Below are 59,216 nucleotides of genomic sequence, written 5' to 3' on the forward strand. Positions count from 1 at the left end.
GAGTGCAAAAGCTGGTTTGAAACTCAACATTAAAAAAATGAAGATCACGGCATCTGGCCCTATCACTTCCTGGCATATAGAAGGGGAAGAAATGGAAGCAGTGACAGATTTTACTTTCTTGGGCTCCAAGATCACCGCAGACGGTGACTGTAGCCATGAAATTAAAAGACGCTTGCTCCTTGGGAGGAAAGCTATGGCCAACCTAGACAGCATAGTAAGAAGCAGAGACATCACCTTGCCGACAAAGGTCCGTCTAATCAAAGCTATGATTTTCCCAGTAGTAATGTATGGCTGTGAGAGCTGGACTATAAGGAAGGCTGAGCGCCGAAGAATTGATGCTTTCGAACTGTGGTGCTGGAGAAGACTCTTACGAGTCCCCTGGACTGCAAGGAGGTCAAATCAGTCCATCCTAAAGGAAATCAACCCTGAGTGCTCATTGGAAGGACAGATACTGAAGCTGAAGCTCAAATATTTTGGCCACCTAATGCGAAGAGAAAACTCCCTGGAAAAGACCCTGATGCTGGGAAAGACTGAAGGCAAAAGGAGAAGGGGACGGCAGAGGATGAGATGGCTAGATAGCATCACCGATGCAATGAATATGAACTTGAGCACTCTCCAGGAGAGAGCGCAGGACAGGAAGGCCTGGCGTGCTATGGTCCATGGGGTCACGAAGAGTCGGACACGACTGAACGACTGAACAACAACAACAACAATGCAATTTATCCATTAAAAAATCTGTTTGCATGGGGCAAATGCGTACAACTGAACATCATCAAATGAGTAGGTGCGGGAAAGCGAGGAGGCTTGCTCTCTATCCCTCCCCTCTCAGAGAAATCAGTAAGTCTTCTAAAATCAGTAAGGCTCTGCATACCTTTGCACTTCCATACATAACAGCCTCGTTGTGCTCCCCTCCCCACCCAGAGCTTATTTAAAGGGACAGGCAACGATTGGGCTCAGGGTCAAACCAGCGTCCTTTCAAAGCAGCAGAGCTGACTCCCATCCCCAAGGCAATGAGTTTCTTCTGGGTAGACATATGCCGCCACCCCATGCAACTCTTCCCTTCCACAAATCAGTGCCACTTCCACTGGTCCGTGCTGAAGCCAGCTGAGGTCACATGGACTCCCAAACTGCACTGAAGCTGCTATGACTGGAAAATCTACCACAAATAGGGTTTCAAAAAACACTGGGTTTAGAGCAAGAAATACCACATTAGCTACAGGGAGAGGCTTGCGTGATCGACTTGGGGGCGGAGCAGAACCGGAGTAAAAGCCTGATGTAGATGAGCCCCTAGTCTTGGAGAGCATTGTTGCCTGAAGAGGCAGGCTAGTAGGCATCCTGTGAGAATGAGTGCTCAATTACACAGGACAACTCCTCAAGAGGAAAGGAGTCCTTAAGAGCAAGGCCCTCCTCACAAGCAGGATTATTCCAGAGGGTCTTGTTGTCGAGCAACCCTTCTTAAAGGAGGCCTACTGGCCAGCCTCTTGAGGCAACAACACTCTCAGGGGCTAGGTGGTCGCCCAGTTTTCACCTCAGAGTGGAACACCTCTCCTCCTCTGGGGATGGACCCACGGTCATCTTCCCCAAGGGCCCAGGCTCCCCTGGGTCTCCTGATTTGGGTGGGTCCTTGTCTCCGGGAGTTCTAGCTCCTTGGATGAGAAGGATTCCTCCAGAGGTAGCATGGCAGGTAGAGAGACCACATGTCTTCCTTTTCAGAAGACGGTTCTCTAGTTGCAGGGCTGTCCAGGTTGAGGAAAAAGAACCATAAGGGAGAGCAGGGCTGTGAGAATTTGCCCATCAACGCTTAGCACCTAGACAGCAGACTGAGCAGGCACACAGATCACAGACAGAATCATTCCCCACTATAGTGAGCTGTATTGTATTTCTATTGAAATTGTAGTAATTATTTCTAAAGATCCATCTCTAAGCATAAATTAGCATATCTAATTTCTATGCAGATCAGTGTGCTCCTTTGCCCTCTTTTTTTGTACGTGTGGAAGTGGCCACTTTAGTTACTTGTGGACAATTCCAGTTAGCAATTTGGCCACTGTGTTTTGCTCCTGTTTCAAAATCAGAGGCAGCTGGTGTTTCCTGTTGTTGTTGTTGTTGTTCAGTCGTTAAGTCATGTCCGACTCTTCGTGACCCCATGGACCATAGCACGCCAGGCCTTCCTGTCCTCCGTTCTTTCCTGGAGTGTGCTCAAGTTCATATTCATTGCATCGCTGATGCTATCTAGCCATCTCATCCTCTGTCGTCCCCTTCTCCTTTTGCCTTCAATTTTTCCCAGCATCAGGGTCTTTTTCTTTTCTTCGCATTAGGTGGCCAGAATATTTGAGCTTCAGCTGCAGTATCTGTCCTTCCAATGAGTAGTCCGGGTTGATTTCCTTTAGGATTGACTGATTTGATTTGACCTCCTTGCAGTCCAGGGGACTCATAAGAGTCTTCTCCAGCACCACAGTTCGAAGGCATCAATTCTTCGGCGCTCAGCCTTCCTTATAGTCCAGCTCTCACAGCCATATGTTGCTACTGGGAAAACCATAGCTTTGATTATACGAATCTTTGTTGGCAAGGTGATGTCTCTGCTTCTTACTATGCTGCCTAGGTTTGCCATAGCTTTCCTCCCAAGGAGCAAGCGTCTTTTAATTTCATGGCTACAGTCTTAGGGATGTACGAAAGTCACTTACCTTTTGACGAAATGTGATTCAAGGTGGTGGGGAGGTGCCCCATCCCTCCCCCCGAAATTCTGGCTGGGGGAGAGGTGCCCCGTCCCTCCCCCATGAAATTCTGGCCAGGGGGGAGGCGCCCCGTCCCTCCCCCCCGAAATTCTGGCCAGGGGGGAGGCGCCCCATCCCTCCCGCTGCGAATCCTGGCCGGCCGGGTCTGCAAATGGCGGCGGCCGTAGCCGCCACCGTTTGCATCCCTGCAGTCAGCCATGATAGGCTACATAAATGTTTACGTAGCCTATCACGGCTGAGTAAAACAAAAAACAAAAAACCGCGCGTACGCAAATGGCGGCGCCCATGGGCGCCGCCATTTGTGTTCCTTATTTTGGCATGTCTAGTCTACGTAAACACTTACATAGAGTACGGTGAAAATAAGGGGAACGCAAATAGCGTAGCGTCTACGCTGTTTGCGTTCCCCTTATTTTCGCCGTAGTCTATGTAAATTTTGGACTAGACGTGCCAAAATAAGGAACGCAAATGGCGGCGCTCATGGGCGCCGCCATTTGCATACGCGCGGTTTTTGGTTTTTTGTTTTACTCAGCCATGATAGGCTACGTAAACATTTACATAGCCTATCACGGTATTTTTTAAAAATCTAGCCATGATAGGCTACGTAAATCTTTACATAGCCTATCACTTTTTTTGTTTTTTGGGGTTTTTTTTACTGGAAATGGCGGCTGTGGCAGCCGGTCAGAAGACCGGCCGCCGCCGCCACCGCCGCCACCAAGCCGCCACCAAACCACCACCGGAGCCGCCGCCAGGGAGATTTGCCCAAGGTAAGTCCTGTCCCGGGGGGGGCGGGGGGCAGACCATTTCGCCACCGATTTCGGGGGGCCGAATGTGCTGGCATTCGGCCTCCCCGAGATTCATGGCAAAATTCTCTGTCATCCCTAGTCACCGTCTGCGGTGATCTTGGAGCCCAAGAAAGTAAAATCTGTCACTGCTTCCATTTCTTCCCCTTCTATATGCCAGGAAGTGATGGGGCCAGATGCCATGATCTTCGTTTTTTTAATGTTGAGTTTCAAACCAGCTTTTGCACTCTCCTCTTTCACCCTCAACAAGAGGCTCTTGAGATCCTCTTCGCTTTCTGCCATTAGGGTGGTATCGTCTGCGTATCTGAGGTTGTTGATAATTCTCCCAGCAATCTTAATTCTGACCTGTGATTCATCCAACCTGGCGTTTCTCGTGATGTACTCTGCATATAAATTAAATAAGCAGGGTGACAATATGCAGCCTTGTCGTACTCCTTTCCCAATTTTGAACCAATCGGTTGTTCCATGTCTGGTTCTTACTGTTGCTTCTTGTCCCTCATACAGGTTTCTCAGGAAACAGGTAAGGTGGTCTGGTACTCCCATCTCTTTAAGAATTTTCCAGAGTTTGTTGTGATCCACACAATCAAAGGGTTTAGCGTAGTCAATGAAGCAGAAATAGACGTTTTTCTGGAATTCTCTTGCTTTCTCCATGATCCAGCGAATGTTGGCGATTTGATCTCTAGTTCCTCTGCCTCTTTGAAACGCAGCTTGTAATTCTGGTAGTTCTCAGTTCACATGCTGCTGAAGCCTAGCTTGTAGGAGTTGGAGCATAACCTTGCTGGCATGTGAAATGAGCGCAATTGTGCGGTAGTTTGAACACTCTTTGGCATTGCCCTTCTTAGGGGCAATGCCAAAGGGGCAGCCTATGGCATCTGTGGTTGTTAAGGTATTATGATGTGCTCAGGGAGAGACATTGAAATGGCTTATTGAGTATCAGGTTGGAACTTCAGTTAACTAGGTTACTAACCATATTTGTAAACCTAACTGGCATGTCAGAATGTTTTTAGGTAGAGTAGGTCTGGAGTGGGGAACTGATATATATTTAGGTTTCTACTGTAGCTCTAACAATTTTATAGTCCTATGTGAGACATAATTTTTTTCCCCAAGCAGAGGAAAATAAAAATTTCCTCTGGAACACCTGACCAAAAGGTATTAAGATCTCGGTAACATCAGGTACAAATGTCCAAAATAAGTTTAAATTTATTATTTTAAATTATTAATCTATTTCCTCTTGGGACCTTGGGGTGAGGTGCATCAGTTAAAACCAAAAAAGAATAACACACACAAAATGAAATACCCATTAAAACACAAGCAGTATATACTCAAAATAAACTAAAATAACCCCATCCCTTCTACCAAATGCCTGCTCCACACCCAGCTCATGATAAGACATTGAAGAATCTCCAAACAACCAATGATAGGGCATCCAGTTTTTAAATTTATAGCTTTTAAAAATTATGAACAGATTTTAAAATGTGAAACGTTTCAGCATAAAATGCCAGCTTCAGTCACAAATAAGGGTACGGTACAATACCACTGATAAACTGAGCCAGAACCAATCAGGAACAACTGAAACCTCAATGGGAGAGACAATGATTAACAATCAGGGCCTGTTTTCCACAACCAATCAAGCTGCATTAATAAACATCATGGCTTGTTCCACCTCATCTTTCACACTGATATCGGGTTTCAGCTGATCAATAAACATTGCCTCCGTTATCTTCCTCCTTTGGAGGCTTCGTTCAATTGCTATTGTTACTTGATAGGGCATCACACTCTATACCTGATGTCTCTTAGTGAGTTGCTCTAAAAAAAAATGGAGATCCTTAATGAAGATTCTTTGAAGAATCTCCATTAGGAGCTCCACATTTGCAAGGTGGTCACCAAAAAATGCTTCTTTGAGGGTCCTTGCTGATCAAATTCAACACATGTATGGTATATTTAAGGTGAGTTTCTTGTTCATCTTAAAGGTTACCATAAAACACAAGAAAGGAAGCCACCTCTAAATTATATAGGACTTCAGGGCTTCCTAGGTCAATAATGCAGCAACCTGGAGCACTAGTGTAAGACACTTCCAGCAATCCACCCCAGTAGGTAAGACATCATTGCCCAGTAGGCAATGATGGGTGATTCAGCTGGAGATACAGATAATAGGCCAGTTTTATGACTGGCCAAGAAAAAGGGCCAATTTTGTGGTGTTTAAAAAATTTCCTCTTTCTTCAATAATGAACTCTGATGATTTGCTCTAGAAAAATGTGGAGCAACCCTAACCAGGTTATATAGCTGTTGTGTAATCATCAGGTAGATATGCTTCCAGACATCATGATATCACTCTAGGTCAGCTCAGAGACAGAGGTTGATTTTCTAATCTCCAAATGCATCACTGCATGATAGCTGGACACTTTGATATCCCTGAGTAGCTAATCCACTTTTTTTTTCTAGAGCAACTCACTAAGAGACATCAAGTATGGAGAGTGATGACCTATTGAGTAACAATAGCTACAAAAAACAAACATAACCTCAAGTTGCTATAAAACTAGCTTTGAAATATATTGAGTGCCCTTTTAGCCTGAGCATAGAGGAGAGGGCACACACACGTACTGTGTAATGTGGAAAATTAGGACAGACATTTCAGTAGTCTGTATTAAAAACCATGTTAGGAATTTGAAAAAGAACTAGTGACAATGGGGTCCCCTGTTTTTTCCCCCTCTGCTATGAAGTGAAGACCTGCAAAATTATTTTTTCAACAGACAGCTCCGCAGAATTTTAAGTGCAGTCTTTGTACAGGCACTAACTTTAGCTATTAGCCAGTATAAAGGCATGGTTTTATCTTTCAGTAAAGGATTAGTCCATTCCAATCCCATCAAATATAGTCTTTGCCACCCAGATATTTAATTGAACTTATTTTTAAATGTCTTTCTCTTAGTTCTAATGTGGAGATTAGCATTCTCAAAGGTGATGATGGGATGAGCTGTACAAGTATGAAGAAGCATTCTATCAAGTATTTCAATAAGCTGTGGAAGAGATGCACACGCTTTTGTGGTGCGTGAGGCAGAATCCTTTCTGTTCTCTTCTTTCGCCAGGAAGATATGAGTGGCTGGAGTGTTTGCTTCTATAAATAACTACTTTATGTCAGCCAGATGCCAATCTTTTTGAAGAGGGTCAGTCCCCAGTTTGTCTCGGTACTAGGCATCATGCAGACACAAGAGCAGGCATAGAAACCACCCAGGACTGGATAGGTCATCCCCATTCATAACAAACTCCATAAACTTCACCCAAAGCATCAGGATCACTGTTCTCCAGAACAACAAGGTAAGCATATTGTTTCCTGAAATAATCTGACATTGATTGTCCTATGAGCATGCGACGTTTAAGTTTACAACAGTAAATGGGCAACTTACTATAGGGATTCATCGCAGATGCTCGAGATGGTTCTCTGTTTAATCTAGCTGATTAATACATGCCAGTTCAAAGATGGACTTCTTTGTTGAGGTTTTAGCAGCCTTTTAAAGGAATTTGCAAGGGATGTTGTGTTTTAAAGATTGCAAATTGAAAACAAACAAACAACGTAACACAAGGACTCTTGTCCAGAATACAGAAAGATAAGCATGTACACAAGGGTGTGAGAAGGCCCACCTCACCATGTCACATTGTTTCTCTAATGTAATCAAGGAACTGTTGGTCCATTGGGGCTTCATATGCAGTGTTAGTGGAACATGTCTCCCGTCCCATTATCCGTGTGCAAGAAATGTTTGCCAGTATCTGAAGTTAAAATGACAGCATTTGCAATAAGAATAAAATTCAACTCCTGGACCAGTGATTCGGGTTAAATGAAAACTACCAGGTGGTTCTCAACAAAATGAAATGTGACTTTCCCTCCCTCTCTAGTAAGAAAATCACATCAGACAGCTAGAATGCTATCACATTCTGACATGGTCAAAGAGAGGAAGCAGCAAGCATCCGCCATCATGAAGGAAATCCAGAGAAATGGTATAGAGTTGAATCCCTGTTATGAATGCATGTCTAGTGTCACTCTCTAACCTTTCTTTTTAATCTTACAGCATTAACTCTCCTACAGCTTTGCCTCTGGGTGTGCTGCCATAAATAATCTCATGGGGCTATCATGCTGCCTATGGTAACTAATCCTTTTGTAGTTGCCTCTTTTCATTTGAAAGCTATTTTCAGATGAACAACTGTTGTAGAGGAATGAAGTAATATAACAGCTGATGTACATTCTGCCTGGGATTGACTTTCGAACTATTATTTGGGGAGGAGGGCTAATATGTCTGGATGCCATATTATAGAACTATTCATATAGAGAAGATGTATCTCTCTTCAGTTTTAAAATGGTCTTTAAAAATACAGTCAGTCAAGGATATTTGCAATATAAACTGTGTTTCAGTCTCCGCCTCCGCCCACTCAAAGCTGGCTGTAGTCTTATCCAACCATTCAAGGCACAATTCCCAACTAATCTCTTTTAAGAAATGTTTGGCAATAGAGTTTCTTTTTTCTTTTTTGCCATCTTTGGGACAGAATTCTGAAATGCATTGTGACTGATCAACCTTTCCACAAGAAGCCACCTATAATATGGCTTGCTATAAATATAACAAAATCAATGGTCTTTTTTGTTGTTGCAAAGAACCACTTAGCCTTACAGTGTCTAGTGGTCCTACTTTACAGAGGACAATCCCCTATTTGAAGGTCTGTCAGAGGATCATCCTCTGTTTAAAGGTGTCCTCTATTTGAAGGGCTGCCCAGTCCAAGTCTGGCTTAGAGATAAAGAACCATACAAAACTTTAAGAAGGGAGAGCAGAGGCCTCGAAGGTGCCCATCAGCATTTATCAGCTGGTCAGCAGACTGAGCAGGCACAGCATTCACCTGTTCACAGGCTTCCCAGGTGAGATGTACTGTATTCTATTTAAATTATACTAATTATTTCTAGACTTGCACGAATACATATAAATTATTATATGCAATTTTTGCACAACCCTGTGACCTGGTTTGCGCATCACGGTGACAATTTCTGGGTTGTTTGATCCAGGAATTTCTGGGGCTGAACAGAGCACGTGAGCTGTGCACTCATGATTTCCTCTTTTAATTAACAACCGAGGAATGCCCTGTTCCTGGTTTGTTTCATGAAGTACGAACTCAGAAACTCTGGGTTGTGTAAGGGTTAAACAGCCCAGAGTTAACTCATAGACTGGTGTTGGGTTAAGTCTAGGGGTGTTTCTACATTAAGCAAAAAACCCGCAAAAATCCACATCCTTTCCGGAGCTTCCTGATTTCGGTTTCTTTGTGGGATTAGGAAGGGCTCCTTTACACGGCAGACACGTGGTTTGAACTGAGGGAGTGTCTTCCTTCCTCCCTGGCATGTGTGCAAATGGGGGGGGGGTTCTTCATAGCTTAACTTCTGCTGTACTCTTTTCTCACAGCCCCCAGGAAACCTCTGACTTACTTCTGAGTAGACATAAAATGTAAGATTGTGCCATAAGTCTGCAATCCTTGGCACATTTACGTGGGAGTAAAACCCATTGAACTCAATGGGACTTACTTCTGAGTAGACATAAGATCGCCCTGTAAGTCTGCAACCCTTGGCACACTTACTTAGGAGTTAGCCCCATTGAACTTAATGGGGTGCTCTGAATCAACAGAGGACATTGCTTCTGAGCTTGATGGGGTGGGGGATCAGATGTGTCTCCCTTTGTTGCAGGGAGGCATTTTACCCTCTTCTCCCTCCAACTGAGAAATGCGCTCAAGTATTTACATGGCAGACACCTGGGAATCAAGGAAAGTCCTTCCTCAGCAAGACTTGAGCGGAGGCTGGAATTGCAACTGGTGGGCGATTCTTGCCCACGCGCCTGTCAAATCCGCTCCTGCACTCCTCGCTACCATCCTCAATGCCTTCATCATCCTGACTGTGTGCACCCCAGCAACTGAAAACAAACACCCACAGCAAGCAGACACAGTGGTTTCTCCTGCTATTGGAGAATTTCATGGGGAGGTCATAGTGCTTCTGTTCCGTGGGCTGGAAAAAATACCACATTTATTGTGTTTGGGGAAAACACGGGATAGGCTGGGTGGAATTGCGGGAGACACCCTGGAGGGTAACGGCATCATCTGAAGAGACCGCAAACTTCCATGACAAAGCCATCTCAGTAGCAGGATAAAAGCTCCGTGTGATGAACCCCTAAGGTGTTCAACCCATAAACAACCCAGAGTTTCTTGGTTCGCACATCACAAAACAATTAATTAAAAGCAGAAATGGCTCACACACAGCTCACATGCTCTACTTTTCCCTGCAATTCCTGGGTTAAACAACCCAGGACTTGCTACTGTGATGTGCAAATCAGATCATTGTCTTATTTTGACCTGTTTTTTGGCAATGCATGTCCTCTTTTCTTTTTTGCAATTTGTAACTGGCCACTCTATGTAGCCTTCATAGAGCTACACAGGGAAAACTACTGAAGGGGAATTATAGTCCCCAGAGCAAACAGGTCAGGCCTTCCCTCCCCTAAATGTTGAAAAGCAGTGCTAACATCAGAAAGCCCCAAACATTCTCCAGGGTATATCCATACACATGCATGCACAAGTACATAGAGACTGTGCCACTGATTAGTGGCTACGAAGAGCTTTCCTCCTGCCTTCTTGCAAGTTCAATTATCAGCCTTTAATTGGTTTTATTTGTTCTTTACAAATAAAAAACAAAACCCAAACACACTGGTGCCAGCAAAACTGAGCATTTCTTTTCTGGAAATCAGGGCATGTTACGGCTTTCTTCAAAGAATGGTGGTAATTTTAGTTTGGTGAGGGTGTTTAGAATGTTCTTCTAGAGATCCTTAGCTCCCCTCACTGAACCACAGTTCCCAAGTTTCCCTAGTGACCATAGCTGTCAAACAGGGCTAAGGGCTAAGGTAGTTGGAACGTGGAAGATCTGTGATCAGATCTCTTGACCCAAACTGAAACTGTGAAATCTTCCTGAGAATATGAATGTCCACTTTTCCAGATACCATGAATCTGTAAAATTTCAGTCCAAACATTCCCTTTGTTTACAAGCAGAATGCAGATGGATACATACTTCATAGACATGCCCACTGCATCATTATTTACAAATGTAATGCTTCCCTCACTTTAGGGTTGCCACCTTTTAATCTGGCAAATGATGGCCAGTCAGCCATTTGATACATCATTGGTCAATGCAATTAGGGTATTGAGAGGCTTATGGTAACCACAATACAGTTATGTGCATCTACTTACATGTTAATTATTTTAACTATGAAATACTGCATTGGAAAATAGGTTACTAGTGCCCATTAGAGCTCCTTATTGTCCCACACAGCAATTTCAGTTTTTAGAATGGGTATGACAACAATACATGTATTTCTGCAGAAGAAATTACCCTTCTTAGTTCTCTCTTTTTTTAAAGTAGTGTTGCTCTTTGCTCTGTCATGTTTTATCAGATATGTAGCGTTGGATTCAAAGGTTCCCTCCTTCCAGTAGAAGGAGTCCTCCTCATGGAAGGAGCCCTTGCATCACATGAAGACTCGTTCCATTGGAGGAAGGGATCCTTGGGATCCAACCCATAGTTCTCAAATGAAATGCAGAACAGGTTTGTTTGTTTGTTTTTGTTTATTCAAGTTATGACTCACCCAAAAGCCAGAGCTCTCACGGTGACATTTATAATGAAAACAAACACAATAAAACCAATGATTAAACACATTGTTCAGATATGTCGTTCGATTATCATAGATGACACCTCTGTTCTGTTCCTTTAATCTGACCAGCAGCCTTTTAAAAGTAATTCTGGGGGTGTCACATTTTATTATTTAATAATGTAGGAAATCATGCTGTATTATTTAATAATAGGGAAAGTCATATTTTAATTTTTTTAATTAAATAATTCCACCAGCTGAGCTCATCCTGACCAATGCATTTCAGTGTTGTTGTTGTTCAGTCGTTCAGTCGTGTCCAACTCTTCGTGACCCCATGGACCATAGCACGCCAGGCCTTCCTGTCCTGCGCTCTCTCCCGGACCATGCTCAAGTTCATATTCATTGCATCCGTGATGCTATCTAGCCATCTCATCCTCTGCCGTCCCCTTCTCCTTTTGCCTTCAGTCTTTCCCAGCATCAGGGTCTTTTCCAGGGAGTTTTCTCTTCGCATTAGGTGGCCAAAATATTGGAGCTTCAGCTTCAGTATCTGTCCTTCCAATGAGCACTCAGGGTTGATTTCCTTTAGGATGGACTGATTTGACCTCCTTGCAGTCCAGGGGACTCGTAAGAGTCTTCTCCAGCGCCACAGTTCGAAAGCATCAATTCTTCGGCGCTCAGCCTTCCTTATAGTCCAGCTCTCACAGCCATACATTAGTACTGGGAAAACCATAGCTTTGATTAGACGGACCTTTGTCGGCAAGGTGATGTCTCTGCTTCTTACTATGCTGTCTAGGTTGGCCATAGCTTTCCTCCCAAGGAGCAAGCGTCTTTTAATTTCATGGCTACAGTCACCGTCTGCGGTGATCTTGGAGCCCAAGAAAGTAAAATCTGTCACTGCTTCCATTTCTTCCCCTTCTATATCCCAGGAAGTGATGGGGTCAGATGCCATGATCTTCGTTTTTTTAATGTTGAGTTTCAAACCAGCTTTTGCACTCTCCTCTTTCACCCTCAACAAGAGGCTCTTTAGATCCTCTTTGCTTTCTGCCATTAGGGTGGTATCGTCTGCATATCGGAGGTTGTTGATAATTGTCCCGGCAATCTTAATTCCGACCTCTGATTCATCCAACCCGGCATTTCTCATGATGTACTCTGCATATAAGTTAAATAAGCAGGGTGACAATATGCAGCCTTGTCGTACTCCTTTCCCGATTTTGAACCAATCGGTTGTTCCATGTCTGGTTCTTACTGTTGTTTCTTGACCCTCGTACAGGTTTCTCAGGAGACAGGTAAGGTGGTCTGGTACTCCCATCACTTTAAGAATTTGCCACAGTTTGTTGTGATCCACACAATCAAAGGCTTTAGCGTAGTCAATGAAGCAGAAATAGACGTTTTTCTGGAATTCTCTTGCTTTCTCCATGATGCAGCGAATGTTGGCGATTTGATCTCTAGTTCCTCTGCCTCTTCGAAACCCAGCTTGTACTTCCGGTAGTTCTCGGTTCGCATACTGCTGAAGCCTAACTTGTAGGATTTTGAGCATCACCTTGCTGGCATGTGAAATGAGCGCAATTATGCGGTAGTTTGAACACTCTTTGGCATTGCCCTTCTTTGGAATTGGAATGTAAACTGACCTTTTCCAGTCTTGTGGCCACTGTTGAGTGTTCCAGATTTGTTGGCATATTGAATGCAGCACTTTAACAGCATCATCTTTTAGGATTTTAAATAGCTCGGCTGGAATACTGTCATCTCCGCTAGCTTTGTTGTTACTAATGCTTCCTAAGGCCCACTTGACTTCACTCTCTAGGATGTCCGGCTCAAGTTCAGTGACCGCACTCTCATGGCTATCAGGGACATTCAGATCTTTCCTGTGTAGTTCTTCTGTGTATTCTTGCCACCTCTTCTTAATCTCATCTGCTTCTGTTAGGTCCCTGCCCTCTTTGTCCTTTATCATGCCCGTCTTTGCACAAAACGTTCCCTTGAGATCTCCAATTTTCTTGAAGAGATCTCTAGTCTTTCCGATTCTGTTGTTTTCCTCGATTTCTTTGCATTGTTCATTTAAGAAGGCCTTCTTGTCTCTCCTTGCTATTCTCTGGAACTCTGCATTCAGTTGGGTATATCTTCCCCTTTCTCCCTTGCTTTTCGCTTCCCTTCTTTCCTCAGCTACTTGTAAAGCCTCATCAGACAGCCACTTGGCTTTCTTGCATTTGTTTTTCTTTGGGATGGATTTCGTTGCTGCCTCCTGAACAATGTTACGGACCTCCGTCCATAGTTCCTCAGGCACTCTGTCTATCAGGTCTAATCCCTGAAATCTATTCCTCACCTCCACTGTATATTCATCAGGGATATGATTTAGGTCATACCTGAACGGTTTAGTGGTTTTCCCGACGTTCTTCAATTTAAGCCGAAATTTTGCAAGAAGCAGCTCATGATCTGAGCCACAGTCAGCTCCAGGTCTTGTTTTTACTGACTGTATGGAGCTTCTCCATCTTTGGCTGCAAAGGACATAATCAATCTGATTTCGATATTGACCATCTGGTGACGTCCATGTGTAGAGTCACCTCTTGTGCTGTTGGAAAAGAGTGTTTGCTATGATCAACGTGTTCTCTTGGCAAAACTCTATTAGCTTTTGTCCTGCTTCATTTTGTACACCAAGGCCATGCCTGCCTGTTATCCCGGTGATTTCTTGACTTCCTACTTTAGCATTCCAATCCCCTATGATGAAGAGGACATCTTTTTTTGGTGTTAGTTCTAGAAGGTGTTGTAGGTCTTCATAGAACCGATCAACCTCAGCTTCTTCGGCCTCAGTGGTTGGGGCATAGACTTGAATTACTGTGATGTTGAATGGTTTGCCTTGGATTTGTACTGAGATCATTCTATCATTTTTAAGATTGTACCCCAGTACTGCTTTTCCCACCCTTTTGTTGACTATGAGTGCTACTCCATTTCTTCTATGGGATTCTTGCCCACAATAGTAGATATGATGGTCACCTGAATTAAATTCGCCCATGCCTGTCCATTTTAGTTCGCTGATTCCCAAGATGTCGATGTTCAATCTTGCCATCTCATGTTTGACCACCTCCAGCTTACCTTGATTCATTGATCTGACATTCCAGGTTCCTAAACAATATTGTTCTTTACAGCATCGGATTTTCTTTTCACCACCAGACACATCCACAGCTGAGTGTCCTTTCGGGTTTGGCCCAGCCGCTTCACTCTTTCTGGCGCTACTTGGAAATTCCTTCTCCTCTTCCCCAGTAGCATATTGGACACCTTCCGACCTGAGGGGCTCATCTTCCGGCGTCATATCTTTTAGCCTTGTGATACGTTCCATGGGGTTTTCTTGGCAAGAATACTGGAGTGGGTTGCCATTTCCTTCTCCAGTGGACCACATTTTGTCAGAACTCTCTGCCATGACCTGTCCGTCTTGGGTGGCCCTGCACGGCATAGCTTATGGCTTCACTGAGTTACGCAAGCCCCTTCGCCACAACAAGGCAGTGATCCATGAAGGGGGCATTTCAGTGTAGTTGTGTCTAAATCCATGTATTATACTGAGGACCCAGACAGAGGACTGGTTTGCACGATCATCACGGCTTAAACAAGCCATAGTATGTGCCAGCACGTGCCGGGTGCCATTTGCCTAATACCCACAAGGGTGTGGCTTGTGTCATCTGAACCCGGGCAGCATAGCTTGTTTTAGGGAGAAACAACCTTCAGATAACCCAACAACAGGCCATGGGTTAAGCATGTCATGGCTTAAACAAGCTACTGTGGCTTGTTTAAGCCATGGTGATTGTGCAAACCGGATCATAATATATTATAAAAAGTCTAGAAGGTTGCCCAAGCCAGATTCTCTGGCATCTGTTGCCTGGCTTCCTCCTTAGTGTTACAGACAGAATTCTCTGGCCACCCAATCATTTTGTTTCACACATAGAAACTGGAGCTGTCGGTTGCTACCTGAAAAGACAGATTCAATTTTCTTTCCAATCTGGGTTCCCCCCACCCCCGTCCCTCACCCCATAAAATTAATATTTTTTTCCCATTATACAAATTTGTGCTCATATTCTCTTGCATGAAGATTAGCAACATAAAAAGGATATGAAGTCAGTGACAATATCACTCTTCAATTTTAATTTAAAAGCTACACTCAAATGTTATTGTATGGTATGGTTTTTGCTGCTGTGTTTCTTGGTTTTATAAAAGTTTTAACAATATTTTTATTGTACTTTGCTCTGGGCACCTCCTGGTAGACAGAGGATGCAATTTATAAATGCACCAAATAAATAAATGTGCGCTGCAATGATCTAGAGTATCACTTAATTAAATTGAAGTGGTGACTATAACATTTACAATTTAAGTTATGGAATCTAAGGCTGCAACGCTATACATGCTTACCTGAGAGTATGCCCTATTGATCTCAGCGGGGCTTACTTCTGATAGATACGTACAGAATTGCACTGTAAATGAATTTATTTATATGCCGCCCTATAACAAAACATTCTCGGGACAGCTCACACAATAGAACAGGTTAAAAACAAGTGCAAAAAAAGAAGGAAAAAAAAACAAATTCTACAAATCTAAAATGCCTGGGAGAAGAAATGTAAGCAATTTCTATTGATATGCAAGTGTATGTGGGCTCCAGCTTCTTTCAGCCTGGACTCTGAAGAATGGTTATTCTGCGCTCATAAATATTTATTTAGGACTATAATCCTAAACATACTTCCTAGGGAGTAAGTGCCATTGAAATAGGTGGGATGTACTTCTGAACAGACTTATTTAGGATCAGGCTGAAAATATGTTCTTCATTTACAGTTATAAGAATAACAAGATCTATAATAACATAAAGTCATTTTTAGAAACAGAGTAACACAGCTACCCCTCTGGAAAAGAGTTATAATATAGAGCAGTTATGTTCTAACCAACAGCTCTGAAACTGAAATGAGGAAGGAGAAGCCAAAATTATTTCAGATCTTTGGCCTATAAAATTTTGATGCAAATAATTCATATTGGTAGGATCCAAAGGTCAGCTTGTGGGGGCTCATTTCTGTGACTGGAATTCTTCTCTGATTTTTCTCTGGAATAAAATGAGAAAAATTTTAATCTAGCTTTTTTTCTTGTATTAATGAAAATAAGTTATTAGCAAGGAGTCTAAAGGTGATCAGCACTTGGTTTTCAACTGAGTTCCATGAGCAAGCTATATAAAATTAAAACCATAGAATTATTATAACTGGGATCTGCAACTAAAAATTGCGGTACAGAGTGCTATCATTCAGGATTTCAGAGTCTCAATTACCTTTCCCCTCCACTCCTCAGCTTTCTCATTTTTTCCCCCACTGAGCATATTCAGTTGTCATTTGGCTATTTGCAGTGGAGGCTGGTGGCTCCAGTGTCAGTGGGTTAGTAAATCCACTCTGGGTTTCAGTCAGAACCAGTCTGAACTTTAAGGGAGCTCTCCAAGGTGTTTTGCACAGCCTGAACATCAGAAATAGTGGAAATGATCTACACACTATAGACTTTCAAGGGACAACTTTGTGGGGCAAAAATTGGCTGAGCTGTTTCTGAGCCAGGGGATGGGGGGGGCGGGGTGAGACAGCACTTCCTGCTTAAGTGAGTTTTAACTGAAATGCATAACCTCAAACCAAAAGATAGTTATAAAAGTTTAAACGGAGGGATTACATTATTAGAATGGGTGGCTGTGGACAAAGTTACTGAAATCATATTTAATATAGGATCACTTTTCTTGTTAAACTGGGATAGGGAGGGACCAAAAAGGAGAAGAGAGGATAAACTAAACCAACAGATCTAATTTAAGATCACCATTAGTAATTTGTTTAACTTCTGCTTTGGAGACAAGGTCAGTGGGTTACTGGAATCAATACGAATACTTCCATTTTTCTCCTCAGATGAATTGTGTATGAAACTAACCTCCAGTTGTCTTCAATTCTCCCCCCCTTCTCATCACCCCTTTGTACTTAGCTAACATCAGGCGAGATCTATGCACAGCTTAATTACAAGAGAATTATGTTTTAATTGACAGAAAGCTCAAATTAATCTTATACTTAACATTTCTGGGAAGCTGCCTAAACACACAAAGTGGTTTGGATCCTCACTTGAAACCTGAGATGGCCAATGAAAGTTCTGAAGCAGAGGGGGCAACATGTGTTTGAGGGATTAATCAGGCTCAAATATTTAACATTCACCAGCAAGCAACATTCATTATGAGAAGTCTATCCACAAAAGCAAACAAACAAACCCTGCTTTATTAGGACAAAAGAAGTACAGTGCAATCCTAAGCACGTTTACTCAGATGCAGTGGTCAATGTGGTCAATGTAGCTTACACTCTAGTAAGTGTGCTTAGGACTGAAGCTTTAAGAAGCTAATTCAAGCCTGAATCGAATAGCAATTTCAAAATCTGAAAGTACTTCTGGTTTGAACTGTCATAAGTAGGGATGTCAGAGAATTCCGCGACGGATCTCGGTGAGGCCGAATGCCAATGTATTCGGCCCACGGAAATCTGTCACGGAACGAAGCCCCCCCCGAAAGGCGCGCGGGACAAAGTCCCCGCCACCCCCACCCCATGAAAGGCACACGAAATGGAGCACTTACCTGCTTCCATCCGCACTGCTTTGTGAATGGCAGCCGTCCTGCGGCTGCCATTCACTTCCTCGTCTCAATAGCCGTGATAGGCTACGTAAATACTTATGTAAATACTACGTAAATACTTAAATACGTAAATACTACGTACATACTACGTACATACTTATGTAGCCTATCACGGCTAATGCAGGGACATCATTTGCGTCCCTGCGGAGGCTGTGATAGGCTACATAAGTATGTACGTAGCCTATCATGGCAGGGGGGGGAAACCCCAGTGTACGCAAATGGCGGCGGCTACCGTCATTTGCGTATGCTGGGGTTTTTCCCCCTGCTGTGATAGGCTACGTAAATATTTACGTAACCTATCACGGCTCACTACAGGGATGCAAATGGCAGCGGTTATGACAGCCGCCATTTTGCATCCCTGCAGGGCTGCCCAGTGGCCGGATGTCTGGCTGCAGGCGGCTGGAGTCGGCCGGTGGCTCCGCGGCTTGGCTGCGGAGCGGAGCCGGCTGGGCAGGATTCCGGGGGGAGGGATGGAGCGCCTCCCCCCCACCGCGGATTGCTCAGCGCGGAGCCAGGTAGGGGTTTCGTACATCCCTAGTCATAAGTGGATCATTGTATAGCAAGAGAAAATTATCCATAAATATTCACATGCTTTATACGCTGTAGTTCAGGAACCGAATTCCAAGATGTTCAAAAGTTGTATTTGCTACAAATTATCTATTAGGGGGAAAAAAGTGATTTCGTCCTCCTCATCATCAAAAACATTGAGGAAATTATTCTGCAATTGTTGAATTTATTTGTTAGCTGTTTGGGTTTCTTTGGAAGAGGAAATGTGGTATAAGTATAAATTCTTAAACAAACAAATTAGCAACAGGCTGTTACCAGTTCTGAGGGGGAGCAATCCTATGGCCCCTAGACAGCATCTGGAGGGGAGGGAACAGGATACTTCGGATTCCCAGACCTGAGGTCAGAGAGACAGTGCCCTGACCTTGGATCTGGGAATCCACATTCCACCCCACTCCCAAGCCGCCATGGAAAGAACTGTGCCGGCTGCCTCTCTGAGGTCAGGAACTCATTCCAGTGGGCAGGGAGGGGAGGAAAATGGAGAAGCCAGGATACAAACTATTTCATGGCCTCTCCAGCCTCCTTCCCTTAGGGATGTCAGAGAATTCCACCACGGATCTCAGTGAAGCCGAATGCCAGTGCATTCAGCCCCCTGAAATCTGTGACAGAATGAAGCCCCCCGCCCCACCACCCCACGAAAGATGCACGAAACGGAGCACTTACCTGGTGCCATTTGCGCTGCTTTGCGAATGGCGGCCGCATCTGCGGCCGCCATTTGCTTCCCCATTTAAGCTGTTATAGGCTACATAAATACTTACGTAGCCTATCACGGCTAACACAGGGATGCCATTTGCGTCCCTGCGGACACCATGATAGGCTACGTAAGTATTTATGTAGCCTATCAGGGCAAAAAAAGGGAATGCAAATGGCAGCCGCCGTAGATGCCGCCATTTGTGTTCCTGGTTTTTTTGCCATGATAGGCTACAAAAATATTTTCGTAGCCTATCACAGCCAAAAACATGAATGCTGTAGCCGCCATTTGCGTCCACAGGCTCCAGACGCCTGTGAATGCACCTGGCTGGTGGCTCTGCAGAGTTGCTGCGGAGCAAAGCCGGCCGGGTTAGGATTTTGGGGGGAGGCGTGGAGCACCTCCCCCCCACTGCAAATCACCCCTGCAAAAAGGTAAGTGACTTTCGTACATCCCTACCTTCCCTCCCCCTCTGAAGTGCCCCAGCTAGATGGGCCAAAAAGCCCGTCTAGCAAAAATTCAGTGGGAGGATGGGGAGGTGACACTCGCCTCCATCACTCCCCCACTCTGCACTGGATGCTCATTAACCTCCAGGTTCAGAGGCTTATGAGCATTGAGGGTGTAAACAATAGGACTGCGACCTGAATCTCTCATTCTTGTGATTCTCCAAATGAAATGGCTACACTGAGTTTTCCTATAAAAACAGAGCTGTTCTAAAATATCCATTCATCCATTCGTCACTGGCAAGTAAGAATTGTCTCCAGGTGACCAGGCTGAGAAATTTCTTTGAATTATACTTGATCCTTTTGGAAATTTCAGGAGGTGGTGTGGGTGTTGATATGCCACAAATGACTTACACTAGTATGTGTGGGCAGATGGGCTAGTAAAATGTTTTGTGACCTACTGACTTTCTGCACTTATTTGTAAAACTGACCAGCACTTTCAGTTCTGAAAGTGGTAGTTACATGTTAGGCAGTCAAAACGTGGAAGGAGATTGAGTCTAGTTCTGGTTCCATTTGCCTGAAACATGATCAATGTGTCCAGAGTGCAATATTTGTTGTATGGTGTGCGTGGAAGGCAGGAGCAGCTCACATTGCCCTTTTGCATTGGCAGGCAATCAGGGAAATCCGTAGATGGAAAGCTTTTCCACTCATGGACTATTCTTGCTGGAACAGGGCTCTCAATTCAGTAGTCAGAGAACTGACCCTTAAAAGTTTCCAGTGTTCAAATCAAAATTCATAGCAGTGCATTAATTAACACAGCTTACTAACTTTATTCGTGATAGATAGGACATCTTGTGCTTTTTGCATTTTGAATTAACTAGTTCACAAAACATTTTCTGAGCTTTCGTTCATCACTATGTACATTCGAAAGATGAGTGTCACACTAAAAGCAAAACTTACTTTCTGGAAGATTCATTTCAAGTTCCCCCCATGTTCCTGTGGAAAATGCCAACTGTCTGGCCAGGGTAAAATGTTTTGGGATAATATGAAGTTCATCAGACAGATCCTGCAGAAATTTTAAAATAAGGAGTGTTTTAATACGGAAAAATAACATTTCCTCCTATAAATTAAAATGGCAGGGATTCTGAGCCTATAGGTTCATGTAGCAGAGAAGAGCAGTGATGTTCTCTGCTTGGGAAATGAGAAAAGTAAATTCTGTTCTCTAAATCAGGGGTGGCCAGAAAGTTAGATCTACAGATGTTTGGGACCTCAACTCCCAGCATTCCTGACCACTGGCTCTGCTTGCAGGGGCTTCTGGAAGTTGAAGTCCAAACATCTGGTGAACTAGCCTCTGTCCACTCCTGCTCTAAACTGTTGGTTATATTTCATTATCAGTATCTTGCCAAATCTTGAGCGTGTAGAATTGCATCAATGCTTTCTATAATGCATTTAATGTGTTTTGTAGGTAAGCCTTTCCTAGTCTCAGCTTCCTTATACCACCTGTCTGTCCAAAGCTGTACCGTGTAATAGCTGTGCACTATTGTTCTCTCATGCTGGCATGGGTGGGTGTTCTTACAGTTGCCTGCTGCTGTAGTAACGTGACCTCTTGAGTCAGTATGTGATGCAAGGATGCTGCCTGGTGCATGGTGCAAACCTCACAATCTGACATTTTTGAAGGGAAACTATGATGCTGATAACTGGTAACTCTCACTCACTTGTATGCAATAATTTAATCCAAGCCTGCATAATCTACAAAACCAGTCATGTATTGTGGTCTGCCAGATGTTTGACAACTTCCCTGTTTTTGCATCTCCAAGCAAAAACAGGAGGTATTCTGAGCTCGTGGTGAGCCACCATACTTGACCGATGGGGAGAATTTGTCTGGACAATCACAAGTTTTGTAGGCCTGATTTAAGAAGAGTCCTGGCCAGCTAGGTGTCAGGGTGGAAACTGAGCCAATAGAGCCCCCAGAGCAGTTCTGATTCTGAGGAGGAACAGCAATCCGTGGGACAGGAGCTCTCTCATCTCTCACAAGCACAGCAGCTGGCAGAGATTCCTCCTGCCAGCATTCCTGGGATAGATAGTGACCCTGGCAGTGAGAGAGCGCTGGAGGGGGGCTTGCTGGACGCTCGGCGCAGACGCAGGGAGCGACGACAGATGGAGGGCGCCGAAAAGAGGCGCTCCGCTCGTTTGGCGCTCAAACAACGGTCGCGTCCCGAGGACCCAAAGGAAAGAGGGAGGATCTCTCCCTAGCCCATAAGTTCAGGGTCTTCCCATGGTTCTCCTTCAAACGGGGACCAACTGCCTTACCTGGAGCTTAGGCTACTCTGCTGTCTTTCCCCAGTGCTGTTCGTTGCTATGTCGCTAGTGATTAGTATCTGAAAGAGTCATAAAGTAATAAAGGAATGAAGTCTTGGAAATAATCCTCATCATCTGTGTCCTGAGTTGGCTATTTGTGGGGACTGCAAGAGGCAGCTAGGGGGCTCCTGACAGCTTGGAACCCGTTCCTCTTTTTTTTCTCTGTCTCTGCTCCTACTGCCTCTGGAGGCTGCCATGGACTTGGCAGTGCAAGCTCTCACACAAGAGAAGAGAAGAGATCACTTCGTGATCAAGTGGCTCAACTGACAACTGCTGTACAGTCTGCAAGCTGTGGTTCAACCCCCACCACCTCCGATTCCCCCCCCCCCCACCGCAAGTGCCCAGTGGCTCTGCCAGAGAAGTTTTCTGGTGAGAAAGGACTTTTTCAGATTTTCCGGGTCCAATCGGAGCTGTACATGCGCCTACAGCCTGAGGATTTCCTGACAAAACAGGTTCGTGTGGGCTTCATCATTAACCTACTTTCAGGAGTGGCAGCTAAATGGACTTCGGGACTTCTTCTCGCTAATGATGCCCTGCTTGGGGACTATCAAGGTTTCATGACAGCGATGGCCAGTTTTTTTCAGTGACCCCCTGCACACACAGACAGCTTCTTGGGAGATTCGCTGCCACAGGCAGGGCAAGGACTCAGTTTCCAACTACACAACAACTTTTCGCTTGCTGATGCAGGATTTACAGTGGAATGATGCCGCGCTGGTGGCTCAGTTTTTGGACAGTTTGAACAACGAGATCTTGGATGAGTTGGCACGCACGCCTAGACCGCCTACTTTGGAGGACCTCATCCAGACCTGCCTCCAGATAGATAGTCGGCTGGAGGGGCGCCGGCAGACCCAGCGGGGCGCTGGGGGCCAAGATTTCCCTCCTCCCATTCCCCCACGTTTCCTGCCCCCTCCCCCACCCCCCACCCCTGCGGCAGGGGTGGAAGAGACCCCGATGTAGCTGGGAGCTACCCGAGTCCCGCTGCCACCGGAGGAACTAGAGCGGCAGCGTGTGGAGTGCCGATACTTTCGGTGTGGAAAGCTGGGACATTTCGCCAAAACCTGCCATGCTAGACCCACAACCCCAATGCCTCCCCCTCCTCTCCTTCCTCCTCCTCCTCCTCCTCCTCATCCCCAGGCCTGACTAGGCTGCCCCCCAAGCCTGTTGGGGGTCTCCAGTGTGGGGGTCAGTTCCCCACCAGGTGGGTGCCTTCCGCAACCCCCCCACCCTCCTTTCTGCTATTGCATGTTCACCTCCGCTCCTCCCAGTGAGGTGGAGGCCCAAGCTTTAGCGGACTCTGGGGCTACGACCAGTTTCATGGATGAAACGTTTGCTCTCTTCCACAAGATTCCTACCCTGCCTCTTCCTGCCCCCTTGGCAGTGGAGACCATCAATGGGCATCCTCTTTCTTTAGGTGCAGTGATCCAGATTACAGCTTCGCTCACTCTGCGCGCCCAGTCCCACGTTGAGCAGATTCAGTTTCACTTGGCCAAGGTTCCCCAATACCCAATTGTGCTGGGTCTTTCCTGGCTCTCTAAGCATAATCCTCAGATTTCTTGGGGGCTTCAGCAAGTGGAGTTTGCGTCTCCCTACTGCCAGCAGCATTGCCTCCTGACCGAGGTGCCAATCCCAGTCCAGGCCTTAACCTTTTCCTCCCCCTCCTCGTCTGCTTCTGGCAGTTCTTCAGCTACCATGATCCTCCCAGAGAAGTATGCGGCTTTTCGGGATGTTTTCGACAAGAAGGAGGCTGACCAGCTCCCCCCCCCCCACCGCCCTTTTGACTGTGCCATTAACCTCATTCCTGGGGCGACCATCCCCGCTGGCCAGGTGTATTTGATGCTGGAGCCGGAACTTCGAACTCTGTGGGAGTTTTTGGACACAAACCTCAGATGTGGCTTCATTCACCCCTCCTCCTCCCCCGCCTGCACCCCTACCATGTTTGTGCGCAAAAAATCAGGAGAACTCCGCCCAGTGCATGACTTCAGAGCGTTGAATTTGGTCTCAAACACCGACAAGTACCCCCTCCCCCTCATACCGGAGATGCTGGAGCGCCTGGGGCGAGCCAAGATTTTCACAAAGTTGGACCTGCGTGGCGCCTACAATCTGATTCGCATCCAGGAGGGCGATGAGTGGAAGACCTGTTTCGGCACCCGGTACGGAGTGTATGAATACCTAGTGATGCCATTTGGACTTGCCTGCGCCCCCCCCCCCACGTTTTCGCATTTTATGAATGCCATCTTCTGGGACTATTTGGACACTTTCCTCATTGTGTATCTCGATGATTTACTTATATTTTCTGAGGACCCCCACGCCCATCAGCACCATGTCTCTGCCATCCTCCAGCACCTCCGCGAGCACCATCTTTATGCCAAGCTGGAGAAATGTGCGTTTGACCTAACCTCGTTGGACTATCTTGGCTACATTATCTCAGCTGATGGTATCAGGATGGATCCTGCAAAGGTCCAGGCTGTCCTCTCCTGGCAGGCTCCATCCACCAAGAAGGACTTGCAACGTTTTCTAGCATTTGCTAATTTTTACAGAAAGTTCCTGCCCAGCTTTGCTCGGCTGACATCTCCTCTCACAGACCTCCTTAAGGGCAGGAAATCTCCTTTTCATTGGACGGCATCTGCCCAACAGGCTTTCGAGGAACTTAAGAAGCGTTTTAGTTCTGAGCCGATCCCGTTACATCCCGACCCGAGGAAGCCTTTTGTAGTGCAAACTGATGCCTCTGACTTTGCGGTGGGGGTGGTGCTTTTTCAGCCAGATTGGGCGGGTGGCAGGTTGCAACCCTGCGCCTACCACTCCAGGAAGCTGAACATGTCTGAGGAATTATACCATCTGGGAGAAGGAACTGTTGGCCATCAAGTCCGCTTTGGAGACCTGGCACAGCACCCAGTCAAAGTTAGAAATGACCATCGCAACCTGGAACACCTTCAGACAGCCCATGCCTTAAACCAGTGGCAGATTAGGTGGTTGCTTTTTTTCCCCTTGGTTCCACCTTAAGATTTGCCATGTGAAGGCCTCTGACAACCTATAAGCAGATGCCCTTTCTCATAAGCTGGACCTCCAGCCAGGAGGTGAGGGAAATCCCCCCCCCTCTGATTCTTCCCCCCGCCCAGAGCCTGGCAGCAGCTGTGGTACCTCACTCGTAGGAGGAACTTATTCACTCTGAACAGGCTCAGGATGCTTTTGTCTGCACAAAAGTGGAGGAATTGGGGCTAGCCTCTGGCCTCCCCCACTCTACCCCCTTCTCTTTGCGAGGTGGCCTGCTTTACCATTCCGGCCAGGTCTATGTGCCTTCTAGACCCCTCTGCGACAAGGTCCTCCATCAGTGCCATGACTCCCCCACTGCTGGGCATTTTGGCTTCGCCAAGACCCTGCACAGAGTGACGCGGAGTTTTTGGTGGCCTCGTGTGTGTCGGGACGTCAAAACTAGGGATGTACGAAATTGCCCTTACCTGTCTCCACCGGGTTCTGCTGGGGGGGGCGCTCCATCCCTCTCCCCGGAATCCTCGCCGGGGGGGGGAGGCGCCTCCCCCCCAGAATCCTGGCCAGCCGTCTCCGCTCTGCGGGGATTCCGCGGAGCCACCAGCCAGCTCCGCCAGCAGCCGGACATCTGGCGGCTGGCTAGCAGGGACGCAAATGGCGGCGGCCATAGCTGCTGCCATTTGCATCCCTGTAGTCAGCCGTGATAGGCTACGTAAATCTTTACGTAGCCTATCACGTCTGACTTAAAAAAAAGTGTGTACACAAATGGCGGCAGCTACAGCCGCCGCCATTTGCGTTCCTTATTTTGGCCCGTCTTAGTCTACGTAAATATTTACGTAGACTAAGACGGCGAAAATAAGGGGAACGCAAATAGTGTAGCGGACGCTTATGGCGCGTTTTGTTTTTGTTTTAAGTCAGACATGATAGGCTACGTAAAGATTTACATAGCCTATCACAGCTGACTACAGGGACGCAAACGGCGGCGGCTATGGCCGCCACCATTTGCGTCCCTGTTAACCAGCCGGCCGGCGGCTCCGCAGAATCCCCGCAGAGCGGAGCTGGCCAGCCAGGATCTTAAAATCTTAGAATCTTAGTTTCGCCATCTCAGTCTATGTAAATATTTACGTAGACTAAGACAACCAAAAATAGGGAACGCAAATGGCGGTGGCCATAGCCGCCGCCATTTGCGTATGCATTTTTTTTTTAACCCAGACGTGATAGGCTATGTAAGTCTTTACGTAGCCTATCACGGCTGAATACAGGGATGCAAACGGCGGCAGCTATGGCCGCCACCATTTGCGTCCCTGCTAGCCAGCAGCCGGATGTCCGGCTGCTGGCGGAGCCGGCCGGCGGCTCCGCGGAATCCCCGTGGAGTGGAGCCGGCTGGCCAGGATTCCGGGAGGGAGGCGCGGAGCGCCTCCCCCCCAGTGAGGATTCCAGGGGGAGGGACGGAGCACCTCCCCCCCAGTGGAACCTGGCGGAGCCAGGTAAGGGGGGTTTCGTACATCCCTAATAACAATGCCTGCCATGCTTCCACCTGGCAAACTCCATTTTTTGCCAATTTTGGTTACCACCCCATGGCTTTCCCATCCACCCTAGCTGCCTCTTCGGTGCCAGCGGCCCATGACTTTTTAGAGGAGTTGTGAGTGGTACACCACCTCTTATGGGACTCCCTCAAGCAAGCCAAGACAGCCTACAAGGCCTCTGAGGACCAGCAGCACCAGCCGGGTCCGTCTCTGCAACTGGGGGACTGGGTTTGGTTGTCCACCCACTACCTCCCCTCTCACTCACCCGCGAAGAAGCTCGCGCCTCGCCACACAGGTCCTTTCCAGATTACGGCCCAGATTAACCCTGTTGCTTTTCGCCTGGCTCTCCCCCCCTCCATGAAGATCCATCCTGTTTTTCATCGGTCCTTGCTGTCCCCCCTGGTTTCTGGCGACCCTCATCGCTCGGCTGGCTCCCCCCCGCTGCCAGTGCTGGTGGAGGGGGAGGAGGAGTTTGAGGTCGCGGAGATTCTGGACTCCAGCCTTTCTCACGGCCGCCTGCAATATCTGGTGGACTGGAAGGGGTACGGGCCAGATGAGCGATCCTGGGAACCCGCAGAAAATGTGCATGCTCTGTTGCTGCTTAGGTGCTTCCACCAGCTGTACCCCCATAAACCCAGGGCCCCAGGGGAGGAGCATGAGGGGGGGCCTCATGGGAGCGGGGATGATGTCAGGGTGGAAACTGAGCCAATAGAGCCCCAGAGCAGTTCTGATTCTGAGGAGGAACAGCAATCCGTGGGAGAGGAGCTCGCTCATCTCTCACAAGCAGAGCAGCTGGCAGAGATTCCTCCTGCCAGCATTCCTGGGATAGATAGTGACCCTGGCAGTGAGAGAGCACTGGAGTGGGGCTTGCTGGACACTCGGCGCAGATGCAGGGAACGACGACAGATGGAGGGCGCCAAAAGGAGGCGCTCCGCTCGTTTGGCGCTCAAACAACGGTCGTGTCCCAAGGACCCAAGGGAAAGAGGGAGGATCTCTCCTTAGCCCATAAGTTCAGGGTCTTCCCATGGTTCTCCTTCAAACGGGGACCAACTGCCTTACCTAGAGCTTAGGCTACTCTGCTGTCTTTCCCCAGTGCTGTTCCTTGCTTTGTCGCTAGTGATTAGTATCTGAAAGAGTCATACAGTAATAAAGGAATAAAGTCTCGGAAAGAATCCTCGTCATCTGTGTCCTGAGTTGGCTATTGGTGGGGACTGCAAGAGGCAGCTAGGGTGCTCCTGACACTAGGCATCTGCACGCTGCAAGCAAGATCTGGGCCATGAACCAATTTTATCCAGGCTTTATTGGTGCCACCAAATTTTAATCAAGATCTGGCAGTTTTCCACAGTTTGACTCATGAGGAAGAGAAAATGGTGAGACACAGATAGTCCACATTTTAATGCTACATGGGTCTTTGGATTTTCTATACAAAACATGTGATTGCATGTCTTTCATTACAGGGACACAAGCTGATTTAATTGTAAATTTTGACCACCCATAAGGAGTTGGCATTGTACAGCACAATATATTTTCTGTCCCTTGACCACTGTCTGGAGAACAGAGGAGCCCACAGCGGTACAGAAATTTGGCATCCTTGTTTACGAATATTAGGCATCATCCAGCCAAAGCCAATAGCTTTTAAGACCCATTCAGTTCTGTGGGCATGATCAGTATCAGCAGAGAGCAGGGTCAGACATTTGAATAGTCTGTCATCAGATATTTGAATAGTCTATCATCCTGCTCCCCACAGCAGCAAATCAAATGCCTCTTGGAAACCCACAAGCAGAGCATGAAAGCAATCAACCTGCCACATTGTTGGTCTCCAGGAACTGGCATTCAGTAGCATACTTCCTCTGTGTATGGAAGTTCCATAGCCACCACCAGTGGAGGCCAGTGGCTCAGATTTTGGTGGGGCTTTGATTCCATTCTGAAACCAGCCAGAACTCTAAAGGAGCTATCCAAGGTGCTGAAACTATTTTGGGGATAGGGTTCCACACCTTGGATAGGTCCTTTAGAGTTCTGGCTGGTTCTGACTAAACCACAGAATGGATTCACAGCCCCACCAAAATCAGAGCCATCAGCCTCTACTGGTCACCATGGCTAATAGACACGGAAAGATCTTTCCTCTAAAACGGGGGTACTGAACCTCAGGCCCATGGACCAAGCTTGGCCCACCTCAGTTCTCAATCTGGCCCTCCAGGGTTCCCTGGATATCCATATCAACTTCCCTTGGCCCCGGATGGCCATACCGACGTATCCCCTTGAGTGTAGATTCTTTGGATGTGTCATGGCTTATGCATGTTTCCCCCCATTCTAAAAGGTTGAAATGCCTCTCCTAACACTATGTTCCTGGCAGTAAGAGCTTTAAGCCAAAATATGCTGGATTTATTTTGTATTCCCCCCTCCCCTTTGCCTTCAGCCCCACTCACCACTGGAATGTAGCTCCCCTCCCGAGAGCTTCTCCAATATCGAATTGGGCCCTTGGGCTGAAAGAAGTTCAGCACACCTGCTCTAAAGTTGTCTTAGCTAGTGGCCATCACTACATCTTGTGGCAGTGAATTCTACAAATTAATTCTCAGTTGCTGGAGCGCAGAGACTGCTGAGAGGCTCACCATCAGTTCCTGCGACCTTCCCTGCCAGTGTACACATGTGGGGCTATCAGTTCCTGTGCATAGTGTGCACACCAGCAGCAGGAAGCTTTGGTGTCACCCGCAGGTGTAGATTTCGTAAATGCATGAAATAGGAGAAGCTGCCAGGGAGTAACAGCCTTTTTCTTCTTCTCAAATCCCAGGCGTATTGAGGTTGGTCGTAGTTATGAGAAGGGAAACTGCTTTGCACATTCTCAAGGGCATTGTCTACTTTCTTTAGAATATCTAGGGGCAAAGTGGGACCGGGAAGGCCCACTGAGAGTCTCATGTCTAAGAGTCCATATGAACATGTCCTAGCTTTGGCAGTGGGAAAGATGTAACCATGTGCTTAACTCTCCCACTGAAATCAATGGGGCTTAACAGTACTTATCCTTGGCTAGATCCTCATAATGATTTAGGAGAATTTTCTTAGAAATGTGTGCTTGCATTATTTTACAGAATCCCCTGGAATGGACCTTGGAAAAAAGGTCAGCATCCCCAGAGACATCATGCTGGAAGAATTGTCACTGCTTAGTAACCGAGGAGCAAGGCTATTCAAGATGCGTCAAAGGAGGTCTGACAAGTACACATATGAAAACCTTCACTTTTTATCCAGCAAACCAAGAAATGTGAGTACAATCCCTTCTTGGCATAAGACAGCATGTCTGGCCTAGGACAATTTGTGACCTACCAAGTTGAAGGAAGCCGACCAATCATGCATTGTAGGTCGCAAGTGGTCCAGGTGCTTCACACACCCCTCCCTTATCATATTTCCAAGGCAGGCAGCAAAAACAGGAGCCTCTGGTGGGCCTCCATAATTGGTGACGATCTGTATTCAACTTGGTGGATTATAAAATGTGCAGACCTGGCCTAAGGGTATCGCTTACTTTGAAAGGGTTGCCTATAGTTTTAGGCCATTTATTCCGAAATGGTAACTTTGGAATGGTATCTGGGAAGTTTTTTCCCAAGTGTTCTAACTGCACAGGAAGAGGTGATTTTGATTCCCAACACACTGGAGAGGGAAGAGTTAAGCCTCCCTTCCCTGCATGCCATGTTCCTGGCGAGGATCTTGCACCCAGCCCTCGTGCCTGCAATTTATGAAGAAAAAACAAGAATGTAGCTGTATGCTATGTATCAAGCAACTATCTAGTTTGGCTCTTTGATCCCAGCAGTGGGTCCCAGAAGCCTTGCAGATGGAGCTCACTTTTGTTTGTGTGTTCATGATGTGCTAGTCTCAGGGAGGATCAGCATCTTGGCTATAACCTGAAGCAGTTGATGGACATGCGTGGGGGAGACCGGGTGGTGGTGGGGAAGGTATCACGTTTTTCCTGTTACAAATATTGTTCTTGGAATGCTCAGAAATGTAGTATTACCATAGCAGAAGCAAACTTTGAGGGAAAATGTAAGAACTGTATGCCAAAAATGAGAAACAGATGCACTTTTTTTGCATAATAAATAATTTGTGCCGACTCAAAAAGACCCATAGCTTCTTTTCAGCCATGTCCTGGAGGGTTCATTTTTGCTATTTTACTGGGATGAGGCACTCTAGTGCTTCCTGCCTTCAAAGGATATGTATGGGTGTGTGTGTGTGTGTGTGTGTGTGAGTGTGTGTGTGTGTGTGTGTGTGTGCATACGGCTGTCAACTACTTCAGTGTCAAAGATGTGCTTTTAGCTGTGCCCATGAAATTCAATTCACATTTGCCTAAGTTAATAAACCCTTAAAAAACCGGACTTGTCCAAATTGAATGGAAACTTATTAGAACATTGCCATTTTTAAGAGGTCTGGCACTACTGAAGGTATTTGGAGAACAAGAGTCTCAAGGGGATAAGCAGGTCCATCTGCCATTATTACACTAACAGCCAAAGATATTGTAGTTCTGAATATTAGATATAAAACAAGATACTACTACTACTGCCCTTTAGGATACTACAGAAGAGGGATAAAGCAGCTCGACTGATTTCAGCGCAGAAGAACAAGAGGTGAGAGCTAAAAGAGAAGGGAAGAGGCCAGTGACTCTGACAGCAAATGGCAGAAGGGAGTAGGCCATAAATAAATGGCAGAATCCAACAAGTTTCCCTTCATCAGTGGAAGGTTTTTGTTGGTGGAAAAGGGAGGGCTGTGATTTTAACTCATTCCCCCTTCTTCCTGCAGCCTGTATTCCTACCTAGTGTGCTCTAGAGGGTTGGAGGACCATCTGGAGCAGGTTTGGGGAGGGGGGTGCAGGTGGCTGCAGGGCAGAGGGGGGAACCACTGAAAATTGTGCCCCTCCCCATTCTGCTGATGGGAGCCTTCCAACAGTGGAGAGAAACTACTTGACAAGAACACTGAATCACAAAAATGGGAAGGCATGCGTGAACAAAAGCAAGGGCAAGATATAGGAATGGATAAGTCAGAAATACTATGCTTACAGAGCAGCAAGTGTAATAAGGGTAATACATATTATTCTTTAAAAGTAAATAACATTAGAGACACGTCATGCCCCAGCTTACAAATTAATGTGCAAAGCAAGACAGAAGAAGGGAAGGGACATAACAGGAAAGGAACTGGAGAAGAATCAACTAATGAGTAGAAGCCAGGGAAACCAGCATGTCATCAAACATTGTTTAAAAGAAAAAACTGATGGAGATGTTCTGATATCGTGAGGCAGGGCACTCCAGAGATAAGGACTAATAAGAGAAAAGGGGTACAAATAAGAGGTAAGATATGAGATTTGGGGTTTGACAAGAAGTAAAGTACCAAGAGAAGATAAAGAATGAGGAGTGGAGATATGAGAGCAGAATGATAAGGAGCCCAAGTATGAAGCTACTAAAAGAAGATTAACTTGAATCTTTTAGCGAAAATCAAGCCAGTGTAAAGCATAAAAAAGAGAAGCAGTGTCCTAGAAATAAGACAAACCAAATGTGCTGCAGAATTTAAAATAGAGGGAAGTGGTTGAACATAAGAAACGGGCAGGCTAGACAAAAGAACAGTCACATCTAGACAATATAAGAGAATTATAAACAGTCTTTGTGCTATCAATAGAAAGAAAAGAATGAAGGTTTTGGAGATATTTAAGAGTTGAAACTGACGAGATTTAGCTGTACGAAAAATAAAGGATGAAAAGAAAGGGTTCACAGTCTGAGAACCCGCAAATTAATGAACTTGTGAAGAAAGAGATGTAGCAACAGATCAAAATAAAGATTTTAAAAAGATGAAGGAACAGAAGCAAAACTAGAAAGACAAATAAAAAAATCAGTTTTAGATTAATACAATTTCAAAAATGAAAAGACATCTACGAAGAGAGCCATAAGACAGGCAGAGATATTAGCTGAAGAAGAACCAGGGCCAGCCCAAGATGTTTTCCTGCCTGAGGCAAAGGACAGGATCCCCCCCCCCTCCTGTTTGATGTACTGGAATAAACTGGACTGTCAGTTGAATTTTACTTCAGTACTGATGCTGGGACAGTGTTCCCCATTCCATCTGAGGGTAACAGGCTAGCTTAAGGAGTGCAGGACAGGCCATGTGGCAAACAGAGCTCTGTTCTCCAGTAGAGGGGAATGGCTGCTGCCTGCCCCCCAACATCTGCTGCCTGAGACGGTTACCTCCCACTACCTATTGGTACCTGTTGGTAAGGCTGGCCCTGAGAAAAAGATATCCAGAGCAAGAAGATACAATTGTAGGTTATCCTTAATAATTGATGTTAAAGGAACAAATGAGGGAGGCTGTTATGGTGGGTAGCAGTTGTATCCAGCAGGGGGACTGCAGGGAGGCTGGAGGCTGGGCTCCAGTGTGGGGGTCAAGACGGAGGGGCCTAAGCAAGCACAGATCTTGTTTCATTCTCAGTAATGCTTTAGTCACAGCATGGAGACCGCTGTCTTTCCTGGGCTAAGAAACCACTATTATAGCAGAGGCCAAAGGAAATAAAATAAATTGAAAACAAAGATCCAAGAACAGGATCCTACATATCTCCAACAGAAGGAAGCAAAGAAGAATAAGAGAACCCATTGATAGAAACAATCAAAGAGCCCCCAGCCTCTAGCTTCCACCTGCCTTTGTGAGTGCCATCAGAAAGAGAGGAAGCAGCAGACCTTTCATTATGCTAGATCCAGTTCCAAGATTTGCTGAATTACTACCTGCTGAATTTTGTGACTAAGAATCAAGTGCCTGGGTTTGCTTTTTTCCTTGTCCTCCCAATCCATTCTCCTTTTGATTTGTGTCTTTTAGATTGAAACTCTATGGGCAGGAACAGTCTTATTTCTTATCTTTGTAAGCTGCTCTGGGAGCCAGTTTGGGTGAAGAACCATCGTATAAATGCTTTAAGTAAATAAACAATTTAAAAGAACAATGAGAAAAATAAGAATGAAACCAGGCAAGAACATGACTGCCAAAACTCAACAGGAGAAAAAGCAGAATTGTGATCAACAGTATCAAAAGCTATATTAACAGGAAGGTGGAAGGAGTTAAGATGTAGGCAGAATTGGCGGGAGTTCCTCGATGTTCCTTCTCCTCTTATTTTTATATCAGGGAAAAGTGATGGAAGCTTGCTCCCATACTCCGCCATACTTTCTACTTCCCCAATCAAGGGTCTAGTACCTTAGGTCCAATATCTCCCATCTCATTTGTCAACATTGCCTGCCCCACCCATGTACTTCCAATCACATTGGCAGGGCTGCAGGAATCTGCAATATTCCACCACTTTTTCTCAACCTATACACCTCCTTACAAGGTTTCCCTCTTGCGATGCTGTGGGTTAGCTCCAGAGTGTCCCTTCCATGAATGAAAGGGCTCCCCACACTGTTCTGGAAGGTCCCCCAACCCTCCAGAGCAGGTTTTCAGGCAGTTGCAAGGGGGACATAGGAATAAGTGAAAATAGCCCGCCCCCTTCCTCCAGTGGGAATGTCCGATGAGTGATATTCTGCTCATGGGAACTCGATCCAACCTTATGGATAGAAACTATATTAAGAACTCTGCCACAAGCTATGCTGTAGCTTATAAAATTCCTGGACAGAATGAAGAAATGAAGGGAGAAGTAATACATGCATTATGTACAAGTGCGCGCACGTGCACACACACACACAAAAAAGAACAAGAGCAGACAAATGGACTTAGGGGCCTACAATCTTCTAGGATCTGGAAAGGGCACTCCAGAGATGTTCAGTGGTATAGTGGAGGTGGACTGTGGTGGGGGAAGCTCCAGGACATTTTTTAGAGCAGGAGCAGTGATGTCATCACTGCCAGAGCACCAGAGTAATTGGCTCCTTGATCTGGCAAGTGAATGAGGTGACAACAAGGCATTCATATTTTATTGTTGTTTGTGCTGATTAGAATAGAGGAAATTAGAGAATGAGGGAAAAAATTAAGCAAGGGCTGGATGCTTCTTTTTTTTGATGGAGTTCCTATTCACACTTACAATTTAGATAGTAACACTTCTTTGCAAGATTGCTTGCATTTCTAGTTAAAAGTGAAAGGTTGCATTTCAACTGGCTGTGTTTTACAAGTTGAACCTATGCAGTGCGATGGAGACACCAGTGAGTTCAATGGCGCTTCCTTCCAGGAAACTATGCATAGGATTGTAGTCATTCTGATCCTAACAATACACAGGTGTCATGCTGTGAATTGCTGCTCTCTCCATGTGCTAGTGTGAGTGTGTGTGCACTGTCATGATAAGCTCCTGCACGTCAAAATTTGCCACGGCACCAGTGAAGAAGCAAGGTTCAGTCTTTCACTGTTTGTTGAAATGCATTGATGTGGTGTAGTTTACACTTTTCATTGCCAGATATATGGGAAGCGATCGTCGCTCATGAATGGCAAAGCACCAAGTTATTCAGGTCAGTTCAAACAAATGCCAGTAAAAACATCACTGCATTCCACGGAGACAAAGGCTTGGCTTTGCTGCCTTTTTTAGGTGGAAGCTATTTTAGAAAAATAGTTTGATGCTCTGTTCATAACTTCTATATTTTCTCCTCTTATTCTTTACCATTTTGACGCTAAAGCCCATATCACAACAACCTGCTCTAGACTAGGGATCCTAAATCTTGAACATATGGAGACTCTCTCAGTTATGGGTGGACAAAAACTGTCTGAGCTTCCCCATTGAGGACTGTTGTTTTTCAGCTCTCTGTCCATTTTTCCCCCCTTACCCAAAATCAGCCTGTACTTAAAACCTTTTCATTTCAATGTCAAGGCTAAAATAAGGTTTTATTTCAGAGAGCTCTAATTCTATGTTAAAGAAACAATGATTAAGGCTTGGGATGCAGTCTTGGAACTAATGACCCAGTAGAAAGGGTGGATAACTCCAGCCTGTCATTAACCTTCATGAACTGGCCTGTACTAAGGTTATTATTATGACTGCAAATTGAGGTGGTGTTGGGGGAATTCTTTATGGACACTATGTAGGAAGGATAAAGCAAATAAAATCAGTAGTCAGGTGTCCAAGTGAGGTAGTTAAGAGGACCAAATGCAAAGGAGGATAGAGCTCCTTCAATAGTTATGTAGAAGGGGGAATTTTAGACAGAGCAGGCAGGGAGCAGGAAGCTGCCAGTGGGTTTCCACTTTGAATCTCAGGCTATCTTGGAAGACATCTCCTGCCTGGTTCCTAAAGATGATAACAATGACACATCAACCCCAATTTGCTTTAATCATTCAGAAACACCCTTTGCTCTGTGCAAGGCCTACTTGGAGGAAACCATCAAGGCCCTCTCAACTCCTGGAGCTATTAGGCAACCCTCTGTCTAGATCTCTGGAATTCAAAGTCTTCTTAAGGTGCCCTGTAAACATCATTAATGTGATGCAGGGGATGTGTAAATTCATCTCCCAACAACTTTTTCTTTTGCTAAAAGCAACTCTGGGAGCGCAATTTGGATCAGAGCAAATTTAGATCACTGGGGGAGGAGGAGTTGAACCAATATGTTTTTTCCTCCAAAGCTTGGGGGGGGTGATGTGGATCAGATCTGTGGCATGTGGGAGGAAGAAGTTAGAACCCCCATTCCCCAACAACCTGGCCCCCATCAAAATTAGGGACAGACAGATCCGTCAGTTTCACTTTCTTCCACATTCGTTTTCTTTTTTAAATCTCAAGTTCTCTTCATTTATGGAGAGATTTGCACATTTTCCTAACTTCTTAGCAACATAACTGAACCAAAGGAAATTCTCAGCCATCCCTAATCCAAATCAGGCCACCTCTAGCTGCTTTCAGCAAAAGGAAATGACATTGAGAGATGGATTAAAACATGTTTCGAATCACTTTTAGTCTGGCCCTTAGCTGCTGGAAAATCAGTTTCTTTCTGTGCCACAAGGGTGAGACATGCCTCTGATGAGGATACATTGACTTGCTCAGAACACTAAGTTGAAATCATTTTGTGGCTCCCCCACCTCATCTACCTACAGTCCCCATCCCCAATAGCCCTTGGGCCTATTCCTATGGGGTGTGCTTTAAGAGGTATCTGAGTTTTAAGAGCTATAGCAGCCAGACGGCTCAACTCTTTCGTGGACACCTTCAAAATCAGGGAACTGCAGCGGACTTGTGGTTCCTCTATGAAGTAGAGGTTTCTGAAATAAAAGGCATTCATTACGTTTTTGAGGACAGCGAGTACAGTGCATTTTAAAATAAGGGCATCTGACAACCTTTGCTTCAGGAAAAAGGATATTCTTGTTTAGATAACTCATTTGCCTGGAGCACAAGGGACCTATCATTCCCAGCTTGCCAGATACTTTCTATTCTAGCTTTAGAAAGCCAGTTAATCTCTGCGGCATCTTCATTCCACATGTCTAAAGCAAGAATAATACTTCACCAGTTCATCAGGGTGCCACGTGAGGCTTATGAGTATGTGGTGCTCAAATACCAGAGTGGGAAGGCAAAAAGCGGTCAGAAAACAATTAATGTTTCAACAGAACAGCTCCTATATCAGCTTCCCCGTTAGGAAAAGCCATGTCACCAGGACACTGTTTTCAGCAATCTTTTGGCATCTCTGTCATGCACCTGATAGCTGTGCTATTTCTCCCCATTCAAATGCAGAGAAACGAGGTCATACAGTGTGTTCAACTGGATATTAGTGGAATGGAAGATGGTCAGCACCATGCACCAACCACACCTCCTAATACACCCGATCCACGGAGTCCACCAAACCCTGAAACCATTGCCCCAGGTAAGCCACTGTGCAGCTTCTAAACCAGACCAAATGCTTTTCTTTTTTTAAAAAAAAAATAAGAATTGTCAAAGTCATTCAGGCAGTGTAAGAACCAGTCTTATACATTCCTCCACTGAACAGACTAAATGTCTAGTTTTACAACAAAATGGAAGAAGCATAAATGAGTCACAGTACTTACGACATCTGTGAGTTGGCCAGTGCCAAAAAGAAGCAGAACTTTTACAAGATATCCACAGTTTCCAGACCCATAAAACTCCCAGATTTTGTCTAAAGTGCAGCTAGTAACACTAGTCTTGATGGGGTGTCCGAAGCACAATATCCAGTATCCCAATGTCATAGATGGGGTGGATTGGTCTTGCTAAGAGAGAAGAGCTATGCTGCTGTACAGACTTTTCTTTTTATAAGCAAGGTTGTGTGAATGCTGCAGCTATAGCATTCCACAATGAGAAATATGAAAGATAAAACATTTAAACTAGCACTGCACAAGAGCTCCAGCACATTAGTAGCACACCACTGGGAGGGGCCATAGCTCAGAGTTGGAGCACATATCTTTCATACAGGTTCAGTCCCTGCCATCTCCAGTTAGAAGGATCTGATAGCAAGTGGTGGGAAAAGCCCTCTACAGAGACCACAGAAAGCAGTCAAAGTAGACCATCAGTGGAAGTTGGCAGTTCCAATTTCGGTGGGCTGTTTATCCATTCTGGGTTTCAGTCAGAACTAGCTGGAACACTAAAGGATATATCCAAGGTTCTGAACTGATTTGGGGGATATGGTTCAGAACTTGGATAGCTACTTTAGAGGTCTGGCTGTTTCTCAGTGAAACCCAGAATGGATTTACAGCCCCACCAAAATCGGAGCCACCAGCCTCTGCTGTAGACAATGCTGGGATGGATTGGTGGATGGCCTGACTCAATATAAGGCAGCTTCATATGTTTGTTCACTGCAGATGGAAAAACAAAGAGTAAAGCAAATGTGACAAAATTATTCAGGCATTCAGAGCTGAGGAAGAGGAAACAAGTTTTGTGACCATTACTAATGTCATCACAGACAATAGGCAATGGGAACCTATGCCCATGGCTGAATTTATTTTATTATTCTGAGACTGCACATTGCAAGCACAGAAATTAGTACTGAAGAATTCCATCACCCTGAGAATATCACCTAAAAACAACAACCACAACCCCAAAACAAACCAAAATCAAACAAGTCCACAAATGGTCCAGTGAGTGAGCGTGTGCACGTGTGTGTGTGTGTGTGTGTGTGTGTCTATATAAAAAATAATATGCAACAATAGAACTTACAATTTATATTCCCTAGTGAGGTTCGCCTGGCACCTACATTGTATTCCTTTCGGCGCCAGGTGAAGACCTTTTTATTTTCCCAGGCATTTGAGCATTTTAGCTTTCTAAACTTTTAGCTTTGCTGTTTTAAATCTGTATTTTAAACTCCTGCACTGCTGCTAGGTTTTATTGTGATTGTATTGTTATATTGTGGTTTTAATGTTCTATATATTTTAAATTGTTTTATTGTGTGCTGTTTGGTTTTAATTTTTGTGAACCGCCCAGAGAGCTTTGGCTATTGGGAGGTATAGAAATGAAATGAAATGAAATAAATAATATTCTGTTTTCGACCTACCAAGAAACCCATGCATTCCGTCTAAGAATGAAGATAATTCTGAGTAACAGCTGGACTTTATATTTTCAGAAATATATTTTCAACCATTGTTTGTCTATTTCTTCCTCCCAGCAACATTTGAGAGGGTCCCAGGTGCAACTTGAAATCATCTCAGTACCTGGTAGAGCCTGATTTGAATGTCTGCAGCCTCCTCCCACTTTCCATCTTAAGACTGTAACCAAATGCAAACTCCATGGCCTGAACATCAACCACTTTTTCCCCTTCCCCTTCCCCTTCCCCTTCCCCTTCCCTTTTTTGCTTTCTTTACCATTTGAATTCTGCAGAACTCAGAAACTTGCATAGTATTTTGTGGCCGTTGAGTTGGACTAATAAATTAGTATTACACTAATATGGATTTGGGGAAATTTTCTTTTGGAATTTTACCATTCAGAAGTGGGCAACATGGCCCTCCAAATGTTTTGGCCTACAGCTCCCATCATCCCTCACCATTGACTATGCTGGCTAGGGCTGATGGGAGTTGTAGGCCAAAACAACTGGAGGGCCACAGGTTGCCCATTCCTGGTTTAGAGCATTCGAAGTGCTTCACATACACTATCCCTTTCATGATGTAATGTTATCTAGTATGCTTGGGGTAGACCCAGAATTCGAACCAGGGACACTACAGCATAGCTTCTTGTCACTAACTTCAAACAAGCTCTCAAGCAAGACAAGTTTCTCTTGCTGTGCTGCGCAGGTCTTTTCCCCACCTCCTTGACTCACAATCCAGAATAAATTATGCAAAATAAGTAATTTGCCTCTCATTATTTGTTTACTTTGCATAATTCATCCATGTCTATACAGTACAGAAGTCTTGCCTGTGGCACTTATGCAATCATCTTCCATGCAGTGATCACAATAACAGTGGTTACACTGGCTGTGCGTAGAATAGTATTTTCCCCCATACAAAGACAGTGCATGCTATGAAATATGGTAGCTCTGCAACAGAAGTGCGATCTTGAGAGAAAGAGTGTAGATTCATATGCTATATTTCCTGGGCTAAACCTCACTGATTGTCTGGAAATGCCCTAAGAGTGCAATCCTGTACATATTTAGACAGGGGAGGGGGGGAAGCCCTATAGCTCCCAGCAGTCATGCTAGCTGGGGCAAGCTGGGAGTTGTAGGACTTTTCCTGTCTAAACATGCATACGATTGTGCCCTAATTCAATTAAATTTTCATTCCAAGTATGTTTGGCTTAGATCTTAAAGCTACAGCATTTTGACACAACTTTCTCTGACCTAGCTCTATCAAACATCTAATTGCTTAGATTTTTAAGGTCAAGAGAGACTGTATAGCTTTATCTCATACATTACAAGTTGTATACATCTATTACTCTTTCTGGTTGTTAGGGCATATCTTTCAGTAGATAACGGACCGCACCATTTATACCATATTTAGTCCTAACATGCAAGTTTGAAGTTGAGTGAAAAAAATGTTTGAAAGGAAACCTTTATAGGAGACTAACTGAGAGGACAATTTGGTTCTCTGGCAGCAAGAACCTTTTCTGCTGTAGTGTAAACCTTTTTGCTGCAAGGACACTTATTTCTTTTATCCAAAGACATCAAGCCACAAAGAAGCCTATTCTTTTCTTGCCCTTTAAAAACAAGAGATGACTAATTTGTGGGAAACCATTTATAAAGTGAACAAAGCCTTTCCCCCATTTGTCACCACCACATAATGGATTGTACACAATATTTTTGAACAGGTTTATTTAATTAGGCTAGAATCTGACACCCCCTTCATGGATCACTGCCTTGTTGTGGTGAAAGGGCTTGCGTAACTCAGTGAAGCCATAAGCTATGCTGTGCAGGGCCACCCAAGATGGACAGGTCATGGCGGAGAGTTCTGACAAAATGTGGTCCACTAGAGAAGGAAATGGCAACCCACTCCAGTATTTTTCCCAAAAAAAACCCATGGAACGTTTCACAAGGCTAAAAGATATGACGCCGGAAGATGAGCCCCTCAGGTCGGAAGGTGTCCAATATACTACTGGGGAAGAGCAGAGGGAATTTCCAAGTAGCACCAGAAAGAGTGAAGCAGCTGAGCCAAAGCCGAAAGGACACTCAGCTGTGGATGTGTCTGGTGGTGAAAAGGAAGTCCGATGCTGTAAAGAACGATATTGTTTAGGAACCTGGAATGTAAGATCAATGAATCAAGGTAAGCTGGAGGTGATCAAACAAGAGATGGCAAGACTGAACATCGACATCTTGGGAATCAGCGAAATGGACAAGCATGGGCGAATTTAATTCAGGTGACCATCATATCTATTACTGTGGGCAAGAATCCCTTAGAAGAAATGGAGTAGCACTCATAGTCAACAAAAGGGTGGGAAAAGCAGTACTGGGGTACAATCTCAAAAATGATAGAATGATCTCAGTATGAATTCAAGGCAAACCATTCAACATCACAGTAATTCAAGTCTATGCCCCAACCACTGAGGCTGAAGAAGCTGAGGTTGATCGGTTCTATGAAGACCTACAACACCTCCTAGAACTAACACCAAAAAAAGATGTCCTCTTCATCATAGGGGATTGGAATGCTAAAGTAGGAAGTCAAGCAATCACCGGGATAACAGGCAAGCATGGCCTTGGTGTACAAAATGAAGCAGGACAAAGGCTAATAGAGTTTTGCCAAGAGAACACGCTGATCATAGCAAACACTCTTTTCCAACAGCACAAGAGGCGACTCTACACATGGACAGCACCAGATGGTCAATATTGAAATCAGATGGATTATGTACTTTGCAGCCAAAGATGGAGAAGCTCCATACAGTCAGTAAAAACAAGACCTGGAGCTGACTGTGGCTCAGATCATGAGCTGCTTCTTGCAACATTTCGGCTGAAATTGAAGAATGTAGGGAAAACCACGAAACCATTGCGGTATGACCTAAATCATATCCCTGATGAATATACAGTGGAGGTGAGGAATAGATTTCAGGGATTAGACCTGATAGACAGAGTGCCTGAGGAACTATGGACGGAGGTCCGTAACATTGTTCAGGAGGCAGCAACGAAATCCATCCCAAAGAAAAAGAAATGCAAGAAAGCAAAGTGGCTGTCTGATGAGGCTTTATAAGTAGCTGAGGAAAGGAGGGAAGCAAAAAGCAAAGGAGAAAGGGGAAGATAAATCCAACTGAATGCAGAGTTTCAGAGAATAGCAAGGAGAGACAAGAAGGCCTTCTTAAATGAACAATGCAAAGAAATCGAGGAAAACAATAGAATGGGAAAGACTAGAGATCTCTTCAAGAAAATCAGAGATCTCAAGGGAATATTTTGTGCAAAGACGGGCATGATAAAGGACAAAGAAGGCAGGGACCTAACGGAAGCAGATGAGATTAAGAAGAGGTGGAAAGAATACACAGAAGAACTATACAGGAAAGATCTGAATGTCCCGGATAGCCATGATAGTGCGGTCACTGAACTTGAGCCAGACATCCTAGAGAGTGAAGTCAAGTGGGCCTTAGGAAGCATTAGTAACAGCAAAGCTAGCAGAGATGACAGTATTCCAGCTGAGCTATTTAAGATCCTAAAAGGTGATGCTGTTAAAGTGCTGCACTCAATACGCCAACAAATTTGGAACACTCAACAATGGCCACAAGACTGGAAAAGGTCAGTTTACATTCCAATTCCAAAGAAGGGCAATGCTAAAGAGTGTTCAAACTACCGCACAATTGCGCTCATTTCACATGCCAGCAAGGTGATGCTCAAAATCCTACAAGCTAGGCTTCAGCAGCATGTGAACCGAGAACTACCGGAAGTACAAGCTGGGTTTCAAAGAGGCAGAGAAACTAGAGATCAAATCGCCAACATTCGTTGGACCATGGAGAAAGCAAGAGAATTCCAGAAAAACGTTTATTTCTGCTTCATTGACTATGCTAAAGCCTTTGATTGTGTGGATCACAACAAACTGTGGCAAATTCTTAAAGTGATGGGAGTACCAGACCACCTTACCTGTCTCCTGAGAAACCTGTATGAGGGTCAAGAAACAACAGTAAGAACCAGACATGGAACAACCGATTGGTTCCAAATTGGGAAAGGAGTACGACAAGGCTGCATATTGTCGCCCTGCTTATTTAACTTATATGCAGAGCGTACATCATGAGAAACGCTGGGTTGGATGAATCACAGGTCGGAATTAAGATTGCCGGGAGAATTATCAACAACCTCAGATACGCAGATGATACCACCCTAATGGCAGAAAGCAAAGAGGATCTAAAGAGCCTCTTGTTGAGGGTGAAAGTGGAGAGTGCAAAAGCTGGTTTGAAACTCAACATTAAAAAAACTCAGATCATGGCATCTGGCCCCATCACTTCGTGGCATATAGAAGGGGAAGAAGTGGAAGCAGTGACAGATTTTATTTTCTTGGGCTCCAAGATCACCGCAGACGGTGACTGTAGCCATGAAATTAAAAGACGCTTGCTCCTTGGGAGGAAAGCTATGGCCAACCTAGACAGCATAGTAAGAAGCAGAGACATTACCTTGCCAACAAAGATTCGTATAATCAAAGCTATGGTTTTCCCAGTAGCAATGTCTGGCTGTGAGAGCTGGACTATGAGGAAGGCTGAGCACCAAAGACTTGATGCCTTTGAACTGTGGTGCTGGAGAAGACTCTTCCGAGTCCCCTGGACTGCAAGGAGGTCAAATCAGTCCATCCTAAAGGAAATCAACCCTGAGTGCTCATTGGAAGGACAGATACTGAAGCTGAAGCTCAAATATTTTGGCCACCTAATGCGAAGAGAAAACTCCCTGGAAAAGACTCTGATGCTGGGAAAGATTGAAGGCAAAAGGAGAAGGGGATGGCAGAGGATGAGATGGCTAGACAGCATCACCGATGCAATGAATATGAATTTGAGCACACTCCAGGAAAGAGTGGAGGACAGGAAGGCCTGGCGTGCTATGGTCCATGGGGTCACGAAGTGTCGGACACGACTTAACGACTGAACAACAACAGAATCTGACACAAACTGTCCTGAGTGTAAACTCCACTGAACAGAGTGGGAACCTCTTGAGTAAACATATATAGGATTGAGCTGTAATGATGTGCACATGTTTCAAACCCTAGTACCATCTGCATTAAAAGCCTCATATCTGTGAGCAGCTTAACTCTGTCATTCAATATGTTAACTTAAATTTCTATTAACAACCCAACATGTGCTTACCTTAAATAGTTGGCAGCTACATGTCTTCATCAACATTTTAAAATGCACCCTCTCACAGATATATGCCCTGAATGGTATGTTGATTAGCCCAATACTATTTTAGGGTACATAATGATGTACAGAGAGGCAGGAGTCAGTGCTGTTGTGTTTTTGCTGTTGTGTGGGGTGAGACTGGCTCCCACCCCCCATGCCACCGCCCCTGCCCACTTTTACTCCTCAAACAGCACATTCAGTTTTTTCTGATTCCAACAATGACTTCCTCATCCTCTTCTTTCCTTCCTTCCACCCCATGCTTCAGGCCAGATGTGTGTCTTTTAAATTTTCTTTTTCAAGTTCCTTGCACGCTTATCTAATTAAGCATTTGTTTGGCATATTATTGTTACTGTTACTGTTGTTGTTGTTGTTGTTGTTGTTGATCATCATCATCATCCCTGGATCAGTTTCTTTTAAACTTTAAAAACTGCTCTGGGAAGGGGAGGAGAAAAGTAACTTTGTGATGACATAATGGCCAGCCAGTCATGGCTTCTACTGGAAACTATCCAAACTGGTTTCTCCTGATCTGGATCCTGCAGAGCAGATTGTACATCTGGTCAATATGAATTCAGTGCAGTTCCACAACAGCTTCACTGCTCTAATTATGTAGGTCTGTATCTTTGCTCCCTTATGATGTGAGAAGTATGTTGTAGCTTGCTTTGCCTTTGTGTGTTACAGAAATGGGTGAAATGGCTCAGCTAAAGCTTTAGGCTCAGTATATGTCAAATATATGTTTTAAATATATGTCCATTTTCTAATTAAGTAAAACATGGTTCATGTATATGGGACAGACTTTGTCCCCTCATAATCTTTAACCTTACTCCCCATCCCCCAAAATATTTTTTGTCCTAATTCTGCCACTGCTGAAATTCTATTAAATCCCACGGTGCTTATTTATTTATTTATTTATTCATTCATTCATTCATTTCATTTCTATACCGCCCAATAGCCGAAGCTCTCTGTGCTTCCAGACAAGAAATTTATTGTGCAATTGCCCTGCCTCATTCATGGAATTTTACAGGAGGTCCAGACAGTGACATCTTCCACTTGTAACCCTGTCATGTTTTCCCACTTCTTTTTCTTTCCACAAAAAAATCTATTAAAGAGGAAAATGCAGAATAACTGCATGATTTCTTTTGACTGGTATCATTAGGAGCCCTCTGTCTGGAAGCACCCCAAGACTTCTCTTTCCAGAGTTAATCCAGTGTCTTCAATAGGATTACTTCAGAAGCACAGCATTGAGGATTGTGGCTGAAAACCATACAATTCCCATGTGATCTTAAGTGTTAATTTATTATTTGGTACATAGGAGCCATGGTGAGAATGAATTTGTGTATTTGTTGCATGAGCAAGTTGGGAGACAGCTTCTATAAAATGCAAACACGGTGTGCAAATTTTGCTCCCAAAGGTTATTCTGGACCACTGAAGACAATTCCTCCGGAGAGGTTCAACACTACGTCTGTGCCAAAGTACTATCAGTCACCTTGGATAGAAGCCATCAGCAATGATCCTGAGCTGTTGGAGGCTTTATACCCTAAACTGTTTAAGCCAGAAGCAAGGCCAGAGCTGCCTAACTTTAAGAGCTTTAACAGGTAATTTTGAAAAGTTGCCAGGTTTTATCAGAGGGATGAAATAATAGCATGAAGGCAATTCATGTGGAAACTAGGGCTTGGATCCTACAATGTGAATGGAAGGAAGTTTACAGAAGGGAATTTTCTTACCCCATCCTCCTGCTGGCAATTGCCTGTCCCCCCTGGAAAGACTCACCAAAGGCTGTGGGTTGTCCTGAACAACGTGGGATGAGGACGTGCAAGGGGTTGCAGAGGAAGGGGGGAATTGTCAGAAATTGATGGAGGACCACCCAATTTAGGACACTTCCCTCCTTTGCCTGCAGTCTCCCATGCCACATCTCACATTGTTTGGGAGCCCCCACAAACCTCCAGATAGGGTTTGGGGGAGCAGTTGCAGAGGAAAGTGTGGACAGAAAACATTCACTTACTTTAAGATCCTAGCCTATGTACATGAGTACCCCATACCTTTTGATCCAGGAATCCACTGAATTTGTGGCAAACCCATTCATCGGAAGTACTTGTGCCACCTGCCTTAGAATGGAGATAACAGACTGGGTCACACAGTGAGATGGTTTGGCAGAGGAGGTGCCACAGCCCCCATCTTGCCTGGCACAAGGCCAGTGAACAAACCAGCTAAGAACTTGGCACATATGCTTTAAACTTTATAGATGTTATCGATTCCCCACCACTAATAAACCCATCTGGTTTATTAATATTAAGCCGCTTTGTGGTTTAGGAGTTGGAATCTGATCCCACAAAAATCTGAAACGTTCAGTTGCCACACATTTTCCTCACATTGAAAAGGGAGCTGAACTTGGTGCACTCATTTTGATTTATTTATTTATTTAAAAAAACTTTTCCAGCTTTTTTAAACAGCCAAAAGCTGGCTAAATTCTTACCAAAACAAAATCTAGGCACCACATACAAGGAGCAGCGTATGCTAATGGTAAGAAGATAAACCGAGAAAATAATGTTTCCCTATTAAATGGTGCCCTTTGGCTTCTAGCAGAAGCTCTAGACATGTTGACATTGACTGGAAGTATTTTGGGAATATTTTTACAAAATATCCAAGCTGTGGCTCATGGTTATTCATACTTGATACAGTAATTTCATTTATTGAGACACTGTGTGCGTGTGCTTTTTTTTAATGAATACCTTGTATTTAATTTCAAATGACTAACACAACACAATAAAATCCTTTCAGAGCCCTCAAAAGGTAGCAGTCTGTTGCTACAGAAAACAGGAAGCAGGCTCTGTATGCCTTTAGCAGCTTGTTAATACCAGCATTGCCTTTCAACAAATAAGAGTAAGAAAATGTATCTGTGAGTAGAGACGACTTAGAGCAGGAGTAGGGAACCTAGTGCCCTCCAAATGTGTTGGCCTACATTTTCCATAAGCCCCAGCTAACAGGGCCAATGGTCAGGGATTATGGAAGTTGTCATCCTAACATCTGGAGGACATCAGGTTGCCTTCCCTGAACTTAGAGTGTATTGGCTGAAAACTGGAGGCCTAGCACAGGCTGTGTCTGGCATGGAGATAACCATAATCTGGTCCATCAGTCCTACTTGCTATCAATAGAGAGGCTCTGATTCTTTCTGCAGCTGTCACCACCATCTCCTCATAGACTGCCAAGACCCACATAATGGGGTGGGGTGGGGAACTACATGGCCCCTACTTGCAGATTATCCAAAACAGGCAAGGTAGTATGGGTAGCTGTTCTGCAGTTCTATATAGGGTAAAATCCATCTTGGAGCCTTGCACTCCAGGTGGCTAAGATAAGGAAGGAAAAAGAGGAAGATGCCATACATGAATAACCTGGGACTGGATACTCTTCCTGAGGATATGCGTTCCTCAGAAAAATGATGCAAGAGATGTTGATCAAACTGATCTCATGATTACATAAGCTATAAATAAAAAATGCAAAAGTCACATTCAGATGTAACAAAAAGCCATGGTTGTTTCTTACAAGACTGTGCTGTGGGATGACCCTTGGGCTCGTGTGCTCCCCTTCTGCTTCTTCTGTCACAAGCAAAGAAGGGCAGTGAGGAGCATGCAAGCCTGAGGAACATCATGATGCATTCTCAATGAGTTGTCCTTATGTCAATATGGCCAAAGACTCCTGTGGTAAGGGACATAATCCAGCTACTGTTAGGTATACCTGTGTCCCATAGATTCCAATGAAAGTAACTGGGAATGAAAAGTTCTTAACCTGGTTCAGTTGTTCCCTAAGGTTCCAATCCTGTACAAAGGTTGCATCATTCACATTGAACTCAGTAGGATTTTAGGAGCCTAATTGTATGTATGATAACTGATTTATGGTAGCATGAGTCTTTCTAAGGAAGAGGGTACTTTGGAATCATGGTAATACTGGGGGTAAAGAAGCCCAATATGACATTAAGTAAATTTGGGTGGGTGGAGGATTACCATTTAGACAACCCTGCTAGTTGTCTGGGAAAATGAAAGCAATTAATGGGGTGACAAAAGGCGAGAATTAATAAACACACACACATGTTCATTTCTGTGGCTTTTCTCCTTGCTCACACCAAATCCTATTTTTAGACTCTGTACTCTTTAGTCATTGTAGCTAATTAATTTGATTGCAGTTTTGGGGAAAATGGAATTGATGTCATCTTGAAGAGACCACAGTGACATAATGATGACATCAGTCTATGACTGAATCAGCTCTTTACGTTTGCACAATGTCATTGCAGGAAAAAATATTTCTAGGAATCGTAACCGGGTATAACACATCAGAGTCATTCTCACTGTTGATCAAAGGAACGTGAGACCTGACCCCCACATTTGAACTTGAAAAAGCTCTACACCAACAAAGCTTTGTGTGTTTTTATTTGTGACCTTCATAGAATAGGCTCAGATAAAAAGAATGAATGCAGCTGCAACATCCTCTCAGTTATCAGGCACTACCATATTGAAGTAGTGTTCACGTCCGCTGCGACAATTCAAAACAAACTGGAATGGATTCAGAAGACAGCTAAAAGGATTTAAGAGACCTAGAAGGAAAATGTTATTTATTATTATTTTGTTTATTTATTTATTTTAAACATATGAGTCACACTCTGTGCCACAATAGGACCTATAGCAATGCACAGTACCGCTAACAATAAACTCCATAAAAACATAATAAAACATAGTAAAAATACTAAAAAATCCAAACACTAAGCAGCAGTCACCAAGGTCTGCCAGATACATCTAACATTTAAACTCAATAAGCAGCAGCAAGATTGAGGTAGATAAGGGAGCAATCCTATGGCCGCTGGACAGCAGCTAGATGGCCATAGGATATCTTGTTTTCCGGGAACTGACCTCCCCCCACTTCCGTGCTGCCTCAGAGGCAGCACGGAACAGCCCTATCCTCCGCGCTCGCAAGAGGAGCATAGAGTAGCTAGAAAGGGGCATGGCTGGGGGCGTTCCAGGGCAGGGAGGGCGGAACTGCATGTACGACACATCCGATGTGTCGTACAGCAGCCTCCTTCCCCACTCCGTGCTCCCATGGCTAGACAGCCACAATCAGCTGTCTAGCCAAAAATGCAAGGCAGGAGGGGCGTGGAGGGAACGATCCCCTCCGTGCTTCTTCTGCCCTGCTTTGGATAGGCGGTCACCTCCGAGTTCAGAGGCGGCTGCCTATCTCAATAGGATTGTGCCCTAAGTAGCTGAAAGGACTTGAAACACCTTCCAATAAAATAATATGGCAAGCCAGTGTGCTGTAGTAATTTAGAGTGCTGGACAGAGACCCAGGTTCTAGTCCCCACTTGGACATGAAGTTCACTGGGTGACTTTGGGCCAGTCACTGACTCTCAGCCTATCCTACCTCACGGGGTTATTGTGAGGATGAAATGGAGAGGAGGAAGAGGATCGTGTATGCTGCTTTAGGCTCCTTAGAGAAAAGGTGGGATATAAATTATTATTATTATTATTATTATTATTATTATTATTATTATTATTAAATACCCTTACCCAGCTTGTCAGACCACCAGAACTATATCTTCACCCACCAGCTCCCCCTTGCCCCTGGTTTTTATCCACAACACTTCCCAGGCACATAAGTCAGTATCTCAACAGAGACAGTAAAGGTCTTGCAAAAGATTATTACCTTCTCCCAAAGTGCCACTTCTTTCACCTTAAACACAGTTGTGTGGTGCTGTTAACTAACCATCACAGCTAGTTTGACCCTATGTCTTGGGATTCCCAGCTCTGAGATTCCTAGCTCTGGGATTCCTAGAGCTTAACAAGGCTGCCATGGATGCTCCTTTTATTAATGCCATTAAGAGCACAAGCTAAAATTAAGTCTTCAATATGAGCCAGATAGCAAGGGGTATTAAGGTTCTGAATTAACCCTAGCCCACTTGGCATAGTATAGAGCAGCCCATCTATTTCACTTGCCAATTTGCTCCCACCTTGCCTCCCTTAGGGCACAACCCTATGCAGGATTTGCTAAGCAGAACATGCTGTCTGGGGCATGTTGGGAGATGTAGGACTTTTTTCATTCTAAACCTGCATAGGATTGCACCCTTACAGTGCTATATAATTCTTTGGTTTAAAAGGGTGCACTTTAAGGATTGCTGTGGACAGATTTTCCTCCTAAGGTAGTTCAAATGGCCAGGAATCCTAGAGTACCAGTCATTCAACTAATTTCAACCTTGGAGTAATTTCATAATGCCAAACTGAAGTATGCTAGTAAGTCAGTCTCTGGATGTTCAAAGACTGTTTCCTGGTTCCTTTCTTCCAGGGTAATTGGCTTGCCATACTTAAAACCTGTGGGTGCATAATATTTTCCCCCACAATTCCCAGTAAGTGTTAACAGGACAGGAGGCAAACAAGGGAATATGGCTACAAAACTATGGGTTTCAATGCATGTATGAACAAATTCAAATTACGGTTGTTAATTCAGGAAAGCTAGTTGAATTAACCTTGGTTTCATCAAAACAGCCCCAGAACTCTTGGCAAGCTGAAAAGCTGGTCTCTTTCTTCGTGGAATTCCTTTAGAAGAGTCATTTTAGCAACATTTTCCTCCATCCTTGAAGACAAATCCTCCTTAGGCAAGGGGAATGTATCACCATAGAACTGCCTTTCCCATTCTGGTGCTCTCTAGAGGTTTTGGACTACAACTCCCATCATCCCCACCCAGTGGCCATCATGGCTGGGACTGATGGCAGTTGTAGCCCAAAACATCTGGAGGGCACCAAGTTGGGGAAGGCTGCCACAGGGTATAATAAATGTCTGTTTCTTTCTGTCAGCCTGGAAGAATTTAGCGATACACCTATATGGTTAAGACACCTCAAAACTATCTTTACTCACTGTGTTTGATGATGATGATGACGATGACGATGGAATTAACTGTGAAAATATTTCCCCGATTAAGAAAAACATCCAAAATAAAACCGTAGATGAGAAATGAGGCACTGTAGAATGCCTAGATGTAAAAATAAGCAGGCTTGACTAGTTATGCTTCTTTGCCTTGTTAGAGAAGTTCCCTTCCTGTAATGGATCGTTTTCAAAGCACTGCAGGAATCCAGTCCATCTGGTTGTTGCTCTGTGTTACTAATCTACATACAGCAAGCCTAACCCAGCAAGCATCTCCTGCATTTGCACCACTGACTCCACTATAATGACCTCAAAATGTTGTCCAAGCATCCTGGCCAGAGCAGTCAGTTTATGAATAGTATTTATTTTATGGCTGAAAATGAAATTGATCTACATTTGTTTGTTTATTAATCTGGGCACATGAAGTATTAATTATTATTTAATCATTATTCTGTATCAAGCCCAAATGGTGATGTTTATAGCTATTAATTATCTCTAAAATAGCCAATCTCAAAACTTCAAAAACAGTTTTATATTGGCATGCAGCTAACATTCTCTCTCTTTCTCTCCCTCTCCCTCTCTCTCTCTCACTCACAGAGAGAGAGAGAGAGAGAGAGAGAGAGAGAGAGATGTGATAGACCTCTCTTCACAAGCAGGTCATCCCATCCTGTTTCTTTTCCTCCTTGAACACCGCAAGCCCAACTCTTACTTCTAAAGCGTCTTCCTACAATACAGAATCACTTTTCTCACTCTGGCCATGTTTACATATTGTGCTAAACCAGGCTTCAGTGCAATGTGGACAAGTTGCAGCGAGCCTCGAGCTTGTGCACTTCCCTTTTTTCCTTCCACATGGCTGGAAGGAGGACTTTGGAAGCTTTGGCTCCCGTTGTTAGTTAACCATAGTTTGCCACGTCATCTGGACCTAGAATTGTGCATAACGCTTGCTGTGGTGACCCAACAAACCGTGGTTAACTAAAACCAAAAGTAAAATCTTACGAAGTCCTCCTTTGGGCTGTGCAGGAGGAGAGAGGAAGAGAGAAGCATCTGAGCCTGAGGCTCATTGGGACTCATTCCTGCTCATGCATGTCATGCTAAGCCATGGCTTAGCGCAGGGCTGGGGTTCCTGTCGCCCTCCAGATGTTGTTCATTGCAAGAACAGCTATGCACTGTTTCTGGCCATGCAAAATACAGATGAGCAAAGGAGGTGACTTCTGGGTGGCTAGAAATAAGAAGGCAAACAGCTGTAATAAAAAGTATTGCAGCAGAATGCATGCTGTCCCTAGTTTGGAAATGTCACTGATACTTACACAGTAGGGTCTATTTATATTATATGGTGTTGTTAACTTTTTCAAAACAATAAAACTGGATAGTGCCTCCTAAATACCTGAGGCTTTTGTTCAGAGCCAGCATTTCAAATCTTTTATCAGTTCACTAAGTTTGACCAACATTGGGGCTTTCTGGGGTAGATTTGGGAGATGTATTTCATGAAAGAACAATAGCAGTTGTGTTCTAGCCTAAAGTTATGTGTGATTACCCAGTCCTGATTGTGTAACTGCTCTGCCTGTGGAAAGTCAGGTGCTTCCACGAGTCACAAAACTGACAGAAGAACCTGAGGTTGGGCTGATTTTCTGCTGTATAAAATACCTGCACTTCCCTCAATGAGCACTAGGGGTTTTTTGGCACTGAGTTTTGACTGCAAAGCTCATTGAGTCAGACCTCAAATTGCATGTTTAGGTTTCATGAAATATAGGGCATTACAACTCCTTGACATTATCCGAATGATCGCTTCAAGGAATTTACTCTTCCCATATGTGAACATTTACAAGTTAACTACTTTTCTCTTCTTTGCGTTGATTGCTGTGTTTATCTATCCAGCATATTTGATCTAGGTGTACTATATTTCAGTTAGATGGTACTACTTTTAACACCTTAAAAAGAGATGCAAAATCCATCCATAATATCAGAGATTGCATAATGTGTTCATCATCAAGTCCTATATTGGAAAGTTACTGGGAGCCTGACAGCTCATGTGTATATTTTTAGCAATGTCATTGGGAAACAGTGACAATATGTTATGAAACAGAACTTACATGTGAAGCTGCCTTATACAGAATCAAACCATTGGTCTGTCTGAACTAGGAGGATTGTGTTCTCCGATTGACACAGTTCTCCAAGCAGATGTATTTTCCAGCCATACCGAGTAAGGGCACAATCCTATGCATCTTTAGACAGAAAAAAGTCCTACAACTCCCAACATGCCCCAGCCAGGATGGCTGGCTGGGGCATGCTGGGAATCGTAGGTCTTTTTTCTGTCTAAAGATGCATAGGACTGCCCCCTAAGATATTTCTAGATTTTAACTGAAGGTGCCAGGGAACTAGGGGCAAAACAGTCATTAGTTTAAATGTATGTCTAGCAGTTATGCCTTTTTTATTTTTACTCTAGAGTAGGTGCAGGGGATGCAATCTGGATCTTAAAAGCCCACCCCCATCTTTATTTGGATTGGGGGCCCTGTGCCTACTTTAGAGTAAAAATGGAAAACAAACAGGTACCTGGTAGACCAGGAGTGAGCAACTTGTGGCCCTCCAGATGTTCTGGCCTACAACTCCCATGATCCCTCACCATTGGCTATGCTGGCTAGGGCTGAAGGGAGTTGTAGACTAAAACATCTAGATGGCAACAAGATGCCCACCCCTGTGCTAGATACACATTTAAAGTAATGTCTGTTTGGGCCCTCAACCGAAGTCCTTTGGTATGCCAAGCATAGGCTTCCCATTGAGCCATGAATTTCTCAGCTACATTTTCCAGCTAGCTGAGCAGGCCAGGAATTCTCAATCCATCTGTATTCTAGAAAGGACATACAACATCCAGAACCATTTCTGGAGGTTAGCAATCTACATCCTGATTCTACATGTCTACTCAAAAGTAAGATACACAGAGTTCAATGGAACATATGCCTAAGTGTGCACAGGTTTGCAGTCATGTAGCAGAATCCTGTGCATATTTGCATAAAAGTTAAATCCCACTGAACTCAATGGCCCCGGTGCACACATAACAAGAAACCACCCTGTGTGAATTTCCCCTTCAGGCTTTTTGTTGCAGTGGCAGCAGCCATTTTGAATATTCGGGGTGCGGTGAGGGTGTGCTGTAGCTTCTTGTTACGTGTGAACCTGGCAAGGGTGGGTTGTTGGGGTGGCTGATAAGCCATCCACAACCCTAAAACAGCCCGTGGGTTTTGGGTGACTTGTCAACCACCCCAACAACCCACCTTTGCTGGGTTCGCATGTAATGAGAAGCTGGGGGGCACGGGGGGGCTTGGATTGCCAACCTAGCACCTGGGGGCTGTGGTGATCATGAAAATCAAGTCAATGGGTCTTACTCCATAGTAAGTAGATTTAGGATTGCGGCCTTAGTTTGGAAGTGGCCTTTCTAAAGGGGGTGTAGCATTCAAATGCAATCTGCATATAACTAGGGATGTACGAAAGGCACTTACCTGGTCCCGCAGCTTGCTTCGCGGTGGGGGGGAGGCGCTTCGGTTCTCCCCCCAAAGTTCAGGCCGGGGGGGGAGGCGCCCCGCCTCGCCCGGCCGAAATTCAGGCCGGGGAGAAGCGCCCCGTCTCCCCAGCCGCGAAATAAAAAAGTGAAAAAAAACAACAACAACACCCATGATAGGCTACGTAACGATTTACGTAGCCTATCACAGCTAGATTCCCAAAGTCAGCAGTGATAGGCTACGTAAATCGTTACGTAGCCTATCACGGGTGACTTTGAAAAAAAAAAAAAGTGCGTACGCAAATGTCGGCGCCCATGGGCGCCACCATTTGCATTCCTTATTTGGTCCCGGTAGTCTACGTAAAGATTTACGTAGACTACGGCGAAAATAAGTGCAACGCTATTTGCATTGCCCTTATTTTCGCCATAGTCTACGTAAAGATTTGCGTACGCGCTATTTTTTTTTTCAAAGTCAGCCATGATAGGCTACGTAACGATTTACATAGCCTATCACGGTTGACTTTGGGAATCTAGCCATGATAGGCTACGTAAATCGTTACATAGCCTATTACGGGTGTTTTTTGTTTTTTTTACTTTATTTTGTAATGGCAGCTGCGGCAGCCGGTCGGAAGACCGGCCGCCGCCCCCGCCCCCGACGAACCGCTGCCAAACTCCCGCCGGGACCTGCTGCCGAGAAGGACATTCGAGGGAGGTAAGTCCCATCCCGGGGTGGGGGGCGGAGAATTTCACCAACAATTTCGGGGGGCCGAATGCGTTGGCATTCGGCCTCCCCGAGATTCGTGGAGAAATTCTCCGCCATCCCTACATATAACTGAATAGTTCAGTATTATAAAAGGAAAATTTTCTTTTAAAAAATCAGCAAAAATGGGTTTCAGACATTATTCGCAAGTAATCATTTACCTTGAGAAAATATAACACTAATGAGTCTCACTGGATTCTGTCAGGGGTTCTGGTATAAGGACTTTGTGATGGGATTTCCAATAAGGAACACACGCACGCACACTTAAACAAAGATGCACACACCAATGTGTTTCAGCTATTTTATTTCTTAGGGCTGATCTACACTTAGGGTTTTTTCGCTTCCAATGAGGTTTCAATGCCCATCTTTCACACTACGCAGTATCCGCCTTGAATTGGAACCGAATTTTCCCGCTTCCATGCTCCCGCTTTCAATACCCTGATATCCCGGTATTTCCCCTTAATGTGCTCTGATTTTCCGCCTTCACTACCGTATCTGGTCATAGTCCCCTCCCCTGCCTGTCCATATACAGCAGTGTTTGTATTTCCCTCCTGTCCAATCACAGCTCTCAATGGCCTCATGTCATCTTCCAGCTACTGATCACATAGCTTCCACACCACTCAGTGTTTCCTCAGCAACAAGCAAAGGGCTGGATGTGTGCGTGCTTATCTGATCTTGGAAGCTAAGCAGGGTTGGCCCCAGTCAGTAGTTGGATGGGCAACTGCCTGGGAATCAGGATTCCTGCATTGAGCAGGGGGTTGTTCTATCCCTTCAAATGAGACTAAATTTTACCCCCTCCTATCCCCCGCTTTGTTTTTTATTATTATTAACGCGTTATCTTCGAAGAATCGTGGCTTCTCCGCAATTTTTTTTTTTTTCTAATTCAGGCATGATCTTCGGAGATTCAAAAATTTGAACACTTGAAGCTTCAAATCTTCAAATTTTCAAATCTTCGAAGATCATGCCTGAATTGGGGGGGGGGGATCATGGAGAAGCCACGATTCTTTGAAGATAACACCTTAATTAAAAAAAATGAAGCAGGGGATAGGAGGGGTTAGAAATGGAGATGAGCACCACCCCCTAGAGTCGGACATGACTGATTGGGGACACCTTTACCTTACCTTTACCAGAGAGTTTTGGCTCTTGGGTTGTATAGAAATGTAATAAATAAATAAATAAATAAATAAATCCTTACAGCTTCAGTTCTGTAATAAATAGTTTATTGCTGGTTCAAAAAAGGACTCTTACTCTCTTGTGATTCCAGTGTTGCTAGTCTTGATGGGAAATCTACATCACCTTGAGTAGACCACCATTTCTCCACCACAGTTCCATCCCAGCAGTAAAATGGAAAATATGGTGACCTATCTCAAAAAGTTGTTGCAAGGATCAATGCAATAAAGCCTACACACTAAGAGTCCTAGATGTCAATAAGAAGTGTTTCAACATACAATCAAGGAAAAATATTCTGAAATTCCCTTTTCAATTGCAGGTTCAAAGCAGAGCAAGTATGTTTTTTATTTATTTTTCATTTACTGTTGTCCCATCATCTACAGAGTTGCCACTCCGTTTGGTGGTTTTGAGAGAGCATCGAAACTAGTTAAGTTCAAGGTACCAGATTTCAACTTTCTGCTGCTAAACGATCCACGATTCATGGTCCTTGCCAATCCTCTTTCAACCAGGCGGTCCTTCAACAGGACTCCTAAAGGATGGACTTCTGAGAATATTCCCATAATGATAACAATACAGCCTACAGAGGCCAATGGTGTTCCAGAAACAGATGACCTGTGAAAAGAAAGTGGATGGTGCATCACACATCAGAATCAGTATGGTGGTACTCTGATCTTTTAATATGCGCTACTTCTGTTGACATCCCATCTGATGTAGCTGAAATGTAACATCTGATGCTGTAACTGTTTTCTGAAGTTTTATTTTTCTTCTACAGATCTAACACAAATAAAATAACATGGTCATTACTCTTGAAAAACTAGCGTTGACTCTTTTGTTTCTTTACTTTCTAGCTCCCTTTACTTTTCCTGTTTATTAAATGAAAGTCTAAATTGATTTTACATCGTCACATAAAAATTACTCTAATATTACTAATTTGTTTATTAACTCTGGTTTGGGCAGACTCGCTTACAAGATGCCACCAGAAACCTGAAAGAAAAACCTTTGGTTATTGATTCTAGTAAAAGAGTTTCTGCTTCTGCTGTGAAAATCAATTTATTACTGAGAGCCAGTGTGGTGTAGTGGCTAGAGTGCTGGACTGCGACTTGGGAGATCCGGGTTCTAGTCCCCACTCAGCCATGGAAGCTCACTGGGTGACTTTGGGCCAATCACAGACTCTCAGCCCAACCCACCTCACAGGGTTGTTGTTGTGAGGATAAAATGGAGGAGAAGGAGGATTATGTACGCCGCCTTGAGTTCCTTGGAGGAAAAAAGGGGATATAAAGGTAATAAATAAATAAAATTATTCTGTACAGTGAGCATCTAATATACACAAATATAACAAGGTAGATGACTGCAAGCATCTTGCTTGAGAAACTCTCCCAGTGTAAAAGCACATACAATTTTTTTTAAAAAAAATAATCAATACATACAGCAAACTGACAGCATAGGAAACAACAACTGTTGTGAATGTTACATTAATAAACTCAAATATTGCAGGAAAACACCAGATCATGCTTAAAGAAAGAGAATATAGGTCAAAGGCAAAGAACAATGCTCATTGCTTTGTCAGACTGTATCAACTTGTTCATGAACCATTAACTGAAGGCACAATCGTATGCATGTTTAGACAGAAAAAAGGCCTGAGGCACGCTGGGAATTGTAGGTCTTTTTCTGTCTAAACATGCATAGGTGTGAGGAGTGCCCTTGCTGCTTTCTGAAATCCTCAAGTAGCCAGAATCAACACAGAGATGCCAGGGCTCTTTTCCAAGGATTTATTTCCATTCAACCTAATGACGCTTACAGATGCTAATTGCATGAGCCTATTGAGGGAAACTTTAGAGAGCTGCCTACCAGAGGTTTCTAGCCTTAGTGAAATCAGTTGATCTCCGTTTGAAGGACAGAGGCAGGAAACCTCTGGATTTAAGGGCTAGGAGGCGAAAGTCCGCCCCTTTCCCATGGGGCATCGGGGCGCAGCTGTTGACGTCGCGCCAAGTGGGCTGATCGCCTCCTCTTGGCACCCTCCATCTCCCGCTTGTCCTGGCACCTAGCATCCTGATGCTCCAGTTGTCCCTCCCCCTGCCTGCCAGGGTCGCTACCACTCTCAGGAATGTGAGCAGGGAAGGGCTCTCCCTCCGGCGGCATCTCTGAACAGCACATGGGTTCCTCTCCCACAGTTTCTCTCTCTTCCTCAGAATCAGAACTGCTTTGGGGCTCTTTTCCAACCCTGACAAAAGGATTGCACCCTTAATCTTTTAAAATGTTATAGTGGTCATGAAATAATAAAACCTTTGCATGTTATGTTTTCTGTAATAGTCTAAGAAAGTTGCATTTTTACTATAAGTTCAGTTTTATTAGGCCAATTGTGAATGTTAGTTGTTGTAATAACTTTTTGTGCACATAATTTGAATTCTGAAAGGACACTTTAGTACACAATTTCTCATCAGTCTTCAGACTGAATCACACATATTTTTGAAGTCACATGCAGACACTGTGATCCTATTTCCTAGGAAAATGTCACTTGCATCACTGCATCATATGAATCTCACCTGAGAACAGATCTGTGGGTATGGATCTGTCCAGGGACAGTTTCACAATGTTTTGCACAATGTATCCACAGTCATACAAGCGATGTCTGTGTGTAACAAGTGATAGGTATTACATAATTAGGGTAAAAGCAAAGCTTTGTGGAAACTTAAAGGCTACCAAAATTATTGTCACTTAAGCTATCATGGGCCAGAGCTTACTTCAGCAGACCTAGTACAGTGTGACAGAGAACGTGATAGAATACTTGTGAAAGACAAAGAATGTGAAATAAGAAAATTTGTGAAAGAGGTAGAATGTGAAATAGGTGAAAAATAATGGAGAATAATGGGAATGAAGCCTACCTTT

General features: G+C 44.5%; 1 protein-coding gene across 1 annotated transcript; it reads left to right on the forward strand.

Annotated features, from left to right (window-relative positions):
- The first annotated feature begins 7,446 nt into the window (after positions 1-7,446).
- Positions 7,447-57,137, forward strand: MYOZ2 (myozenin 2). The gene is made up of 5 exons (XM_084860253.1): positions 7,447-7,522; positions 29,487-29,656; positions 37,022-37,151; positions 45,426-45,609; positions 56,714-57,137. The coding sequence occupies exons 1-5, from the start codon at positions 7,447-7,449 to the stop codon at positions 56,946-56,948; spliced, it is 795 nt and encodes a 264-aa protein (XP_084716379.1). The 3' UTR covers positions 56,949-57,137.
- Positions 57,138-59,216: the final 2,079 nt, after the last annotated feature.

This window comes from Heloderma suspectum, chromosome 5 (genome assembly GCF_057233095.1).
Source record: "Heloderma suspectum isolate Gila_16-S chromosome 5, 16-S_ref, whole genome shotgun sequence".
Taxonomy (NCBI): Eukaryota; Metazoa; Chordata; class Lepidosauria; order Squamata; family Helodermatidae; genus Heloderma; species Heloderma suspectum.

Excerpts from the sequence above, each read along its gene's own strand:
- MYOZ2 (XM_084860253.1), top strand. The coding sequence starts at position 7,447 with ATGCTATCACATTCTGACATGGTCAAAGAGAGGAAGCAGCAAGCATCC. Across the intron at positions 7,523-29,486 it reads GAAGGAAATCCAGAGAAATG|AATCCCCTGGAATGGACCTT; the intron begins GTATAGAGTTGA and ends ATTATTTTACAG. Across the intron at positions 37,152-45,425 it reads CCCTGAAACCATTGCCCCAG|GTTATTCTGGACCACTGAAG; the intron begins GTAAGCCACTGT and ends TTGCTCCCAAAG.